We start from the raw sequence: 72,089 nt of genomic DNA on the forward strand, positions 1-72,089 counted from the left end.
AGCAAGGTTGACGATTTTGCTAACAATTAACTTGCTGAAACGCTGATCAAATTCAAAGCTCAGAAACTTCATCTTCATCAAAGCTCACTACATTGCTGTTGTAATATATTAGTGAGATTAAGCTTAAACGTTAAGAGAAATATCACTGTTGTGATTATAGCTTTTCAGAAGCATTTGTAATACTCTTAGAATTGATTACATTAATTTGTAAGTAACTAGAGTGATCAAGTGTTGATCAGGATACTCTAGGAAGTCTTAGCTTGTGTCTAAGCAGTTGTAATTAGAGTGATCACGTGGTGTTCAGGATACTCTAAGTAAGTCTTAGCTTGTGTCTAAGCAATTGTTCCTAGAGTGATCAGGTTGTGATCAGGAGACTCTAGAAGACTTAGTTGTGGGCTAAGTGGAAAACCATTGTAATCTGTTGCGATTAGTGGATTGAATCCTCAGGTGAGGTAAATCACTCCGTGGGGGTGGACTGGAGTAGTTTAGTTAACAACGAACCAGGATAAAAATAACTGTGCAATTTATTTTTATCGTCCAAGTTTTTAAACTACACTTATTCAAACCCCCCCTTTCTAAGTGTTTTTCTATCCTTCATAAACTACTCCAGTCCACTCCTGACAAGGTGATTTACCTCAACCGAGGATTTAATCCACTAATCGCAACAGATTACAATGGTTATCCACTTAGCCCACGACTAAGTCTTCTAGAGTCTCCTGATCACAACCTGATCACTCTAGGAACAATTGCTTAGACACAAGCTAAGCCTTTCTAGAGTATCCTGACCACCACGTGATCACTCTAGTTACAACTGCTTAGACACAAGCTAAGACTTCCTAGAGTTTCCTGATCAAACCTGATCACTCTAGTTCCTTACAAATTAATGTAATCAATTAAGAGTATTACAAGTGCTTCTGAAAAGCTATAATCACAACAGTGATATTTCTCTTAAAGTTTAAGCTTAATCTCACTAATATATTACAACAGCAATGTAGTGAGCTTTGATGAAGATGAAGTTTGTGAGCTTTGATTTGAACAGCGTTTCAGCAAGTTTGTATAGAGTTCCTCGGAATTCGTAACCTTGCTTCTCATCAGAACTTCATATTTATAGGCACTTGAGAAGATGACCGTTGGGAGCATTTAATGCTTTGCGTAATCCGTACAGCATTGCATTTAATGTTTCACTCTTTTGTCAATTACCTCGAGCCTTGTTTATGCTGTGTCTACTGACGTTGCCTTTAATAGCTTCTAACGTTCCTTTTGTCAGTCAGCCTAGCCTGCCATCTTGTACTTGCTTCTGTTCTGATGTTTGTGTATACAACGTTTAAATATCATCAGAGTCAAACAGCTTGGTGCAGAGCATCTTCTTGTCTTCTGACCTTGAAGAGCTTCTGAGCGTGATACCATGAGAACTTCAGTGTTTCTGCTTCTGATCTCTAGTTCTTCTGATGCTTCCATAGACCCATGTTCTGATTCTGCTTGACCATCTTCTGATGTCTTGCCAGACCATGTTTTGATGTTGCATGCTGAACCTTCTGAGTCAAAGCTTCTGAGCGCTGATTTGTGCGTACTCTTTATATATTTCCTGAAAGGGAAATTGCAATGTATTAGAGTACCACATTATCTTATACAAAATTCATATCCTTGTTATCATCAAAACTAAGAATATTGATCAGAACAAATCCTGTTCTAACAATTGCTCCAAGTATACAGTGTGGCATTTCCAGTGGTAGTGTAGGAGGATTACTGGCCTGAGTATGCTGGGGAGGTAGTTTGGCATAATGACATGATGCGACGAAAGAAAAAGGGTAGCCCCAACAATACTTGTATTCGAACCGAAATGGACGTGCATGACCAAATGGAAAGAAAATGTAGCATTTGTCGTAAACTAGGGCACAATAAAAAGAAATGTCCTAGTCGTGGAACAACCTCATCGTATGTTTAATCAACTTTGTAACATATTTTTACGATAATGTATCGACTTTGTAACATATTTTTAATCATTGAATTCTCATATATTAAGCGACAGAATCGACAACACAAATATTAAATATCACAATTAGGGTTAATGACAATTTTACAAAATCGGGATATCGGACAATTTTATGAAAATTGAAGACCGAAATCGAAAAATTTACACGAAATGGGGTATAGTTTTTTAAAAAACTAACACATATGAGCCATTTGAAATGGCTCATATGTGTAAGCAACAACACTTTTGCACCATTTGGAATGGCTTACCTAGTCTTCATGAACATTTGCACCAAATGGTATGGCGCATACACCTCATATTTATACCAATACGCCATCTGGTTTGACGCATACTGTCTGTCATACCCCAAAATTTTCCCATTATATTTCAACACTTCTTCAACTGCTCAAAACTACACAAGAATTGGGCACACTTATCTATCTCCTAAGCAACAAGCCTCCAACTAGTGTTTTGACTTCTCTCAAGGAAAAATCAAGTTATAATGCCTTAAGTGGACTTCAGGGCATCTCTTATGATTCAATGTATCCTCATACCAAATTTCAAGCCTCACAGTAAAAGTTTGCTCAGTCAAAAGCTCAAATGACCAATAGTAGACTAGTTTGATCTAAAAGTCAACTATGGTCAACTTACCGTCAAAACTCGTGATTTTTTGGTCAAAATCCTTCATTTGAAGTAGTATTAATCATTTTATCAAGGGTTGATCATGATTCATCAAGGAAAGTTCAGAAATCAATAAAACTCAAAGTTTCTAAATTAAGGTATTTTAACTAAAAGTCAACATAAGGGATTTCCAAAAAGTCCTAGAATAACTTCATGTGATAAATATTGAAGGAGTAATACATTGATGAAGTTGGCCAATTTTTGAAGGAGTGCATGAAGCAAATAAGGGACAAAATTGATATTCTTGCAAATGGGCCTAATCTTTTTTTATCCAAACTTGTTTCTAAGGTTACTAAGAACCTCCAAGTCAATTCCCATTTCCATATGATTTTTATTTTATTTTTGTTGTATTTTTATTCATTAAAATGAAATTTAAATCAAATAATTGAAGAAAGTATGAAAGATTTAATTTGGTTTTAGTTTCTAATCAATTTTAATCATCCACATACTACATATTTGATTCAATTTTATGGAGTACAATATTGGTGAGAGAAAGGAACAATTTTGGCCAAATTTGGAAAAATTGAAAATCAAATTTCAATCAAATGTTAATATTGAATTTTATGAGATTCAACTCAAGTTTCCCTAACCTAATTGTTCCAATATATATACACAATGATTTCAGGTGCCAAGGACACGAAGTTTTGCAGCCAAAAGTGATAGTGAAGTTCTTGAAATTTCAAGAAAAGTGAAAGATGGAATCCAAGGTTGGAGGACAATTCAAGAAGTTTTGTTGATTCTAACACGTTCCAGGAGTCTTCTTGGAGCTATCCCAATCATTACCAACGTTCAAAGCGTCCAAATTCGTTAACCATACTCTACGGTTTACACTTCCTAACTTGAATTCAAATCCTTCAATTTATGCATCATAGACATGTTGTGATTGCATATATGTGTTTGTTATGATGTTATGAATGATTCTGGATAGTTTAATTTGTGTTTAATCGCTGGTATGAATAGTTGCCATTGCTAGGGTTTTAAGCGTCCAAAATCGTTAACCACGCTCTACGGATTTCTCCATCGGAGTGCATTCTACACAAGCAAGTTGGTTACTCCCCATTAGAGTTGTCTCCATGGCTTGCACTTATCTCTGTATCCCTAGTGGGTCGAGAGTTTGCTTCTCCAGTGAAGTTTCCAGGATATTCCCCAAGCAGTCAGTCAGGATTTCATGATCCCCAAGCAAGTTCTATTCCCCAATCAGAGCTCGCATCCTGATTTGATCGTCTCCAGCAGATTTCTGGTCCATCTTTGCCAGCTTGCAATTGTGACCCTTAGTCACTCATCTTGTCCTCCCTGCAGAGTTACATACTCTCTCCAGGACTTCTTCAGCTATTCAATGCTCATCCGTTGTTTCCCCAAGCAGCATCTGAATCATGCATCATTCGCATCACATTCTCTAAGCGTGTAGCGTTTCCATTCTCAAAAACATTACTCCATAAAACAACATTCATACATGCATTGCATAAATCATATCATATATGTTTCTTTCTACAAGAAAGTTATCAAGATCTCCAAATGCTTCCCAGAAAGCAATTCGCCTAATCATCACAAGCGATTATCCTGATGTTCAAATCAGAACAAGTTTGTCCTATCCTGACACCATCAGATCAGATGAAGGGTTACTTATTGCGGATACCCTCAGATTGGTTGAAGATATTTGTTCCTATCTTGATTCCACTTCGGTTGAAGGAACCGCCTTCGGATCTCGTCGATCTTTCGAAGGAGCAAGCCTGCTGATGCTTTAGATCAATTGGAAATATCTATGTCCTGACGATTTATTTTTGTTCAGAAGAAGAACTCGTCTGTCCAGCCCTGATGCCTACTATCAATTGAAGATGTTTTCTTTTCCCGACGCACACAGTTTTGAAGAGATATATGTTCGTATTCCTGATAAATCAGACTTTCAGTTAAGGGAACCGCCTCCAGATCACGTCGATCTTACGAAGGAGCAAGCCACTGATGCCCAAATGAGATGGAGATGTCTGCCCGATTGACTTTGTCATTCAGAAGAGGATTGTTCTATTTATTTTCTGGCATCACGCCTAAATCAGTTTAAAGATTTCCTTTCCCGGCGTACACAGTTCGAAAGAGATATTGTTCCTGTCCTGATAAACCAGACTTTCAGTTGAGGGAACCGCCTCCGGATCTCGTCGATATTATGAAGCAGCAAGCCGCTGATACCCAGGTCAGTTGGAATATCTGCCTGATGATTTAATTGCATCAGATGGAGATGTCGCCTTGATGCCTAGATCAGAGATACTTACTACCTGTTGATGTTCAGATCAACTGAAATATCTCCTTTTGATTCCTAGATCGACTAAGACATTTATCCCTGATTCCAGTTCGGGAGACATTTACTATGTCCGATACCCTGATCATTCGAAGACATTCCTTCTTTTGATGCCCAGATCAATTGAAGTTTTTTTCGCCTGCCTGTGGGGTTGTCGGTTCCTTCTTATCGTAAGTTGGAGCTATTTAATTATCCAGGTCAATTGAAGTTTTTTCTCCCTGCCTGCGGGGTGGTACATGCCTTCTCATTGCAAGATGGAATCTTCTATTGATCAAGATCGCAAATTTTTGAGTTCATTATGGTATTCAATCTCCTCCCACCTCGACGGTTCGAAACTTTCGTTTCTCGCACGTCAAGTTCAAGAAGTTTGAATAGGGGAAACTGTTGCACCCCAAAATTTGCCCTCTTCATCTTTGCTATAAGTTATGGATGGCATTTATTTCCTCAGTCGAAAATCGAAGAAAAATAATAAAGAGTTTCTTATACATGGTGTCTGCCATCGTTAATTCAAATGAAATTCGTTGGACTTCATGTCAAGATGTTCTTATGTGCTTAAATTCTTATCTTCTTCAAGAATTCCTTAAGGTGTCATTGTTAGGTCGGATTGGAGTTCGAATGCAGATCATGGCATAAAGAAGTGAAGTTGCGATCAAGGTTTTTGTTTGTCGCTTTTGATGCAAGTAATTCGGTTCATTGACGGAGTTAGGATTTCCTTGAAGTGAAGTTCATTCAAGTGATATTTTAAGTCCATTATAATTCAAAGATTGGATCGAGATTTTTTAAAGTATGCCGAGAGGGAAGATTAATTCATTTTAGTTTGTTTGGAATGCAATCTACAAGATCAAAATTCATCATTTATCATTCAAAATTTAAAGTTCATTTACAAAACTATACACAAAGCCCATATTCAAGCCCATTCAAGTTCTATTAAAATCCATCCATAATTCATTCAACAATTATACAAGACTTGTTCAAAATCATATTCATTACAAAATTTCAAATTCCATCCATTAAAAAAATTTGAGTTGTAAAGAGCCATACAAGAAAAAGATTTTTAAAAAAAAAACTGAATCCATAACAAAAATGTTCTCTCTTAATTCCCTCAATCTCTTGAATCCTCTTTGCAACAAAAAAAGAAGAAACTCGAAACGTAACAAAAAAACTTCAATCTCCACGTTGAATCTTCAATAATAGAAATCCAAGAAAAAAAGGAGAGTAAGAGAACTCACCTTGAACCGAAATGTAACAAACTTTCTCTCTCTAATTCTTCTTCTTGATTCATCGCCATTCTCATCCAGTCTCAGCATTCACCATCTTCTTCAATAAAAAAACCAGAAAAAATATACAAAGAAAAACCACCATAACCGATTCTCACCTTCATCACTCTTCACAAATCCTCTCCAATTTTCATCATCTTCAACCTTCATCCTTCAATCATCAAAGATTTACAAAACAGAATCAATGTAACCGAATAATCAGAAAAAACTCCATCTCGAATTCGATCCACTCTTTAATCTTCATCAGCGCACGAATCTCCAACCTCCTTCATCAAAGAAAATATTCATCTTGATATTCAACCAAAACTCAGAACAGAAAAAAATAAGAAGAGAAAATCATTCATATGAAAATAACAAAAGAGAACCGTAATAAACTCATAACAGAAAACTTCAACAAAAAAATCTCTTGAACCTTCAATCTTCAAAACTGAACTCTCTTCATCTTCATTGATCATCCTCAAGAAAATTCTACAATCTCAAAAACCTTCATCGCTCTTCAATTCTTCACACTCATACGAGAAATCTTCGTCTGTTTCTTCATCTTGATTCTGAAAGAGAACTCAGAACGCTCTTCAAAATTCATCACCAACATCAACACGAAGTAGCATCATTATCTTCGCAACACCACGGCGGTCCTTTTCTGCAACATCCAACAAAAATCGTGAAGGCGAAGAAATCAAATCGAAGCGTGTGAGCAGAAGGAGAAGAAGGTTCAACACACGTGCCTGATATTTTCCTCTGGATTTCTCGTCGTTCTTCTTCGAAGCGTCGATGGTGGTAGTGAATCGAAAAGACTTGGAAATAAATCGTGTTTACCGATTGGAGAGAGCTTGAGAGCGAGAGTTAAGCAACATTGATTGAAACTGAGATGTTCATGATGTGGCTAAGATAGAGAGATTAAGAGAAGGCTGAGAGTGATTATCGTGCCTTCTAATTCACGGCGGAAAGGAAGAGATGAGTCGATCGGAGAAGGATCTCCGTCACCGCGCCGCCGTTCACCATTCTAAAAATAAAAGAAAGGAGAAGCCTGCCGGAGGAGAGCTTAAGACGGCACCGTTTGCATTTCGCGATAGAGGGAGATGAGAGGCTTTTATTTCATTTCAATAGTTATAGGTTAACAATAACCTTAATCCCTCTTTTGTTAATGTCTTCAATTAGTCTTAATTAGTGATTGAACGATGATTTTTATTCAATTAGCTTTTGATATTATTTGAGAGTAATGGAATCATGGACCATAATCTGAAATTTGATTAACAAAATTATGAAAAAAAAATGGATCAAACATTCTCTTGGGCCTTCACTTGCTGTAATTTCTTTGGTATACCACATACAGAGCCCGACGCACCTCCCCTTGTTCTTGTGTGATAAAAAAAGACTTTGTTGGGCTTAGCCTCATGGGCCATGCGCCTGTTACTGTCTGCACCACTATTTTCAGCATCATACCCTTGACTCATGTTTCTTTTCACCATTAGAATTAGTTTTGTTTTCTTACTTTGTTAGGTGATAAAATGACATATAAAATCAATTGTTTTTGTTAGATTATTTACATGATAAAAAGATAATACAAAAACATGTAATATTTCCTTGTTAGAATTTAAATATTTTATTACATAGTTTAGTTCTAATTCTTTGATAAAATGTTATAAAAAACAATTTAATCTTGTTAGATTTTGTTTTAGAACTTAATTGCTATTATTTTCTATGTCGTGTGCACGTTTGCCTTGTTATGACTAACTCGGTTGTTGAGATGTGCGAGGTACTTCGAGAGAGCCTTCGATTGCGATTTGATTGCTTCGTGTTCCGCTTTATTTGTGCGACACGAATTCGCCTCCGGTGCAATTGATTTGCATCGTGTTTTACTTTAGTTATGGGACACAAACTTATTCCCGATGCGATTCATCTGATCACTCATTCATTGAGATGTATATTCTTGCGATGTATGTATCGTGTTTCTCTTGCAGGTTATTGGTGTGGTTATGCACGATGCGTACCATATGTCGTGCGTGATTTATTTTTACAATGATGCTTTCTGGCTGTGCTTGATGATGGCTTTCGCGAAGTATTTCGGACTTCTTTGCTTTCTCTTGCTAGATCATTGCGGATTTGCTATCTGTTCGGTATTGTATCCTGGTATCTTTTACTCTTTCGCGCACCATATGATGCCATGAAAAGCAGGGTAGGAATGCCGCATAATTCATAACATGAGAACTAGGGTAGACATTCATCTGGCCAAGCCCTCGAAAGAGGTTCTATTTTTGTTTGTTTATTATTCCTTGCTTATTTCTTTTTTACTTTCAACCTGTTTCAGGTGGCTTTCCCCGTTTACAATAGCTTCGGGTGGCTTTCTCCGTTAGCTATCAGTCTGTGTCATGCCTGTCTCGGGTGGCTTTCTACGTTGATAGTAGTTTTGGCTGGCTTTCCCCGTTAGCTAACAGTCTGCGGCATGTCTGTCTAGGGTGGCTTTCTCTGTTGATAGTAGCTTCAGGTGGCTTTCCCCGTTAGCTAAGAGTCGGTTGTGCGTCTGTCTCGGGTGGATTTCCCTCTTGACGATAGCTTTGGGCGACTTTCCCCGTTAGCTAAAGCATTTCCCTTGTCCCCAGGTCACTACTTCGATAGTTTGTTTGCTTTACGAGTCGAGCTCGTTTGTGTGCCATTATTATGCATTTTCTTTGATTACTACTTCGGTAGTTTGTTTGTTTCTCGAGCGGAGCTCGATTGTATGCCATATGGATGTGATGCTTGTTCACTATCTTAGTATCTACTATGCCTGTTAGTAGGATATCTTTGTGATTCTTGTTCACTATCTTCTTATCTATGATGCATGTTAGTATGATATCTTTGTGATGCTTGTTCATACACTTGGACATGTATGCATGTTACATGTTGTTTGCGATACCTATTCACATTTTTATTCGTGATACTTATTCACATTTGACGTGTATGCTTGTTACGTGTTGTTTGTGATGCATGTTTGCGTTATCACTTGTGATGCCTGTTCACACACTCACATTCATGTATGCTTCTTACATGTCTGTTTTTTGTTTGCGATGCCTGTTTGCATGTTCTTATCTATGATGCATGTTCACATGCCATGTTTGCTAGGATCTTTGTGATGCTCCTTGTTTGCATGCTCCCCTTAGGGTGCTCGGTTCCGTTTCTCTAGGAGACGCGAATCGAGATAGAAATAGAAACTTTTGATCCGAACTACGGCGCTCTGATTTCTCCATTGCATATTGGAGGTACGTAGGCACTGGGTACGAACACCCTAGCGAGCAGACTTTTCTCTTTTTTATTTATTTTGTTCGGACTTTTTCTCTTCTTATTTTGTTCGACTTTTATTTCTAGTTGCTTATCCTTCCATTGCATGTTTCCCTTAGCACATTGCATGATACACACACACACACACACACACCCTTAGATTAGAAACTAGCAAGAATGGATCCTGTGGAGTACCACAGTCGTGAGGGGTACCCTCACGTAATAGACACCCTTACCCGTTCTCTGAGACCTGTGCTTATTTTGGTTTTCTTCGATATTTTTCATTCCTGTGCGTAGGATAAATATATGTTCAATGGAAACTTCATTGTATTTGTTTCGATGAGTTTTCCAGTTACTTCACTATGCTTGAACTAGAATAGATGGATGTGAAGACTGCGTTCTTGTATAGTGATCTAGATGAAACGATCTTGATGAGGCAACTTAAATGGTATGTCGAAAAGGGGAAGGAAGATTATGTGTGCAAGATAAATAGATTCTTATATAGACTGAAACAATCTCCTCGACAGTGGACTAGGAGATTTGACAAGTTCATGACACGCATAAGTTTCATTAGAAGCTAGTTCGACCACTGTGTTTACTTTCGATTTCGACCTGGTAATTCATTTGTTATTCTGTTGATTTATATGGATGATCTCATAGCAATCAACACTGTCGAAGATGTAATTAGGGTGAAGGATGAACTCAACAAGGAGTTCGATATGAAGGATCAGGGAGAAACTTCTAGGATTCTTGGGATTGACATTCAAAGATATAAAAAGCAGTCGAAATTATGCTTATCTAAATAGGCATACCTACGGAAGATTCTCGAAAATTTTGGTATGTCGAATTCAAACCTATTGTTACTCCAACAAACCCTCAATTCAAGCTGAGTATTGATCAGTGTCCCAATACTGATGTCGAAAGAGGCTATATGAATAGCATTCCATATGCTAATATAGTTGGTTCTTTGATGTACACTATGGTCAGTACTAGACCCGATATAGCATATGCAGTAAGTCTTGTAAGCAAGTAAATGGCGAATCTTGGAAAGGCTCACGAGCAAGCGTTGAATTGGATTTTAAGGTACATAAATGGGTTTTTGAATAGGGTCCTAATTTATGGTGGAGCCTTGGGTGAAGATAGTAAATTAGTAATCAAAGGATATGTCGACTCTAACTATGCAGGCTGTATGGATTCCAGGAAATCTATTTATGGATATATTTTCACTATGTTTGTCACTGCAATTAGTTGGAAAGAAACACTTCATAAGGTTTTTGCTTTATCAACCACTGAGGCGGAGTATATTGCTCTCACTGAAGGTATGAAAGAAGCATTGTGGCTTGATGGTTTTGCTAAGGAGTTGAAACTTTAAGGTCGATGTATCATTGTTAAATGTGATAGTCCAAGTGCTATACACCTGCCGAAGAACTCAGCATATCATGAGCGAACTAAACACATCAATGTTAGATTGCATTTTTCAGAGGAGTAATCGAGCGGGGAGAAATCCAAGTGTTGAAGGTTTCTGCAAAGGTGCAAGTTACAGATTCAGTTTTGGTGTTTGGAGGAAGATACTTGGAATTTTTGAGAAGATTTTCCTTATGATTTTATTCCTCTTTTTTCTTGCACAGAGCTTTCTGTTATATAGTGTGAGAATGAGTGAGGGTTGAGGGCATAATTGGTAGGAAATTGATAAGATAGAATCAAGGTTGTTAGAGGTGGAATGGAATTATGCTGATTTTGTGGAGTGGAGTGGAAGGATCCGTGTGAAAGTGAGGAATTTGTGAGTGAAATTTTGTCTGTAGAGAAATGCCCATGAAACTTGTGTCATTTTGTAATGAATTTGAATGGAAAAAGTTGGTGAAATATTTGCTCAAACCGTGTGATACAAATGAATTGTCCCACTCAATTTTCCTTCATGGCTTAAAAATGGCTTAATGATTTGAATTATCTTTAAATGACTTGGACAAACTAATTGGTAATGGGCCTGAAATAAATGAACTTTGACTTGGGCCTTGGATTGAATTTAAAATGGACTTCATTTTCTTTGATTTTCACTTATTAAAAGAGAAAAGAAAATCAAAAACAAAATATAATGATAAAAGAAAATGTTTTTAGTAATTCTAATTTAAAATTTAATATGGTGGTGAATTAAGTGATGAACAACTCTTAGAGGAATATGTGGGTGAAGCTTATAGGTAATTGTATGTCAAACGAAAGGAAGAAAGCGTGACAGGAGAGAAATAAAAGTTTCAAATAAATATATTACATCAAGAGAAATCTAACCTAACAAAAATCTACGTTGACCTTTGGGAGGAAGTGATTCTTCTGTCGTGCGCGAAAAATATTCGAGCGCCATGAACGCTTCGAAATACAATAGAGTAATTGTCAAAGTTTATTTATTTCAAAAAGATATGAAAAATATCGATAGAACCCGAAAAATAAAAAGAAAATGGTCATCAACATCACAATTAATTTTATGTTCGGAATTCGGTTAAGCAAAGAAAAAATATTAGTATAATACCCTAAACCCAACTCTTAATAGAAAAGAGAAATTCAAATTTTAAGATGTTACTCAAATAAAACAAAAAACCAACATCAACTCAACAATTAACATCTCATTCACTGATGTTACAGAATCAGAGCAATGTCCATCTAATAGTGAAAAATAAAAAATAAATAAACGAGAAAGAGGGATGCAAAACCATCTTCCAATTCACAATAGAAATTACTTCTCCTGAATATATGTACAATAATGCACAAGTCACACAAATAAACAAGAAAGGAGTAAGAATAAACCTTACAAATATTAGCAGTGAAAATAGACCGCATATAATAATTAATTACACAGATCATTCTAACACAACAACAACCAATGCAAATATGGATGCAACAACTACTCCTCAAAGTATGTATGTGGTACCGGGTTTTTGAGATACGAGGAATATTACTGATTGTCCCTATCTTTGGTTCCTTTCAAACCGTGTCTCTCCTTGGACATCAGACCGTCATGGTTCCTCTCTGAACATGAACTCACTAGACTGAAGTCCTACCTTTTTTTTTTTGGAAAAACATTTACTTTCATTAACCAAAAAACCGTTAATTACAAGGCGATCAAAATGGATCCCGCCAACCCAACAACACTAAAAAACCAAACCCTCTATCAAGGCATCATGAAAGCACTAGCATGATGTCTTAGCTTAGGATTTAACCACGGTCGGTATATAACCGTATCTATAATTCTATCCACTATACCTCTATTACTATCAATATTCTCAAAACATCTATCATTCCGGTATAACCAACAATTATAGATTGTTTCCGTATAAGCTATTTTCAGAACTTTCGCTTTCCACCCCTTTCCTTTAGCATTCAATCTGAGCCCGTTAATTTCTTCATCCCAAATACCAGGTGAATGTTGCACCTTGATCCAAGACAAAACCTGTTTCAACATACTCTTCATTTCATCACATTCAAAAAACAAGTGATTTTGAGTCTCTTGTGCACTGCATAGGCTGCATGTATCATCATCCATAATGTCAAAACGCTTTAACCTTTCTTTAGTTGCCAGCTTCCCATGACAAGCTAACCATAAGATAAACTTTGCTCGAGGCCGGGCTCCGTTGTCATACAAAATCCTCCTCCACGGTCTGGGAGTTTGATCTTGGATAAGTTTCACGTAAATATCTGTGATTTTTACCTTCTCTGCATTCAGAATCGTGCTCCACATGTTATGTTTCTCAATAACATCTCTCTACTTCACAATTTCTAGAAGTCATGGTCTTTACACCATCGTTTTTCAGATAATACGCATTGATCCACCTAATCCATAAGCTATCCTCCTTACCACTTAAATTCCAAACCAGCTTGATCAGATTAGCTCTATTCCACTCCCTCAAATTTAATCAGGTTTAGGCCCCCATGATTCTTGGGTGAGCAAACAGTTTCCCACACAACCGGGGCTTTATTAGAATTGCAATCCTTTCCAGTCCATAAGAAAACTCTGCAAATGCAATCCACTTTCTTCAAGATCTGCTCGGGCAGTGGGAGGCACTTCAACCAGTAGTTTGTTATGGCAAATAGGACACTTTTAATCAGCAAAAATCTACCAGCAAAGCTCAGATATCTAGAAGTCCAGTGTCGCATCCTTGCAACTATCTTGTCAATCAGTGGCATACACTGCTGCACACTGAGCTTTTTGCTAGCCAACGGAATCCCCAAGTAACGAAACCACATGGACCCTTCAAGGAAGCCTGTGATTCTGTTAATTTCTAGTCTGGTGTCCTCATCAATCCCTCCATAATATGCTTTGCATTTGTTAAAACTGTTGAATTTGAGAATTGATTAAATATATTCATAAGCACCTTGACAGAGGTAGCATCCCCACGAGAAAACAGTAACAAATCATCCGCAAAACTAAGGTTCACCCGCTTAATCCTTTCACACTTGGAATGATACTTATAGTTGGGGATGGAATTCAGCTTCGCCATAAGTCTCTGGAGATACTCCATCACAAGCACAAAAAGAAGAGGTGACAAGGGGCCGCCTTGTCTAAGCCCTCTCTTTGCAATTAGCTTCTTGAAGTAGCTCCAAAAAGCTGATTTATTATATATGTCATAATTAACTAGATAAATAATTTAAGTCAAAATATAATATATCATAATTAAATATTATTATATACAATAAAACATTTAATAAATACAAATGTTAACAATCACTTAATTGAGTACATAAATAGTAAATATATTTTTATGAAAAATTGTTTTTAAGTATTTTTCTTCTTCCTACATTTTTCCATATATTTTAAAATAAATCTTTCATTCATTTAGAATGGATGCTATGCATTTTCTCATCCAATTTTTTTTATTCATTTGATTTTTATTAAGCCGTGTCAAAAAAAAATTAGTTGTTTTCAGCGACAATTTTTTTTATTCATTTGATTTTTTATATTCATTTGTTTTAATAATAAAAATATAATAATGACAATGATAGTGTATGCTTTCACTAATTGAACGTGTCATAATTAACTATCATATACACAATTTAACTCCTAATTCAATATATCATAATTAAATAGTATACTATAAAACTAATATATAATCTATTAAATTCCAAAGTTAACTAAACCAACAAAAAAATTCAAACGTTAAGTACATGTTTAAATGATCTACTTTACATAATAACAAATAAACAACAAAATACTATTGTAAAAATTGCATTACAAACGAAAGTAAATACCAAGAAAAATGCTATTTTGAAACGTTAAGTATATGTTAAGTATATGTTGAAACGAAAGTAAATAACAAATAAATATAGCTGCAGAGGGAAAACAACAAATGCTATTTGGAAAATTGCATTAGAAACTTAAATAAAAGCCAAGAAATACTATTTTGAAGCATGCATGCAAAACTAATGAAATTGTCTCGTGGCTATATTTGATCTCTTAACTTCTCTTCAATTCAAATAACCATCTTTCTCCATCTTTCATTCTCCTTCAAATGACCATACTTTGCCATATCTTTTTTCTTCACCCCTCCTCCGGCCAATACACCATGGTTCTCTTTTCTCTCTTCCTTCTCACTCAAGTCAGTTCCTTAACATTATCAGACAACAACTTTACTATTGCGGAAGATCACTTGCATCATTTCAACCGCTTCCAATTAAAGTTTGTCAAAAACTACTCATCCGAAGAAGAACACCGCTTTCGATTCAGTGTCTTTAAGTCAAACCTCATGATAGCCAAGCTGAAGCAAGAGCTTGATCCTTATGCTGTTCACGGAGTAACAAAGTACTCCGATCTAACGGAAGACGAGTTTCACGGGCAGCTTCTCGGGTCTAAAGTAAGTTTCAGCTTTCCACCTCACGCTCGAAACGCTACCATCCTTCCTACCAACTATCTTCCAGAGAATTTCGATTGGCGTGACAAGGGAGCTGTCACTCCCGTTAAAGATCAGGTATCTGATATAATTAAAACATTAATTTATCATAATTATTAAAATTTTATATTGTTAATTTAATTTATTTTTTTATTAGGGTTACCATTGTGGCTCTTGTTGGGCTTTTGGTGCGACGGGAGTTTTAGAAGGAGCTCATTATCGAACAAATAAAAAGCTTCTGACACTTAGCGAGCAGCAGCTTCTGGATTGTGATCATCTGGTTTGTATAAACATATACATTTTCTTCATCGCATAACTTATATCTGTTTCCCTTTTATTGTGTTGTAACATATACACGACCATTTTAATATTTTCTAACTTTTATATATAAAGCTCTTATTTTTAACTTTAGGTTAAAAGCAACTTTTACAACTGAAAAAAGCTCGGTCAAACGAATATAGTACTAGCAACCATGATTTTGAAAATGGTCTCGAATGTATAAAGGTTTTTATGCCTTTAATCGGTACATCTCTTGTAATATTAATTGCAATTGTCGATGTGTGAATTAATTATAATTTATTTTAATATAAAAATTGTGATAATAGTATCGATATCAAGACATGTCAAAATGTCACGTCCGTTTTCTTCCGTAAAACTCAACTTGTTTTAGATTTATACTTTTATCTACAAAATAATCTTTAGTAAATTCTTCTATAAAATAGGAATTATTATTTAATTTATATTTTCAATTGTTTATATTATTATTCTTCTTTTGAATATCATTTAAAAAAACTTTTAATTATTAATTATTTTTTAAAAATTGTATCTTTTTATAAAAGAGTTGAATGTATTGTTAAATATAAGAATAGAGTCTCCAATTTCTTATTAATATTATTTATACTAATTGATTTTTGATAATTTTATAGATAATTGTAATGTTACTTTATTTTCAATTTTATTTGGGTGTCCTTGTATTTTCATGTGTTGTTGATATATACATTTAAGAATTAAAAGTTAAAAAATTTGCAGTGTGATCAGGACAAAGTATGTGACTCCGGGTGCTTTGGTGGGTTGGCCACCAATGCAATTGAATATTTATTACATTCTGGAGGAGCAATGCGAGAAAAAGATTATCCATACATGAAAAAAAATGCCTCGTGTAAATTTGACAAAACCAAAATTGCAGCTTCTATTTCTAACTTTAGTATGATTTCCACCGATGAAGGCCAAATAACTGCAAATCTAGTTAAAAATGGCCCTCTCTCAGGTAGTTAATTGTTTTTGACAAAAATGATTTTACTATGCCGTATATATTTGTCCGATCATCATTCATTACTTTTTATTTAGATTGAATGAAAATTTTCTAATTTATGTTTTGTTTCGTAAAGTTTCTATCAATGCAGGAATGTTGCAGACATATACTAGCGGTATCTCTTGCCCAAACATATGCGATAAAGACAGTTTAAATCATAACGTTCTCCTAATTGGATTTGAGAAAGATGCATGGATTCTTAAGAACTCATGGGGAACGGATTGGGGTGAGGAAGGATTCTTTCGGCTTTGTCGTGGTAAAAATATATGTGGCATGAATTTTAGGGTAATGTCAGTAGATGCTGCCATTAAGGATACGGGTGATTACAACTCTAATGGCAAAGTAGTTTATTGTCATTCCATCTATTTATTGATAATTTCTATTATATATATTATAACTCTTTAAATTTATGTTGGTATATTGTAAGTGGATAAACTTTATTGTGTGATCATGAATTATTAATGTTGCATTTTGTTTGGAACTTATGATTGTTTATATACTCTATTGTTACATATTGATATTTGTGCATTTTAAATCCATTTCTTCTATATTATGTGTTTTTATCCATTAATTCCTATATCTCTAATTCGGGTTCCTAACAATTTAGATCGTTTAAATAAAATTATTATGGTTCTCCAATTAGTAATTATAATAATGAACCAACACACAACACACAAAGCAACACAGGGTCATATCAAATATATGCAACTGTAATTAGATTTACAGTAATTCCAAAAGTCAACCATAAGAAGATTCAAATCCTTTCTTGTTGAATTTTTTATAAATGTACAATATGTTGTAAGCAAAACTACTCAAAGATTTTTTTATGGAAAGACATAGATATATTAAAAGATATTAAAAGAAGGTCAAATTAGTTAAAACTACAGGAAACTCCTCGTTGCGAGGGATAACACCTAACCAAGTACGAGAGTCAACCAACTTCCCAATGCCCACCAAACTAAGAGCATCAGTATCGGCATCCCTTCCTATAAACATAACAGTAGATGAAAAAAGAGAACTACGAAAAGAACGACAATCCATAACGATAGGATCCAGGTCCAGCACTAAAGAGACGCCATTAATACAGTCGACCACGGCTAGCGCATCCGACTGGAGCACCACTTTATCGAGCTCGGGTTCCTTAGCTAGTTGTAGATCCCACCGAATTCCAAGAGCTTCCGCCGTGCCCGGTGCGACAAAACTTGTGATCCTCTGAGTGGCAGCCAGCAGAACTTCTGAATTTGCTGCCCTTATAACACAACCAAGAGAGACAATGCCTCCATCAAAACACCCCGCGTCAGTTTGGATAATCCAGGAATTCCCACACGTCGCTTCCACCTTCGAGGGCATCACTCGATCCGTAGAAACCAACAAGTTGCTGTCTAATTCAATGGAGGAAAGCCACACATCTTTAGCAACCAACATAGGGCAGGGAGCACCCTTATCAAACACCACTGAGTTCCTAGCTTTCCACACCTTCCATAGCCCCATACAAACCACTTGGCATAATTTTACCTCCTTACTGCGAAAAATAGGCAACAGCCAGTCCATGACCTCTTCAACATCCGATATTCTCACACCCAGAGGAGGCGAAAAAAACATTCTTTTGATAAAATCACAGTGAAGAAAAAGGTGGGAAGAAGATTCAGCATCACAATAACACAGAGGGCACGAGGGATTGAGGATGATACCTTTCTTACACACATTACTCCTTAGAGGCATGATGTCTTTCACTAACCTCCACAAAAATTCTTTGACTTTATTGGCAACAGGCGCCTTCCATAACAGCTTCCAAAAACCGTCGTCTGTGCAAGAAGAAGGCCCAACAAATTGAATCTCCTAGCAACCCCCAACAGATGATACGAGGTCTTAACCGAAAACTCCCCATTTTTCTCCGTATCCCATATCAGTTTATCATCCTGCAGCTCTATAGAAAGGGGAATATAAGTAATATGAGAGACGTCACCATCCCCAAATAACTCTTTAAGTGTATGCAACTTCCAGCAGCCCAAGTCACTATCAATAAGGGAACTGACCAAAGCCTCCCGATCAATCGGGACAATAGGATTCAGAGGTTTAAAACCCGGGAGAGAAGGGATCCAATTATCAGACCAGATTTTTACCTGTTCACCGTTTCTGATATGCCACCTAGAACCCTTGAGCACAGCCTCCTTAGTGCTAAGGATACTCCTCAAAGCATAGCTTGGCTTGAAGCCCAACCCCACCTCAGCAATAGAACTTCTAAGATAATACCTGCCTTTGAAAAATCTCACCATAAGAGACCCATCTCCATTCAAGAGTCTCCAAAACTGCTTGCTAAGAAGGTTGGTATTTAAATCCATGAATCCACGAAATCCCATCCCTCCTTCACTCTTAGACCGCACCATTCTATTCCAGCTCATCCAGTGAATTTTCCGCTCCCCGTCTTTTGATCCCCACCAAAATCTAGCTAACATTGCTTCTATCTCATCACAACAACTATCCGGCAGTTTATAACAACTCATGATGTATGTCGGAATCGCTTGCGCCACAGCCTTTATAAGAACCTCCTTCCATCCCTTGACTTTTTTCCACACTCTCTCAACCACCAAGGAGAAAACCTCTTTTTTCGATCTACCAAACACAATCGGCAGGCCCAAATCCCTAGTATGACTCCCCACAGCTTTGAAACCCAGTTTCCGTCGAATAAGCTCCCTAGAAACCTCATTCACATTACTACTGAAGGAAACTTCAGACTTCTCAATATTGACCACCTGCCCAGAGGCTTGCTGATACTTCTATAGCAGCCTGAGAATCTTATCTGCTTCCTCTTCATTAGCCCTAGAAGAGAGAAGGCTATCATCCGCAAAAAACAGGTAAGAAATTGTCGGCGCTTTCCTCGCAACCTTAATCCCATGAAGATCCTTAGAGACAGTAGTGTTGTGAATCATCCCTGAAAGAATATCAACACACAAAATAAACAAATAAGGTGACAAAGGGTCTCCCTGACGGAGCCCCCTCGTCGGGGTGAATTTTCTGCTCGTGTGCCCATTAATAAGGATTTGATAGAAGACTGTGGAGATACACCGCTTGATCAGATGAATCAGCCCATGAGGAAAATTGAAAGCTTCGAGAGCCCCCTCCACGAAATCCCACTCTATCCGGTCATACGCCTTTGACATGTCCAACTTAAACGCCATAACACCTTTCTTCCCAATCTTTTTGTTCTTCATCCAATGGAAACAATCCATCGCAATTAGGGCGTTATCCGTGATTAAGCGACCTTTGACGAAAGCACTTTGTTCTTCACTAACGATATCAGGCAGCAACTCCTTCACTCTATTAGCAATGACCTTGGTTACTACTTTCATAATCACATTGCAGAGGCTAATGGGGAGAAAATCATGGGGACATCGAGGATTTTTGATCTTCGGAATAAGGACTATGAATGTCAAATTTATCCCAGTTGGATCCTGGCCAGAGTTAAGAATACACAAAGAAGAATTGATGACCTCACCTCCAACAATATCTCAAAACTTTTGGAAGAAACTAGTCGGTAAACCGTAAGGCCCAGGAGCTTTATTAGGGTGCATCTGAAACACCGCCGCCTTCACTTCTTCATCCGTGAAAATCTCAGCACACCAATTTTTCTGCTCTTCGGACAGTCTACTTTGACCACCCCTACACACTTCATGAATATCTGAAGGGTTAGAGGAAGAAAAGATCCCTTCAAAATAATCCAGCAAAATTTGTTCGCACTGCACCAGACAATTCCTCCATCTGCCACAAGGATCCATGAGTCTTTTAATCGTGTTTGTTTTCCTCCTTAGGCCAGCCTTGCAGTGAAAAAACTTCGTGTTTCGATCTCCCGCTTTGAGCCACACATCTCTACTTCTTTGTCTCCCAATGGTTTCCTCCAAACTAAGAAGGTTGTTCCTCTGAGACTCAAGGGCTTTATATTGTTCCATTTCTCTAGCATCTTCAGACCACCTATTTTCTCCTTAGAGCAACAGTTCAACACGTTTCAGCTCTTTTGCAATATTCCCTGTTCTTAAACCTTTGAAGACATCTTGAAGAGCTTGGATAGCTTTAGTCCTGTGTGAAATAAAACCAGTAGCCTCAGACCAAAGTTGGCGTACCAATCTCTCACAACTTGGCTCTCTAAGCCACACATCCTCAAACCTGAATAAGTGCCTCTTTTTCTCCACAAAAGTCTCTTTCTCGACCACAATCCTCAAGACAACATGGTCTGAACCGAATCGGGGATGATGAACCACCTTTGAGAGTAGTAAATAATCCATGAAAGAGTTGTTAGCAATAATCCGATCCAGCCTACACTGAATATTGTCACTCCCCTGTCTCCCATTCGTCCAAGTAAACGAATAACCCCAGAATCCCACATCAATTAAATTGCAATTCGCTAGAGATTGTCTTCCCCACGCCATTTGAGAAGAGGATCTACAATTTCCTCCCCGTTTTTCACTTTCTTGAACTGTGTCGTTAAAGTCTCCAAAAGCCAAAAATTTACCTTCAAGCTCCCTAAAAACCCCTTCCAACAAAAGCCACGAATCTCTTTTGCGAAGCTCATCTGGAAAACCATAAAATCCCAAGAAAGACCAAGGACCTTCTTCATCCTCCAACTGACAGTAGCCTCCCACATGATTTTGGGAGAAAGTCTGAATCTAAATCATCTCTGGTTCCTTCCACATAAGGCAAAGCCCCCCGGCTCTATCTCTACCGCTTCCTCTACACTCCACTGTCTGCGAGAATTTGTAGCCCAACTTTGATGATACCTTCTGCATCTCATCCAACTTCAATTTGGTTTCCATCAAGAAAACCAAAGAGGGGTTTTCTAATTTGATGAGCCTTGACAAGGCTCGAACTGCCCGAGGATTCCCCAAACCTCTGCAGTTCCAGCTGAGGATTTTCATTGGGGTAGGCGGTGTTGCACATCCAACACCACCTCTGGTAAAAGATTTTGCAAAGATTCGCCTCCACTGTTAGCCCTCCTCTTCTTCTCCCCACTGCCACAATCTTCAAGAGCACCTTCAGTAATCATAACATTTGTCTTTTTGAATTATCCCCTCCTTTCCCTCTTCTTTGAGACAAACCACTCTTCCTTTCTCCTTTCTTCCTCACTCATTTCTTTTGTTGATTCGATACCTGTTTATTCTTGCCAATCTCTGGATCCGCAACTGAGAGATCCACAGCCCCCAGTGACTCCGCTATTGTCTCAACATCTAACCCACCTTGATTAGTCTTTGAGATTTCTAGAATATTTTCATTTAGAGCTCCACCAACTTTGGGTTGCTGAACTTCATTATCCTCCAACAGGCCTTCTCCTTTGGTTCACATCTGCTTTGGCTAGAAGGGGCGTTGAAGAGGTTCTTACTACACGTTCCAGAACTAGACTCCTTTTTCTTCACATCATCTACCATCTTGGATAACGGAGAAGCTCGCAGCCATTGCCCATATGATAGGTCTTGTTCCTCCAGCTCCTCAAAACCCTCTTTAGTCAAATCTTCAAGGGCCTCACAATCCTTAAGTTGATGCCCAATGCTACCACATACAAAACAAAAGGTAGGTAACCTCTCGTATTTGAAAAGCACTCGCAGATTCTTGTCTTTAAATTTTACCATCGTTCCTCTTTTCAAGGGAGAATTTAGATCCACCAAAACCTTGATCCTCAGAAAGCCCATTCCTATATGCTTCCCTCAGGTCTATCTCTTCGAAAGTGCCCATAATAGTACCAATCTTCCTCGCCATAGCTTCTGATCTGAGCATCAGAGGGAGCTTATAGATTCTGACCCAAAATGGGCTAAAATGCATATTCAGATCTGACGGTTGTTCCTCACCAGAGACCCTATTTAGAACTAATAAGGCCCTATCAAAACTCCATGGTCCATTTTTCAGAACTGACTCCAAGTCCCTCTTTGTCGAAAACTTGAAGAGGAAAAGGTTCTTGCTCAAGTCTTGGATTTCTACATGGTTCTTCGGTCTCCAAGCATTTGTCATAGTGCTCTTAAAGGCTCTCACATTGAAACAGATTTCCATCCAGAGTTTCCCCGCTAAGGTTCTTTGAAAAGGTTCTTCTTTGCACACTTCTTCCTCCGCCACCACCACCACACCTTCCTCTCCCTCCTTGGAAAAAGCTATGTTTTTTCATTTATCCATTAGAGCTAGTTCAGGCTAAAAGAGGAAACACCCACACTTTGTTGCAAAAACTTTTAAAACCCCCAAGAATTGGGAAGAAAAACCAGAAGGACTGGGAAAAAAACCAGAGAAAAACCGGTGAAGATAAGGCCGCCACAAACCCTAAAGTTTGGATGGGAAAGTCATGATAAGTTTTAAAGAGAGAGAGACTGCCCTCTCTCTAGAAAACACATGGTATAACTACTCTAAGATTATAATACCTATTTGATAAGTAATAAAATATCTTATTACAAAAGGGAAATTTGTAACAACCTTCACTTTCTGTTGAGAGTCATTCCCAGAAAGAAGTAGCATGTATGCATCATCCACATTGCCTCTTATTTGATTTATTGTTTATGAGTCCATTGTGACTGATTCTGATACATCCCTTGTCTCTTTCAATGTGATCAACAGTTTCTTGTATCTATATAAAGGCAATACTGAAAGAATTATTATAAAGAAAATAGATACCGAAAGAGCCAAGCTACTGAGATCGTAAATTTTGGCCAACTTGTCTTGATTCCTCATACTCTAGAAACAGAATCTTCAAGAGCCTCGACGAAAAAAAATTAGTATTTTATTAATAAAAAAAAGTTTATGTTTGTTTAATAACAACTGCAAGAGTTGAAATATCTTTATCTATCACGAATTTCAATTGCCCAATCAAAAGCCACAACACTAACATTTTATCAAACAATGAGAATAATCACAATAAGTTAGAAGATGTGACACTGCTTTTAGATTGTGATGTTCTTTATCCAAAAGTGTCAATAGAATTCCTACATACCACTAGTTGCTTCTGTCCCACCATAGTTGCTCCTAACTTTTCCGGCATTCGTAGGGACTGATTCTGACCCAATCAGTATCTGCCACCCGAACCATAACATGATTAGGACCAATATGTGATGCAAGCCCACCCTTAACTACAATGGCAGGTTTAAATGTTGTCTTAAATTTTAAAGATCGATTATAAGTTTTAATTACTTTGAAGGTCTTTGAATAATTTGTAATTAAATCTATGGCTTAATATTTGCTAGTTTATCATCCAAAGAATCGTGTGATAAATTTTAAGTTCATTCAAAACAGAGAAAAACACATTATCCCCTTTTAATGGAGTAGGTGCGAATGAAAACAAAGATCTTCAAGTTGACAGTCTTTTTCATGTTTACTAATGGCGAAAATCACATGTCAAACGATCATCAACAGATGAAATGAACATGATTCAGAAGGAAATGGAAATTAATTAACTAACCTTGAGAAGATTGAAGAAATTAAAATGCAGAATTCCATGGATTAGAGTTGAAATCCATTGTGTACGATGCATTCTCGAGTGGGAAGGCTTCAACCTAGGCCTGTTTGAGATGTTGAAAAAAATTGTAAAACAACCATCGTGACGCGAACAATAAGGCCCCTAATGATAAAGATCCATCTAACAGAGTGACAGGTATAGGCATGCTAACACTTTAACATTTGCTTGTGCAGACTATTTTGAAGTTCATTAAGAAGTAAACCAACTTCTAAAGCAATTCATTCAAAAGCTAAAGCGAATATAAATGATTTTAAAGCTAAAAAAAAACTTGAGTAAAAATGTAAAATTTACTTTAAAGATAGTAGACCACTTACATTTCAAGTCTTGACAAGTTGATTAATTATGAATTTAAGCTCATTTCATAATTTTAAACTATCAAGTATCAACAATGAGCTTTCCTGCATTTTATTGCAGAGCAGCTACTGCTGCAGCTCATGATGAAATTTCCATCTACAAAGGAGATTCATATAATCAGCATGTGTGTGCGTTGATAATGCAAAATATTATTTAACAGTTAGAGGGTGGATAATAACAATTCAACTTGAACAAGTCCAGCATTAGCAAGCTATTTGCAAATTTTGAACTATGATTGATTTTGAACTATTGAGAGCCATGAACGGTGATCGAATTGCCACACAAGTTTGAAGAACGATTGTCGGCGAACGATCGAGGCTGAAACGGTTGATTGTAAAACGATATTTAATGGTCGAGACTGAAATGGTTGATTGTAAAACGAGATTGAACGATCGAGGCTGAAACAGTTGATTGTAAAACGAGATTAAACAATGGAGATTGAACGATCGAGGCTGAAACAGTTGATTGTAAAACGAGATTCAACGATGGAGAGTGAACGAACGTTAAAATTTAGGGTTTCAAACCTAAATTTGGGGATTCTAATTAGAATGGAATTTTGTTTGACTTTATTTTGTTTTATTTTGTGGGAGGAGAGAACCGCCTCACTTTTGTGTAATTTTGATGTGAATATTCATATAGTCATTTATTTAAAAATATGTGTTTGGTTATTTTTTATAAGAAAGGGGAGGGGAGGGGAGGAAAATCCATCCTAGACTCATTTTTTTTTTGACCAAAACAAAATTAACACATTTCATTAATCAGAATATGTTCGATACAAGGAGGAGGTACATTAAAATTGCTACGCCTAGACCAAGAATTGGCCGCCTTCGCTAACGAGTGGGCAACCATATTCGTTTGGCGTTTTATAAACTTAACCTCAAAGTTTGAATAACATTGTAACAATCTCTGAATAGATAAGATAATCACACTAAATTCAGAATTACCACTATGGTTGGAGTGAATCGCCTGAACCACCCTTAGGGAATCACTTTCAAATATGACTTTATCCAGCTGGTTTTCTATAGCACCATGGATTGCCTCCTGCAGGGCCACAGCCTCTGCCTCGACAACGGGGAGAAGATTAGAATCCCAAGCAGTACCTGCTAAGATAAATCGACCACGATTATTTCTTTACACACCATCCCCTATTAGTAGTACCACGGTTATGATTGAAATCCGCGTCAACATTACATTTTAACCAACCTGTATCTGGCGGAACCCAAATCAGTTGGGGTTGAGCGCTTTCCCCACTTTGTTCCCCATTTTGCGCTGAAAACCAATCTTGCCACCTGTAAAACGCTTGCTGACCCAGCTTAGAAGCCTCTTCACTTTCATTATTCCAAATAGCATTATTTCTATTATTCCAGATCACATCTAACATAACAGCAAAACGCCCTGCAGTTCGACTATCCTCATTGGTACAAATATCCAGAATAATAGATTTAACATCCTGGAAAGAGTGAAGACGGGATATAATGATATCGAACAAACCTGACAACCTCCAACAATTAGCGGTGGCTTCACACCCAAAGAAAATGTGCCAATCATCTTCCACCACATTCTCACACAACTGACAAACTAATGGGCATTGTACATGATGTTGGCTAAGCCGTAATCGTGTTGGTAAACAATCCCTACATATTCTCCACAGAAGATGTTTGACTCTAGGCTGTGCTTTAATACTCCACAGTCTCCCCCAATTCCCTTCCACCCTTCTAGTCACATCCTAGACTCACTTTTTGCTCCCCTCCAAATTTGAGGGATTTAGAGAGGAGGGAAGATTAAGTAATTATTATTTTCACTATTTTAACCTCAATTATTTTTTTAATTTCAAAATTGTTCTTATTAAATTATTTAAGATTAGATTTTTCCTCTATATTATTTCACGTTTATTTTGTTTCTATTGTGCAGTTATTTGTTGCTCTCATGTGAGTTTTTTTCCTTTTTATTTTGTTGAAGTATAAGTATGTTATTATATAATATATGATAGTAATAAGGTTTTTTATTATAAATGATGATGATAATAATAATAATAATAATAATAATAATAACAATATATAAAATATATGAAAATATAATATATTTATGTTATAAATAAATTTTTTAACTCTAATATTATTTGTTCAATTTTTTTTAAATATTTTAACATTATTTTATTTATTTTTAATTAAAGAAATTGTTTTATTGGGTTAGATGAATCATAAAATCAGATAATGATTTGATTTGCATTGAAGATATATACTTCAACTAATGTGTGCTGTTGTTTACAGTTATATTATAGTTTATGAATGAACAAATTTTTATTTGGTGAAATTTACTCAATACTATTGCTATTTAGAATTATTTTTACTAAGTACAAATAATAATATTTATAAGGATAAAAAGTAAATTGATTTTAAAATCCCTCCCCTCCCTTATGAACCAAACATACTTGTTGTTAAAAATATGTCCCCTCCCCTCCCCTGCCCTTCTTTGAACCAAACATATATTTAGTTAGACTCCTTTCCCCTCCATTCCCCTCTCCTCGATTAATTCCCTCCCCTCCCCTCCGTTGACCAAACAGACCCTAAGTGACTATGGATATCTATATAGATATATTTTATTAGATTTTCTCACTCATCAAATTAATTATCATAAATATTACTCAAAATTTTTAATTTGTATCTCTTAATATTTATTTATTTATTTAATGTTTTTAAAACTATATAAATATATTTAAGTAAGAGTCATAAATATTTATTTAATGATTTTTGAATATGTTTTTCATAATATAGTTTGTGATTTTGTTTTAGTTTATAGAAGACTATAATTTTGTTTAAATAAAAAAAAATATTATTCTATTTTCCAACTTTACGGTGTATAAAATTATAAAATTTCATGGTATATGTTATTCTTTTTCCAAGTTACGGTATATAAAGACATTTTAAAAATTATACCCACCTAAATTTAAATTGTGCAGAAATTTTTATACCAATTAAGTCTTTATTTTGCAATTTTTTGAGATTTAAAATACTTTTAAACTAATATATAAAAATTTAGCAAAAGTACACCAACATAAAAAATATTTTATTAAAAAAATAATTAAATCTTTTTAATAGAATCAAGTGGTTAGTACCTCATACTAACTTCACAATTCTATCCCAACAAAATAGATTTTTTTTTTAAACAAAAGGATAAATATAATAAAACAAAAGAGGATTACAAAAACACAAGAGGGGGACCACACCAAAACCTCTTAAGCACTAAGCCTTAGCCTAGGGGTATCATTCTTGTCGAGCAAGTAATCTTTTGTGATATCCTTATGCACATAATTAAACCAACTAATCCTTTTGCTATTAAAATCTATATTTGCCAAGAAATCCGCACAAAAATTGGCTTCGCGGTAAATGTGAGTGATTCTAAAATCAATACTAAGCGTGTAGGCCCAACACATAAGCCAACGAGATTTAACTTTCCACGACACTAAGTTACAATTAGTGAAAGCTAGAACAACCAATTTACAATCCGTTTCAATCCAAACTTTTTTTCAATTCATTTGCTTTGCTTTCTCAATAGCAATTACAGTAGCCAAAAATTCCGCCACCACCGGAGAACCTTCCCCAATATAAGCATTGAAGCTCAAAATGTGATTTGCTTGCCAGTCTCGAAAGATACCACCGCAAGCAGCCAAAGGACCTTTATCCATGCCGTCTGCGTTACACTTAATCCAATCGAAGTACGGATGACACCAAAGAACATCAATCATAGATAACGTCTCACGGGGGTTGATGTTAATGCCAAGACTCTTAAGAAAAGTGAAACTGAGCATAGAGTCATCTGCTTTCTTTCTTCTTGGTTAAGTTACCAACCAATTTTGCTCTTGCCATAATGCTGCTAACACATGATTTCCAATGAGTTTGCTTGTGCTCAAACCGAAGCAGGTTTCTGGCTTGCCAAATCAGGTACAAAGCATGTAACATAAGGGACTTAACCACTGCCCTAGCCTGAGGATGCCAGTGCTTCTCCATGATAAGGTAGCAATCCTTAATCGAATTAATGGGGGTCGGGCTAGAAATGAAAGCACTGAGCTAGCTCCATATGTTTCTGGAAAACTGGCACTCGAAAAACAAATGCAAGGAAGACTCAATTTTGACACAGCAAAGGGAACATTTAGAGGGAAAAGAAAAACCTCTATGCTTCAAGTTATCATCAGTTGGAATTTTGTTGTGAAGAAGTCTCCAGCATAACATAGAGTGGGCTGGAGCAGCATCCGAGTCCCAAGGGAAATTGAACACCTTATTAGTTGCTGAATGCATCAAAAGTCTGTAGGCATGCTTAATAGTTAAGGATCCATTCTCAATATCTTTCCAAGCCAACAAGTCTTCCTTATCCACATCAGAGATTGAGTAGTTAGAGATAGATGTCATAATGTTTGGCCTTGCCAGAAGCAAATTAGCAGGGAGGACCACTGATTATTCTTCCAATAATCAGAAACCTTAGAAACCAGGTTTACATGGAATTGTTCAGGAACCTTGAATTAAAAAGAAAGAGGTTCACCTGTCCAATCATCTAGCCAGAAATTCACTTTTTTTCCATTCCCTAAAATCCAAATAGTGTTGTCCCTAATCATGTTGTAGTGATCCTTGAAACCTTTCCACAAAGAAGGCTTTATGGAGTAATTTATCATCCTTCCCTGCCTTAACACTCTAGCAGCCAACACCTTATCTCAATCACTACTTTTGTTAAGGAACTGCCAGCAAGAGAACAGGTTTGTGGCATTGTTGTATTGTTTCAAAGATATGATCCCCAACCCACCTTCAGTAGTTTTTTTGCAACATTTCTTCCAAGCTACAGTTACCAATTTCCTTTTCTCCACATTTCCACTCCATATAAAATTCCTAATCCAAGATTTAATGCTTTTGATGATGCTCATTTGCCAATCATAAATTGTGATACTGTGAACCATCATACTCTGAATGACTGTCTTTACCAAAAGCACCCTGCCAGCCATAGATAACAGCTTAGCCTTCCAAGTTGCTAGCTTCATTTTAATTTTACATGCAATAGAGAGAAAGTGAATTGCTTTAGGTTTCCCTATGAAGATGGGCTCCCCAGATAAACAAAAGGATGGGATGCTTTCTTGAACCTAACAATATCAGCAAGAGTGGTATGTCTGTCATGAGTTAGGCCACCAGCATAAATGAGGGATTTGGACTTGTTACAAAATTGACCAGAAATATGAGCATACTCCTCAAGAAGATCAGAAATAGCCTTGAGGGATTTAACATCACCTCTGCAGAAGACCATAATGCCATCTGCAAACAAAGTATGAGAGGGAACTTGACAATGCCTATTAGCTTGAATAAGGTTCAATTGATTATTTTTCACAAGGTCTGATAGACCTCTGCTGAGTACATCTTCAGCAATGCAGAAAAGTAGGGGTGAGAGAGGATTTCCTTGTCTCATCCCATTAGTACAATTGAAGTAACCTACAGCCTTACCTTTAGCCCAATGAACAGAGAAGCAGAGGCAAGAATCACCTTAATCCAATGGCAAAACTTACTATTGAAACCAAAGCAAGATAAAGTTTCTATGAGAAAGTCCCAATTTAATGTGTCAAAAGATTTTGCTATGTCAATTTTAAGGGCTACATTACCACTGTAGCTCTTATTCCCTATGATGTTTATTACTTCAGAAGTGAGGCAAATGCCCTCTTTGATGTTTCTACCAGAAATAAAACCCTTCTGCTCAGGAGAAATAAGGGAAGGAAGGATGGATGCAAACCTGTCTGCCAGAATCTTAGATATGAGCTTGAATTTAAAGTTTGCCATAGTAATTGGTCTAAACTGATCAATGTTATTAGCCTCCTGACTTTTAGGAATCAAAATAACATTACTAGCATTAAAGTTAGACATTATTCAGCCCTGCAAAAAGAACTGAGAGATCGCATTTATAACATCAATTTTAATGACTTTCCAATAGTGAACAAAGAAAAAGGCTCCAAACCCATCAGGCCCAGGAGCAGAGTTAATGTTAAGGTTGGTAACTGCATTGTAGATCTCATCAGAGCTAGGAATTCTAGTTAGCATGTCATTGGTTTCCTCATTCACCAGGTTAGGAACAACTCTTTGAATAAGATTAGAGTCCTGCCACACCATTTTGGAATTGAAAAGCTTAAAGAAATGATTCTCAATATGATCTTCCAGCATCTTTTGGTCATATTCAAGCTTACCATTGATATTCAAGCAAGAGATAAGGTTGTTTTTTCTTTTGATTGTAGCATAGGTGTGATAAAACTTAGTGTTTCTATCACCATGAAGATGCCAATTAAGCTTGGATTTCTCCTTCCATAATTCCTCCTCAATGTTTAAAGCCAGATTAAGGTCATGTTGAGCCTTAATTTCTTTCTCAAGCAAAATGTCAGAATAACCATGATCCTCAATCTCTAATTGGATATTCTTGATGTTACTCTCAGCCTGTGTGGTTATAATATGCACATTACCAAAAGTATATTTGTTCCAAGACTTCAGTCTACTCTTAAGGAGCTTGAGATTCTGGTCAAGGATGTACATAGGGCAGCCATAGAACTTCTCATTCCAAGTTTCCCTAACTAACCTATCACAGTCAGAGTTCAAAGTCCACATTTTATGAAATTTGAATTGACTTTTGAAAATCAAATTATCTCTCTTAATAGTAATGAGAATCGGGTAGTGATCAGAATTGGCTTTAGTGAGAGTATTACTAACTATAGAGTAACAAGAGTCAATCAAAGCCATATTACATATGGCTCTATCTAACATTTTTTTAGTCCTATGTCTCCCTTTTCTGCCATTGCACCAAGTGAAGGCATTACCTAAGGTAGGGATATGAATAAGGTTATTGCTGTCAGTCCAGTTGTGAAAGTCTTGCATAGGGACTTTAGCAGAAACATGACTACCTCTATATTCAGAAGCATTAAGAATAGCATTAAAATCTCCCAAGTAAGTCCAGGGAATGTTAGGGGACCTATTACCTAAAGCCAGCCAAAGATTCCTCCTATGTCTATAGTTAGTAGAAGCATAAACAATAGAAAATCCAAAAACAGAATTAGTGTCATACATTTTCAAAGTGAAAGAAATGTGTTGATCATCAATTAATATAATATCAGGATTGTAATTAGATTTGCAAAAACACCAAAGATTCGGGAGAAGATTGTCCCTACTATTAACTGCAAACAATTTAAGGTCAAACCTGTCAAACCAGTGTTGAGGAAAATCCTCCCACTTCATCCAAGGTTCAGAGATAAACACTAACTCAGAAGAGTTGTTGAGAATCAGTTTTTTAAGTGCCAGTATTGAAGCCCTATTCGCCACCCCTCTAATATTCCAAAAGAGGCAGTTCATAAGGTCAAGTTAGTTTAACTAGACCTAGGTCTAGTTTTGATTGTGCTTGAAGAGGCAGACTTCTTATTCTTTCTTTTTTTGTTGAAAACTAGCTGAAAGTCTTTGTCAGGGAACATGTCCACCCCATCATCATCCTTTCTTTCATTTTCTACCATGTTGTCCCATGCTTCATTCAGAAAATTTGTGACTTGGGCCTTGAGGGATGGATCAATCTGAGTTTCTAGTACAAATTCAACAAGTTGTGTTGCATCTACATATTCACTATCTGATTTATATCCATCCTCAGAATTAACCTGAATGATGGCATTTTTATTCAGATCTCCTTCCTTAGAATTCTCCTCCCTTTGATCCTCAACTTGAGGAGGGGAAGATGACTCTCCAACCAAGTTAACATTCAGATCAGAGTTATTTTTCACAGCATTAGTGGCTTGGTTGTTGTCATTTTTCTCAGTCTTTGTCTCATTCAGAGTAGCTTTCAATCTGTCTTTCTGGATACAATTATCTGCTCCTTTTCTCATTTCTTTACCAGCCTCTTTTCTTTTGTAGTTCCCAATTGAGTGTCCAATGCAGGAGCAATGTGAGCAAAACTCTGGAAGCTTCTCGTACTCAATATCTACAAAGAAAGCGAAACCTATCCTTTCTACCAAGATCTTATAGCTTAGATCCCTGGTCATATCCAGATCCACCAACACACGCACGAAATGACCAAAAGGTCTTTCAAACGCCGATTTGTTTGTCACAGAGTCAATGCCTATCGGAGTGCCGATACTACTAGCAATAGCAAAAAGAATTTTTGGTCTCCAATATTCTTGGGAAAGACCATGAATCTTGATCCATACTTGTGTCGAGGTTTGCTTCAGGGTAGCTGGAGTGAAATTCTTAGTCCAGGGGAAGAGTTTGAGAACACCTTGAGGAAGAGTCCACGCACTCACCGATCGAACACACTGCACATCTTCAAGCGAAGAGAACGCAAACTCAAAAAAACCCTTTCCAAGTGAAGTGACACCCCACTTGCCAATAGAGGGCAAAAGTGTCAAGAGTTTCTCTTTCAGATTTACCACCGTAAGCAGCGAAGAGCCTTTGGACCAGACCACTCTGCCATGAATATGGTGTTTACAAGCTTCAACTCCTAACTTATATTCTTCTTCTAGAATTGTTATGGCAAGTCTATCTCCTTTAATGCAAACTGGAGGGAATTAACTCAGAGGAATGTCGCAAACATTGTTGGAAACAACACTAGCAAACGATTTTGGGGTTGTATTTTTTTCTCAAGAACTGGCTTTGGTTGATTGGAGATTGTCAGGTTGGCTTCAGGGAAAAGGAAAGAAGCATCCATTAGAGAGGAAGAGAGGAGAAGGAAGAAGGAAAGAGGTGACCGGAGATCGAAAATAGTCGTTATCGGTGAAGTTACATAGCCGTTATCAGTTTAGTTGTTAGCTTGAGAGTAGATAAGAAAACTAATAATCACTCCCAACAAAATAGATTAGGTTGGCCATAACTGATATTGTGACCAATTCCATACCCTTACCTTTTGACATGCACTCTTGTATTTGAAATACATAGAAAGTTGATCCAACCTTCCCAACTTACATAGAACTATATTACAAAAGTGTGTGACCAATTCCATACCCTTACCTTTTGACATGCACTCTTGTATTTGAAATACATAGAAAGTTGATCCAACCTTCCCAACTTACATAGGAAGAGAGGAGAAGGAAGAAATGAAAGAGGTGATCACATTTAGGCATTTCAATTTGTTTCATTTATTTATTATATAGTGTGTGATCTTATAATATGGTGTATTTAAAATTCAGTTATGATATATTGATATTTACATTGTCCCATACATTTAAACTATTTTGAAAAATAATAATAGTTTTTTAGTTTAAAAATTATAAATTATAAATTTAAATAAATTAAAAAATAACTTATCACTAATTTTATCTTATATAATTCTAAATATAGTCTTTATCAATTAATAATATTGTCATTAATGAATTCAAAATATTATTACTATATAAGTCTTTATTAAAATATTTTGTAATAATTAATATATGTAATAATTTCACAAATAATGTAAATAATATATAAAAATCTCTAAGAAGAAAAAACATGTAATATATATATATATATATATATATATATATATATATATATATATATATATATATATATATATATATATATATATATATATATATATATATATATATATATATATATATATATATATATATATATATATATATATATATATATATATATATATATATATATATATAGGGAGCGTATCCAGTGAGAACTAATATTTATGTGAGAAACGCGAACTATCAATACCCTTGATTTTTTTTCTAGAATGGTTAATATTTTAAAGAAAATCATTTAAAAATATTCTTACCAAAAATATTTTTATTTAATTAAATTGTTATAAAAATATTATGAAATATATTTATTATAATCAAAATGTATTTAGTATTTTTATTTTAAATTAAAATTCTCTAAGCTATATATATTTTTCAAGACTAAAAAATGTAAAATTTAAAATATTAAGAAGTATAAATTTTTTAATAATTTTATTTGTATTTAAATTATATTCAATTAAAATTATATCATCTAATGTTTTAAAAAAAATATTAGTTCTTACAAAATTAATATAATTTATAAAAAAAATTTAACATTTAATTCTTACATTTAACATTTTTAAAACAATATAACAAGTCTTTCTTTTTAAAACAAAACATGCTACCAAATATTTTAATCACAATTTAATTAAAGTATATGATTTAAAAGTGTAATTTTTTAAATTATATATAGCGATTGTAATTAAATTTAAACAAAACTTATCTAAAATTGTATCTCATAGTTTATAGAATTATATTTTTTATTTAGGTAAATAAATTGTTCTAAAGGGGTCAATTTAATTTCCATTGTTCTATATAATTATTGTTAAATTTTTACTTATTAATCTCCATTGCAATGATTAAATTTTTTTTAAAATATTTGGTAGCATGTTTTGTTTTAAAAAGAATGACTTGTTATATTGTTTTAAATATGTTAAATTTAAGAATTAAACGTTAATTTTTTTTATAAATTATATTAATTTTGTAAGAACTAATATTTTTTAAAAACATTAGATGATATAATTTTAATTGAATAAAATTTAAATACAAATAAAATTATTAAAAAAATGTATACTTCTTATTATTTTAAAGTTTACATTCTTTTTTAGTGTTTTTTTAGTCTTGAAAATGTATATATAGCTTAGAGAATTTAATTTAAAATAAAAATGCAAAATATATTTTGATTATAATAACTATATTTCACAATATTTTTATAACAATTTAATCAAATAAAAATATTTTTGGTAAGAATATCTTTAAATGATTTTCTTTAAAATATTAACCATTCTAAAAAAAAAATCAAGTAAAGTGTTCTTTATATGGAATTTTTAAATCATAGCCGTTAATTAAATCAAACAATCGTTATTAATAGTTCTCGTTTCTCATATAAATATAAGTTCTCACTAGATACGCTCCCTATATATATATATATATATATATATATATATATATATATATATATATATATATATATATATATATATATATATATATATATATATATATATATATATATATATATATATATATATATATATATATATATATATATTCCTCTTTGATCCGCAAATGGCGACTCTTTTTACAACGAAGTGAATCAATGTTTCTGTCCTAATTAGGGATGTCAATGAGCAGGGACGGGGATACATTCTCATCACAATCTCCACCCTCGAATCTATTCCCCATTTTCGCTTCGGATCTCCATTACTAGTGAATTTTATCGTCCATCCCCGTCCCCACAGATCCCCGCGGGTCCCGACAGATCCCCAAGATTTATAATTTATAATCATGATTTTTTAATTTTTATTTTAAACTAAAATAACAGGAAAAAACTTCAAAAACTAAACACAAGAAATTTTAAAATTATTCCTTTATGATAAATATATTATTTTAATAATATTAAGTCTATAATATTGAGTGTCATGACCACCAAAATTTCAAACTAAAAAAAATTGAAATAATCATTTAGATCTCACTCTTTTACTAACAATACATATATATTTTAAATTTGTGTATTAATTATATGAAATGACAAATAAACTTACATTTATATTTTAAAATTATATATTAATTAAGGACATTATGCTATTTTAGGTAGGGCGGAGACTCCACAGGGCAGACAATATTTACACTACCCTCGTCCCCAAAGTGTCTTAAGATTTTGTTCCCCATCTCTGCAGGGGAAATTTCCGCGTCTTTGGAGCCCCAAACGGGAAATCCCCAGATCCCCACTAACGGAGGCCAGAATCCCAATATCATTTATAACCATTACAATATCTTTTATATAACTAAATCTTTTTAATTTACACCAATTTCATTTCTATTTAGGTTTTACGTTTTAATTTTTTTTATTCATTTATTTGGTAACTTCATGTTCACCATTTATATGGTATTCAGAATTCAAATTATACTTTAAATCAAATTTCAATTTTTTTTCTTTTATATAATATTCTAAATTTATAAATTTTCTATATAAGAATACTTTTCGAATCATTTTTGGTTTAATTGGTTTTTTTAAATAAATTTGTGTAGATCTTAAAAAAAAAAGTTAATTAAAATTTATATACAAAAATAAATTTATAAAAATTTCAATTTTTTATTTTCCTTTTATATAATTTCCTTCAAATCTTTTTAATTTACACCAATTTTATTTCTATTTATGTTTTATGTTTTAATTTTTATATTAATTTATTTGGTAACTTCATGTTCACTATTTATATCTTATATGGTATTCAAAATTCAAATTATACTTTATCTCAAATTTCCTTTTATATAACATTTTCAATTTATAACTTTATATATATATATATATATATATATATATATATATATATATATATATATATATATATATATATATATATATATATATATATATATATATATATATATGAAGGCATATCACATGAGAATGCCATATTTTTATGAGAATGTGAGAATGAATCTGAACCATTGGATTTTAAAATAAATGGTGGAGATTATGGGTGAATCTTTTTTTTCTCTCTTACATCATTTATTTCAAAATGTAGGAGAGAGAAAAAAAATATTCACCCATAATCTCTATCATTTGTTTTAAAATCCAATGGTTCAGATTCATTCTCACATTCTCATATAAATATATTATACTTTTTGAATCGTTTTTGGCTTAATTGGTTTTCTTTAAAATAGATTTGAGTGGATGTCAAAAAAAAATTAGAATTTTAATACAGGAATAAATTTACTATTAATTCAATTATTTTATAAATAATGTCCAAATTGAACTATTTTTTATAAAAACGTATGAATCCAAACACGGTATTTTTTAATTATTTATATTATTAATATTTTTATTTTTAATTATTTTTAAATTAAGATACAATATTTTTTAAGAAAATATATAAAAAGATTAGCTATATATTATTGATGTAATAATTTCACTAATTAATATATATATATATATATATATATATATATATATATATATATATATATATATATATATATATATATATATATATATATATATATATATATATATATATATATATATATATATATATATATATATATATATATATATATATATATATATATAGATGACGTATCATATGAGAATGACATATTTATATGAGAATGTGACAATGAATCTGAACTATTGAATTTTAAAATAAATGGTGAAGATTATGGGTAAAATTTTTTTTCTCTCTCCTACATTTTGAAATAAATTTAATATGTAATATATAATTCTACTTTCTTATATCTTAACCTAAAAAAAAATTATTATAAAAAGACAAACTTATTCTCATTTAATAAATTTAATAGTAAAATATTTTTTCAATTCTAATGATATATTTAATGGGATCGTAAGAAATACATAACCCGTCGCTATAAATATCCACAAGCACAATTATTTTATACCTCACATCATAGAAACACACTTGTAGTTAAGAAGAAAAAAAATTGGTTAGAGATGAAATTTCACATCTTAATTATCTTTGTTTTTCTTTTTCTACCTATGATAGTATTTTCTCAAATTTCTGGTGGGTGGAACCCAATTAGAGATATCAAGAATCCACATTTGGTGGAGATAGCACAATTTGCAGTTAGAGAACAGAAAACATTTGGTCAAAAATTGACTCTGGTGGAAGTTATAAGTGGTGATGAACAAGTTGTTAAAGGAATAAACTATCGTCTTATATTGTCTGCAAATGATGGATCTATCACCAAAAAATATGAAGCTCAAGTTTTTGAATTTGCCCAAACAAGGATCCTCAATTCCTTTAAATCTCTTTGATCATTTATATTTATTATAATTTGTAATAGTGGATTATTTATAATAATAATAATAATAATAATAATAATAACAACAAAAAGAAACAACAGCAGGAAAGATTAAAAAAAGGTATGCTTAAGGTTATTACAAGTTTTATTTTTTTTCTATGTCTTTGAGTTTCTGTGAATAAATTTTAAAAAATAATTATTCATTCAAGTTGATAAAAATATAAAAATAATTGAAATATATATGTTTTTAATCTTATGATTAACAATGATGTAGTTAATTAAATGGGTAATGAATCAGAGTTTATTAATACGAAAGTATAAAAGACACGTGCTACGGATGCACGTGCACTGGTCAAACATTGTTTCTGCCAAAAATCAAATTCGATATTTTTCGAATATCGTTTTTTGCAGAGACTCGTTTGATACTCGAGCTCAAACGCTTGGTTAGAGTAAAGAATTTTAGTATGAGCCGTACTGGGTTCCACCATTATATGAATATTTAGGGTAGAGTTATTTATACTCGTCTCATTTTAGGAAACCTTAATGTGATGGAGTGTGTGAGTCTATGTTGTTATAGTTGTGTCTTGAAGTTTAAGATGACAGCTTAGCATAGTCATATTTAAAAGACCCTCAAATAACTTGGGTAGAATTATAATACCAAAATATGAGGTTATCTCCTTCCAAATAGTCATCGCAAACTAGAAAATAAAGAGAATGGTAACTTTGTGCGAATGAACCTCTACAATGTGAATGACACATAATGGATGGGGAATAAAATCTTGCCAATTACGATTTTCCTATTCTTTGGATTTTTGAAGATTCTCCAATGTATCTATGAGATGCAATTTAAGAGAAATTGAGGTGAATTACGATTACTCAATTTTCTCGTTTTTGTGCAACAATTCTAACTTGTTATTTTTTCGGAATTTATGAAAGTGATATGTTATTAAGATGACTTGAAAGTATAATTCATAAAAATTAAAGAATACAACACCTTTATACTAGTTCCCCTCATAATCAAAGGTGTATCTAGTCTTTCTATTCCTTAAAAGATTTTTCATTATTGGTTGAACATTTTACAAGTCCCATACGAAGACTTCCCTTGCAAATCAAAGGTGTATCTAGTCTTTCTATTCCTTAAAAGATTTTTCATTATTGGTTGAACATTTTACAAGTCCCATACGAAGACTTCCCTTGCAAACCTTCTGGCAAAAATAACACAAAGAAATAACCATACTTTTTTTTACAACTTGATGTCATAAAAATTTGATGACTAAGTTACAATACACTTTGAAATGATTTGAGTAAGCTTATTCTTGAAATGATTTCCATGATGATTAATTTGTTATTCTCTTTCTCTCGATCACAACTCAAGTTTATATACTTAAGTACTCATACGGGTTGAATAAAACTCTTTGAATGATATGAAAAGTTATACACAACTTTCCATATTAAATTTGTATGAACACTCGAAGAATTTATTTCAGTCGTATGAAATTTGATGTGTAAAAGAGTTTCAATTGTATTTAGGAAGTATAGAACCTTGTTAAGATACCTCTTAGTAATGATATATGAGTTTAAGATGGACTCGTAAAAACTTACAATATTTTACACATTTCTTAATCATACCTATACAACTGTATTTCTTAAATGTGATCCATTTATAGACCAATTGAGAGTAGTATTCCTCATACTTTACATGATTTTTTAATGATTAACGAAGATTAACAAAAATAAAATAAAAAGTTTTAGTTTTACCAATGAACGGTGAAAGGGCGCGTTTGATTAAGAACTTGTGGTTTTAATTTTTTTTTAAAGGTTTTATGAGATTATGAAATTTTGATAAGAAAACTAGTTTAAAAATGAATTAAAAAATTGAATTGACCAAGGGTTTCAGATTTTAGAGGTTTAAAAACATAAATGTTTAGTTAAACTGTTATTTTCATCCTTAAAATAATTAGTGGTGTTTTAATAATTCACCATTTAAATTTGAACAAATGAAAAGTCCCGGATTCAAATCAATTTTTATTCAATCATTTCCATTTGATACAATATATAACTTAATTTTTATTTATGAAAAAATTCAAATCCGATCTCAAATATCTAATAAATAGTGCAATGGTTTCATGAGATAAAAAATTGGAGATAAATGGCCTTTCAATGAAAAAAAGATAGTCAGTGTATAAGAAAAAAAAACATTAGTATTCAATTAATATTTTGTATATATTATTAATGCATATATATTTTAGGGTTTAATATTCTTCACCCGCTGCCAATATAGCGAGTTTTGGTTTACGCCCCCTGGAGTTTTTTTTATTTTATTAAATGCCCCTTATAAAACCCAAAACCTGGATTTACCAAACCCTTTTACCATATTTGCTGACTGGGCGATGATGTGGCAATAATATTAATCTAATATCACATTCAAAGTCTTTATTACATCTTTTAATGTTGTTTATTTATCTTATGCTCTTATGCTATTGCTTTTCTCTTTGCTCTTCTCCCTTTTTTCAGAATTTTGGTTCAACCATTCATGTTTTTAGAACTATACCTACCAGAGAGAACTGGCGGCGAAACAAGCAGCTATAGTGCATGTTTCGTTTTACCGGAATTATGGGAAAACCTTCAAGAAGCCGCGTCGTCCATACGAGAAGGAGCGTTTGGACGCTGAGCTGAAACTCGTCGGAGAGTACGGTCTTCGTTGCAAAAGGGAGCTCTGGAGGGTTCAGTACGCTCTGAGCCGCATCCGTAACAATACAAGGAATCTGTTGACACTGGACGAGAAGAATCCTCGTCGGATCTTTGAGGGTGAAGCACTTTTGAGGAGAATGTTTAGATACGATCTTCTTGATGAAACTCAGAACAAGCTCGATTATGTCTTGGCAGACACTTGTCTTCAAATCTGGCAGTGATGGAGATGAGGAGGATGGAGATTAAACTATTTGTGTCTGATGTTTTGATAATGGCACCTACCTTATGTGAAAAATAGTTTTCATTAATTTCTCAAGCTAAGGTAATAGAAATGTAAAGGAGAATCATAAAAATAATGATTTTAATATGGCATGTCCCTGTTTACATGCAGCTACTGGCTAGCTAATGTCTATGCCATTCCTCAATTCCTTCCATGACATTTGAAACTTCTTAATTTCTACAATACATTAGTTCCAAGATGTTTTACTTCTAAATAATCCAAAAGTTATCCATCATATGTATAGGATTTGTAACAGGTACGATAAATTTGAATAACACAACAAAAACTTAAATTACATAGCAGCATATTTTATTCAGGAACAAAAACCATATGACATAACATTTCTCCTTGTATTGGCTAGTGAAAAGTTAAAGGGTTTGATTCTCACCTCAAACAATATACTACCAATACTAAAATTTGATTGTTCAACACAAAAGGAATCAAATAACAAAAACTGTATACTCTACAATTGTTAATGTCATACCCCAAAATTTGCCCATTACATTTTCATACTCAAGCTCATTTTAATATCAAAGTCTCAATACTCGACTGAGTATACACTCTCCTAAGCAACAACCTTCCAACTAGGGTTTTTCTCTTTCTCAAAGAAAAGTCAGGTTGTGATGCCTCCAATGGACTGCATGGCCTCTCATATGATTCAAATAAACCTCATGCCAAGTTTCAAGCCCATGACCTAAATAGGACCTTTAAAACAACTCCAACATTTTAATTATTTTATTTGACATTTGTTTGAATTTTATTTCAAATAAAAAGAAAATAAATTAAATAAAATGCAAAATAATTGAATCAATTCATGTGGCTTTGGATTCAAGTATTGGAAGGCCCAAATAACATCTCATAAAAGTCCAAAACCTGACAAACTTGTTCTTGAAGAAAATCTCCCAAAAATATGAAGGTGTATATTATATTTTCTTCTAATCTTCAAGGGACAAAACAAGCAAATACCCAAGCCCAAATTTCGACCTACAACATCCCAATATATACCCTTATCACGTTCAGACCAGGGAATAAGGATTGCTGGCCTAAAAGTCACGTTCCAAAACTTCCAAAAAATTTCAAAGATTAGGGCAAACTCAAGAACAGATTTCCAGGCGTTTTCCATCGACCTCGTTGATCCAGTTGCCTTCCTGAGGTGTCAAAAAGTCGAGCCAAGTGATCACACAAGCCCGAAGCATCTCAGAACCACCACTTTTCGATTGCACCGGTTTGCCAAACTTTCCGAATTTACTTCTCTTGTTTCATGGCATATCAATTAATCCTACGCATATACATGTTTTAGTATTGATGTATGGTGTGGTTTAGAACTGTTTCTTTTGAAGTTTAACGCATGAATCCAGATTCACCATGAATAGGGCATTAAGGTCGTGAAGAGTCGAAGCCATGGATACGGGCCATATCGCGAGAAACTAATGCGTTCATTGAATTCGCAGCATGTGTTTTGGGTGATCTGGGCTGTTTTCCGGCTTGGTTACGTTTGTTTTGCAGGTTTCCGAGACCATCACTCGCCGGAGAAGACGAAGACACCACCGCCGGTGGTGGTTTGGAAGTTACAGGGACCGGTCAAAGCTGGTGTGACCTGCTCGCGTGTTCTGATTGGATGCTCAACATATTGGGTTTCTCTCTCTCGTTCCAATTGGGCAGTCAAACATACCTGGGCCCCACACGTTTAAAGTTTGAATTCCTCTATTGTTTTTTTGTTTTGTATTTTGATATTCTTTGATGATTCTATTATCAAAACTCACAAGTGGCACAGTTGGCTGAAACGTTTGTTTGTGAAGGAGAGAGGCTGGGTTCGATTCCCAGGTTCTACAATCATTGTTTTTTTTCAAAAGAATGGAATGCTGATCTGGTACATACCAAGCATCGTCACCCACCATGGATTCTCACGTATCAGCCATCAGATAGCCCAAGTGTGAGATCCAACGCCTGGAACCTGCAGCTCCACCACGCACCCTCAAAGTCTCACAACACCAGATCAGAGCTAAGTTACTATGCATCTGTTTATTTTTTTTTACTTATTTTATTTTATTTAAATTGTTTGTTTTTATTTTTTTTTCTATTCTCTTATTGTAAATTCTTTCTCTATTTATTTATTTTGACAAAATAGTTTTATGTATTAAATTTATTTTTTAATCGTAAACTCGTTTTTTTCACAATTTTACCAATAATCGTTTTTTAAACCATAAAGATTATTATTTTTGTATAAACTTTTAATCAATTATTTTATTTTGGTTTGTTAACTTCGATGCATTTATAAATCCTAATAGCGTTAGGTTTACTGGTAGGTTTGTCCATTAACCCTGGTTAACTTTTATCCTTTTGGGGTTTGCCTTGCCATTTGCTTGCCTCAACTATTAGTCTTTTAGTCTTAATCTGCCACGTTATAATTGTTGAACTTTAATACACTAACCTTTATTTTCTTTATTCTTAACTTTTTTTCCAGGTCAATCAAAGGTTCTTCAGCCATGCGTCATCAATAAAAAGCTAAGTTTCTAACTCTCTCTTTGTTTAATTATCGTTAATTTTTATTTTGCCTTTTACCCAAAATAGGGTTTATTCCAACCGCCAACGAATTTGTAATGCACTCACCTTTATTTATTTTCCTTTTAAATTTTCAGGATTCGAGGAAGATCAAAGCGTCCAAGGATGTTTAAAATTAATTATTGACCCTTCTTATTTTTCCGCCTTTTAATTTCCCCCATCCCCGCAGGTGTTTATTGTAATAGCGTAGGATTTTTATTTTCCTGCCTTTAATTTTCTGCAATTTTAAACTGCATGGTTAGTAATCTTAGGGAGTGCAAGCCTTTAACAGAAGTAGATAACTAACTATAAGATAAATATTATCTGAATACAACCACATGATTGTTGCACCCACACACCTTTAGGGTAATCCCTCTTGTTGCCTTATGGTTGCCTTATATTGTTGCCTTGTTGCCTCTAAGTGTACTAAATAGTCAAAGTCCCTCGATTCCGAGGATACCTAAAGCAAGGTTGCCTTAAAGAATAAAAATCATCTAGTCCCTCGATGTTGCCTCGGAAAAATAAAGATGATTGTCCTATTGCTAAGGTATCCTCGCATGATGCCTAAAAAGATTAATGACTATTCTATCCTTCCCTTAGACTACCTGCCCTCTTTATGGCAAGGGGCAGTCTTATGGAAAGCGATTTCTCGATGACCCTTCAGACATCCAATTGAAAGACTTCCTGCCTTCTTATGGTATGGATAGACCCTTTCGCCTGAAAAGCTAAAAGAACGAACTTTCAAACTTAGGGTAGTTGCTACTAATTGCTTGCTCTAAGAATCAAATTACACTCATTTTCAAATACATTTCAAAAGGACTACGCTTATTTACCAGCTAAAGTTCTTATCCGAATTTCTATTCATACACTACTTTTCAAACAGACAAAGTGAGCTAAGCAATTAAGAGCCCATGGAAAACCATGGATGCAAAGGGTGCTTTTTAAACCTTCCCTTTGCATAATTTACCCCCCGAACTCAAAATCTTTAAAAGGTCTTTTTTCTGTTATTTTAGCCTTTCCTAAAATTGGATAAAATAAAAGTCGGTGGCGACTCTGGCTATCCGCAACATTTCGATATAAAAGTCAGTTCACCGTATTACAGTTAAGAAGTGTGGTTAGGCCTAACTCAACCCTACAAAACCGGTTTGTAGGGTGAGGATTGCCCTCACTTATAAGGACATGTTCAGGCCATATATTGTCCGATGTGGGACTCTTAACACACCCCCTCACGCCCAGGACTAGACAACTGGAGCGTGGAAATAAATGGTGGGTGGCCCGATAGTGGAAACCATAGAAGGTGGCCCACCGGATCTTAAACGAGGCTCTTGATACCATGTTAAGAAGTGTGGTTAGGCCTAACTCAACCCTACAAAATCGGCTTGTAGGGTGAGGATTGCCCTCACTTATAAGGACATGTTCAGACCATATATTGTCCGATGTGGGACTCTTAACAACAATGATGCATGCATGCATTCAAATAATCACATATTTTGACAGCAAATCTGCATGGAGCTTACACTATAAAACCAATCTGAAACCAATCTTTTAAAGCAAACACTACCAGCCAGTTAAGTTATTTAGATTCTGGTTGTGTTTCATTTATGTCCATGTAGCTTGATAACTATAAATTGATATATCAATACTAGTATTGTGAACTAAAGATTATGGCATAATGCATGGAATTTTAATTTGTATTTATAAAACACACCATAACCATCTTCTCAGGTTCCAATTTCTGAATAAATTAAAGACAATTTATGTATATATCGTAAAAAGTGATTATATCTCCAAATATGATCCTTTAGTTTTGAATGGGCGGGGAATGCATGAAGTTCAAGGCATTCGTTCAATAGACGATGCACAATCTTTGGAAGCAAATGGAAGAAGCAGTGGTTATAGGAGAGCTGTTGCTAGTGATGTTTTCATCGTTTCTAAACAAGAAAGTCAGTCTGGTAATTACCAGCAGTGGACTTGGTTATTCAAACGATAATTTGCAAAGGAAGTTGTTTCACGATATGAATGATGATTCCTACATGAAAAGGATACTCGAAAGTCCCAAGAGGTAAAAGGCATGAAAAGGATTCATCTTGTTCCTTACTACAACTGATCCGCTGGTTTTTCACTTTGTCTCCTTTCGAGAAACAAACATAATGATTTCACATGGTTGATGAATTAGAGTTAAAGCTAAAGCATCCTTAAATTTTGTCAAATACCTGTTCTTTTTATTTGGATAATACTACTCAGATTGATAACACTTTCACTGGATTCATTTAAACTTATAACAACCGGCTTTGTGTTTGCTTTTGTGTTGTTTGAATGTTACAAACTAAATGGTTGTGTTACTAACACAGAGAGAAAGAAGAAAAAATGAAGAGTGTAAAGATGGCAATGTGATGTAATAGCATGCTAAAAGAAGAACTGATATTTTAATTAATATTTTAATTGAATATAAGGGATAAAAGGGTAAAAACCATGGTCATATACATTCATTAAGTCTTATTTTGCCACATCATCAAAGCCCAGTCAGCAAAGAGGGTAAAAGAGTGTGGTAAATCCAGGATTTATGTTTTATAAGAGGCTTTTAATAAATAAAAAAATTCAGAGGGCTCAAATCAAAACTCACTATATTGGCAGGGGGTGAAGTATATTAAACCCTATATTTTATTATCTGAAATTCTAGAAGATTCTATTTTATTGCCTATAAATAAGTAAAATTCAAATCCGATCCAAATATCTAATATAATACAATTGTTTCCGGTAGGGATGTCAATTGCATTTGTTAATGGGGATCCCTGTGGGGAATATCTGTGCGGAGATCCGAAGTTGGGGATTTTTTTCCCCGTGGGGATGGGGATGGAGGGAAAAGTTCCCCCGATAACACTTTGGGGCGGGGATTGGGAAAGTATCCTCCGTCCCCGTGGATTCCCCGACTCCGAAGATATATGTTAATTTATATATTTTATATGATATATAATTATATAATTTTACAATGTATTAGAAAATGAAGAGTCATTAGAAGTTATAGATTTGTCACACATAATCAACCACTTGCGCTGGACGACATCGGTATTGTGGTAGTAAATTAGTGGAAGCACGGTAGCAAGAAGTTATGTTACTATTTATTTATTTTTACATAAAAAATATTAGCAACATCAAGTTCTTTTGCTTTTTTTATTTATTATTGATGCAAGATGTATTTTGATTTTTTTTTATAAAATAAAGATGCAAATATATGCGTTTTAAAAAATACGGAAAAAAAAACAAAATACTAGTGTCATAGTTTTGATCAAAAAGTGTAGAAATTTTCTTAAAATTCGATCTCCGTGGATATCCGTGGGGATCTGTGGGGATGGGGATGGAGGGAAATATTCCCCCGTGGCGGGGATTGGGGATGGGGATGGGGACTAAATTTAGGGGCGGGGCGGGGAGTGGAGAAGCATCCTCCGAACAATATCTGCCCCGTTGACATCCCTAGTTTCCGGAGATAAAAAAATTTGGAGTTAAATGGCTTGTCAAGGAAAAAAAAAGGAAAGTCAATGGAAAAAAATAGCCAATGTATAAAAAAGGTATTAGTTTCCAATTAATATTTTGTATATTATACTTTATTATGTGAAATTCTAGACGATTCTATTTTATTGTCTATAAATAAGTAAAATTCAAATATGATTCCAAATGTCTAACAAATAGTGCAATTATTTTAATAGATAAAAAAATGGAGATAAATGGCCTGTCAAGAAAAAAAAAGTCATGGAAAAAAAGATAGTCAATGTAAAAGAAAATAAATATTATTAATGCATATATATATTTTATTATCTGAAATTCTAGAAATAAGTAAAATTTAAATCTGATTTCAAATATCTAACAAATAGTGCAATTGTTTAGCGAGATAAAAAAACTAGAGACAAATGGCTAGTCAAAGAAAAAAAAAAGGAAAGTCAATGAAAAAAAGATAGTCAATATATAAGAAAAAAAAAATTAGTATCCAATTAATATTATATATATATATATATATATATATATATATATATATATATATATATATATATATATATATATATATATATATATATATATATATATATATATGAGTTTTGCTACAATAGACCCACTTGTTTTTATGACGGTCTATTTTAGCAACATGCACCTTAGGTGCATTTAAGTATTTTTTTAGTTAAAATTTACTAAAACACACCTTCATAAAATTAAGCGGGTGTATTATAACAACACCAGTCATCATTTATATATATATATATATATATATATATATATATATATATATATATATATATATATATATATATATATTATAAAAAATTCTAGAAGATTCTATTTTATTGCCCTATAAATAAGTAAAATCTGCACATTGTTTTTACAAATAATACTCAATATCATATATTCAATTTATTTTTCTTTGCAAAGTCAAGCTTTGTTATAATGGAATCTTTTTTGAAAATGTTGATTAAGTATATTGTGCTAATTGTTGCTATTGTAGGTGTTCAAGTTGGTAATGGACAAGGTTTACCACCATGTTGTCCATATCCTAATGTTGAATGTCAACCAGTTTTTTGTGATAAGCCTCCATGTTGCCAGCCTCCTATCAGCAATACAAAACATTGAAATTTTGTATTTCCTCTTTCGTATTATGAAACGAATTAATTTGCATTTTAGAAAAGTTCGCATCATTTGTATTAATTATATAAGTAAGATTGGTTATTAATAAGTTATAATTTCTTATTCTCTATTAATTTATGTTTACCTATGAAATGAATGGAGTTTTTTATTGATTATAACCATATCTTCAATATATTGGATTCATATTGTCTTGAACTACTAATAAGGTGTCATAGGTTAATTATTATGAGTAAAAACAAAAACAATATTTTTAACGAATCTATTACGATAATAATAAGGTTTTTTCTTTGGCCACCTCCCTATGGGGTCACCCCCAGCGAAAATCCCAAAATACCCCTGCTTCGGAATTAAACTTCCGAAGCGCTTTTTTATTTAAAAAATTTCCTTAATTCGGAAGTGCATCTCCGAAAACACCCCATGGGGGGTGTTTTCGGAGATGAACTTCCGAAAACACCTCATGGGGGGTGTCTTCGGAAATGAACTTCCGAATTATGCAGAAACTGTGTTTTTTTTTATGTTTTTTCATAACAGTCTCGCATTTTAATTAAACGCAAACGCCAAATAAAATAAGCAATAGATAAACTGAAAATACTAATATGATAAATAAACAAAAAAAATACTAATCCGATGAAAATAATATATACAAACCGAAAAAAATAAAAATAGTGTGCTAAAGATACAATCCGATAACAAAAAATATATAAACCCGACCACTACTGGGTGTGCTTAAACCTCTCGCCCTGAGACCTCCTCTGCCGCGTGTATGTCGCCGCACGGTCCGCATCAAGGACGATCATCTCCATCACCGCGACTGCCTCTGGACCGCCCCGCTCCACGATACCTCGATCCAACGCGTCCCGCCTAATCATCGATATCGCTGGCAGATCGGCATGAGATCAATGGCGTGATCATCCTCGGCCTGCTGGTTCTCCAGGATCTCCTCGTGTGCTGGCCTAGGAGCGCCGGGAATGTCGGGTCTCAAAAGGGGATGTGACACCCGGTAGAACCATGTGACGTATCCCTCCTCACTGTGCCAGTCCTGGGTGACCCGAGTGAGACGGTACTCCAGCGGTACCACATGATCCTCCCAATGCTCCCATATGGCAGTGAGCTGCACTCGGGTCACAGTGTCGGGAGCAGCCTCAAAGGGTGACCTGGGTATCCGCTGCACGAATCCGAACTGACGCATGCACCGCTCAGGGAGATATCGAACCATGATGCCGGTCCCGCATGCCAACCAGCCTGAATATAGAGCAATGCCGTCAAAGGGGACAATCTGAGCGTAGTCGACGAACGGCCTCCAGGTGACGTCGTCGTGCATCGTGCGGTCCAAGTACAGACGGTATGGTCCCACCGCATCGTTCCCCCTCTGGAGAGCGTATCTGGCGGCCCTGGGCATGGCGTCCACGTACGCAGGATCGATGTGAAAGCCGTGGATGCGGGAGAAGTAGGAGATGATCCAGCTCTGAAACAGAAACAAGATAATGTATTAAAATTAAATACGAAACATATATAAATAAATAAATACGATAATGTATTAAAATAAAACGTACCGTAAGCAGTGTGCAAGATCCGACCAACTGCCTCGTCCTCCAGTTGGAGGCCTCATTCAGCTTCTGGTAGAGATATGCCAGAGTAGCTGACCCCCAGTTCCACTGGTGAACGGTATCCAGGTCCATGAAATAGCGGAGGTAGGCCATGTCGACGTACCTGGCACTCTTGTCCACAAAGCATGCAGCGCCTACCACATGCATGTACCAGCACCGGAGAGCGCAGCCGCGGTGGTACTCCCTGAATAGGTCGTTATCCTCCTGCTCGGCCTCGGCCGCCGCGTCCAGGTGGAACTCAAAATAGATGCTCAGTGTAGTGAACCGGACATGAGGCCCACAAGTCGTGACGCACTCAAAGTGAGCAACCTCGTGCGGCAGGCCCAAATAGTGCATCATCCACTCAATGGCCTCGACCCTCTGGATCCTGGAGTGGTGCAACAGCGGCCCCCTAATAGGCAGGTGGAGAAGACACTGGACGTCATGCAAGATGATCGTCAACTCCCCCACCGGCAAGTGGAAAGAAGACGTCTCCTTGTGCCAGCGCTCCACAAATGCCCCCTGCATGCCGGTGCTGATGGTGGTGTACCCGGTCATGCAGAGCCCGCTAAGCCCTGAACCTCGCACATGGTCGTTAAACCACTGAGCTGCTGGTTTAAACAGACCGAAAATCTTCCTGGAGTGGTTCACCATTTTCAATGGCTCTCTCTCCTGTTACAAAAAAAAACAAATAAGCGAGAAATAAACGGTAAAATTATAAAAAATGGTGACAAATAAACGGCTAAGTTAAAAAAATACCTCTCCCTCCCAGATTCGCCGAGCGACGTGATCCTGGTAGTGAATCAGCAGGGAAGTGTCAAAAGGCCCTCCCGGATAGCTATCCACCTCCTGCTCCTCCTGCTCCTCCTCCTCCCCGACTGGAGGGTCAACATCCGGTATGACCTCCTCCTCCTCCTCATCCTCATCCTCCTCCTCTCGCTGGCGGGAAGAAGATACCCGAGCCAGCCTACTCCTAGAGCCTGAAGCAGATGAACTCTCCACCAAGTCCTGTGGAACGTGCACACGGCGTCCCCGGCCCCGCCCGCGTGTCGACGCCAGCTGCGCCGCTGCCCGCTCGCGTCTAGCTGACGCAGTCTGGGACTCCCTGCCCTGTCTGATGCGTGCTGGCTGGTTGCCTGACATGTTCCTGTAAACAATCGAAATCGATTAATATGCGAGACAAATGAAAAAACAAAAAAAATGCACTTCTGATACAGTTCGGAAGTTCATTTCCGAAACTGGAATGGAGGTGTTTTCGGAAATGAACTTCCGAAACACCCCTGCGCAGAGCTTTTCTGCAACCTACAATGGCAGACCCCAAAATCAAACTTTAAACTTATGTCTACACATTCTAAACATCCTAAATACCAGTACCAACCTAACCTAATACATATTTTCCTATTTGTAAACACCCTAATATCAATTTTAAGCATAGATCTAAAACTCAAAATGCTTACCGATTGAAGAGGTTGGAGTGCTTTTTAATGTAGTATAGGAAGCTTGTTGGAGCCTTTGATGTTGCCTTGGAAGTCTTTTAACAAAATTTCGCCTTTGGTGTTGTTTGATGTTGGATTAGGGTAAATGAATGGGGGAGGGGGAGTGTTCTGCTTAATCTGCAGAACGTGTCTTATTTCGGATGTTCATTTTCGAAATTGTGGTTTCGGAAATGAACTTCCGAAATAAGACAATTTTTTTTAAAAAAAGGCGCTTTCGGAGATGAACTTCCGAAAACACCTTTTTCATGCAATTCGGAAGTTCATTTCCGAAGTCAGGGGTAGTTTGGGTTTTTCACCAGAGGTGAACTAGAAGGTTGGGAGGTTGGCAAAGAAATTTTCTAATAATAAAGATTATTTAATAATTTAAATAAAAATAATTGTGTAAAATAATTTAAGAAGGAGACAACTTCTCTATCCATCACAAAAAGATGGGTAGTCTACCTTCCACCGATCAGATGACACCATTTAATTTTTATGCATTTAATTATTTATTATATAGAATAATTGTTTAATATTTTCAATGCATTTTACACTAAAGATAATCTTACACACCTTTTTAAGTTGGGTAAATAGGAATTCACCATTTAAGAATGGAAAAATTGTATTTCGTTAAACTTAAGTTAAGGGAAAACTAATAATGACTTATAAAATGATTTGAACTTTATTAAGTCAGAAAACAAAAAGAAATATTTATCGTTGAACAGAATACAATTCTCATTTTCAATCAATAATAATCTTTAAATCATAAAAAAATGTTTTGTATAAAATAATCGAATAAATTAAATATACGATTTATTGTGATTTCTTAGTTTATATATATCAGCCAGTTGTTTCTTAGTGGATATATGCTCTAGAGTGATCACCTTATCTTCAACAAGATCTCTGATAAAATGGTGACGAATTGAATGTCAATGTGTTTGATCCTGCTATGTTGAATAGGATTTTTTGAAATATTGGTAACACTTAGATTGTCATAATATAATGTCATGACATCCCGTTTGACATTGTATTCCTTCAACATTTGTTTCATCCACATTAATTGTGAATAGCTACTTCCAACTGCAATATACTCAGCTTCAGTAGTAGACATAGAAACACAGTTATGTTTCTTAATAAACTACGAAATCAGATTGCTTCCCAAGAAGAAACATCTACCATAAGTTCTTTTTTTATCATCAGCACTACCAGTCCAATCAGCATCACAATACCCTACCAGCATGGAACTTGAACCATGAGAGTATAACGTACCGTAGCCACTAGTACCATTAATGTACTTAAAAATTCTTTTCACTTGATTGTTGTGACTAGTTTTTGGCTCAGCTTGATATCTTACACACACACCCACAACAAATATGATGTCAGGTCTGTTAGCTGTAAGATATAGCAAACTCCTGGTCATACTTCTGTATAAACTTTGATCTACAACAACACCTTCTTCATCCTTTGATAATTTCAAATGAGTAGGAGCAAGTATCCTCTTGTGACTTGCATTTTTTATACCGAAATTATTCACTATGTTCTTGGCATACTTACTTTTAGAGATGAAGATGGAGTCATCCAACTGTTTCACTTGAAGTCCAAGAAAATATATCAATAATTCACCAACAATATCATCAATTTTTTAGTGCATTTGTTTGTTAAAGTGTTCCACCATTTGGTCTAACATCCCTTCAAACACAATATCATCAATATAAATTTGAAAATTTAAGCAATAATAAGTTTTTCATCCTTCTTCTTGACAAACAAGGTCTTGTCTATTCCTCCTTTCATGTAGCCATTGTTAACAAAAAATTCTGTCAACCTCTCATACCAAGCTCTAGGAGCTTACTCAAACCATATAGAACTTTCTTTAACTTAAACACATTGTCTAAATAAGTAGGATCCATAAATCCCTTTAGTTGTTCTACATAAACTTCTTCATGTAAGTACCCATCTAGGCATAATTTTCTTCATACACTATATACATAAACACGCACCAATGCATGATCAGTGACAATCGACTTTTTCAATTTCAACATTGAAGATGAAGTTTTTAAGAGAATTTTAAACTCCTTAATCCACATATGGAATAACACATAGAACAATACATTGATAATAATAATAAAATTACAAATATAAATGATTATAAAAACATATGACAGCACAATGGATATGCATGTTCTATTATCAGGGGTATAGTTTCCACCGCAATGCTAAGTATTTATTTTTAATGTTCACCTTTCGCTATTAAAAAATGGTCATTTGACATTTGATAGGTTATTTTTGCAATTGCAGTCTATGATTACATTGGTGGTACAGTAAAATAATTAAGAAGAATTAATATATAAAAAGAAGAGAATATAGCATGCTTATATGTAACATAGCCACTATTAAGAATGAATATATGAAAATAAGAGAAGATATCATATCTTTGATTTTGAATATTTTCCTTCAATGGTATTAATGAAAGAATTAAGAGTATTAAATGAAAATGAAGAGGCAGTTTTAACATCAAATGAAAATGAACGTGTAAAGATAGCAGTTACATGTGAATAATTTTCGAATTAAATGAATTACATAAGGGTAAGTTTGGAAAAGAAATAGGTTAGTGCAAAATATCTTCTTTATATATAGGGATATAGAAAAACATCTCAATATCAAATTATTTTTCTTTGGAAGCTAAGTTTTGTTATAATGGGATCATTTTTAAAAATGTTGTTTAAGTTTATTGTGTTAATTGTTGCTATTGTAGGTGTTCAAGTTGGTAATGGAAAAGGTTTACCACCATGTTGTCCATATCCTAATGTTGAATGTCAACCAGTTTTTTGTGATAAGCCTCCATGTTGCCATCCTCCTATCAGCCATACAAAACCTTGAAATTTTGTATTTCTTCTTTAATACTATGAAACGAATTAGAGAAAGTTCGAATCATTTGTATTAATTATATGAATAAGACTGGTTAATAAGTTATAAATTTTTATTCTCTATTAATTTATGTTTGCATATGAAATGAATGGAGTTTTTTTTTTGATTATAACCATATCTTCAATATATTGGATTCATTGATTCATATTGTCTTGAATTACTAGTCAATTAGGTGTTATATTTTAACTAGTAAAAAACCGTGCGTCATACATCAACTTTTAAGAATTGATTTGTACTTATAATAAATAAGAAATATTTAAAAGATGAACATTAAAATGAAAATTTTAAAAGATGAACATTACAATGAAAATTTTAAAAGATGAACATTAAAATGAACAGTGAGACTGAAATTTAATACGCGTGAATTGAGTTAATTTTAAAACTATATATTTGAATAAATCAATTTTCCAATTCAAATAACATTCCTTTTAGATATTAGTTCATTTTCTAAAATCTAAATTTTATAACAGTTTCCATCAAATATCAGTTTTAAACCATTTTTATATGTCAATGAATATATCTTTACAACTCCCCGTTTAAATTTACAACTCCCCTTTAAATTATAAATGAATAATATTTTTTTTTTTGTGTAAGAGAATTTCATAATACAATGCATCAACATTCATTCCAATTTAGTGGTATTGTTTTAGTTTCACATAGATAATAAAGAATATAAACCAAATTTAATATTTAAATAAATTTGAAATTTTAGTTATCATATTCTAATTAATTAATAAATAAAGTAAATCTTTGAATTCATTGGAGTAATGTTTTTTTAATATACTATACTAAAATTTTTGTTTGGGACATATTAAATTAGGATTATATTCTTTAGTAACAGATATGTTATATTCAATTGAATTGAATTAACATTAAATAGTATAATTAATATATTAGATATTATTTTAATAATTCAAAATAGTTATAAAGTAATGTTGATTTTTGGTTATGTAAAAATTAATAGTTGTAAATGATTAAGGAAATAATATATTTTTACAATTAATAAGTTTTTTTATTATAAAATAAAATACATGTATACAAAAAATTTATGGTCAATAAACTTATTTAAATTGATGGGTTTTTCTAACCTATGCAACCTTGCATAGAATAAGAGACAATTAATACACCACTTTTTTAAAAATAAATTACCATTTTTATATTTATTTATGTTCAATCCATTAATTAGGTAGGAGAGAGAAAATATAAAAGATTATTTTTCAACATAAAAATAATTAATATGATAATTTATATGGAAAGAAATAGTTTATTAATTGCCCTTATTCTATGCAACATAGAAAAACCCTAATTTGATTTATTATTGCTATGAAAAATTAATATATTCATAATGTCATTCAATTGTTTCAATTAAACTCACACTTCTATATAAGTTAAACTTAGCAATATAATTAAATATAGTACTTATAAATAAAGTTTTAATAAACTACCTAAAAATAATTTAATTATTCTAAATATTATTATCTTCAATCTACTTCAAATGATTTTTAAGTACCAACTCCATTTTAAGAAAAACCTCTATTATATTTCAAATACAACTAATTAACATCATAAAGAAGTATATGTTAAAAAAACGCATTTAAATATCTAAATTATTTGATATAATTTTATAAAATTTAAATAAAAAATATATTGGAATTAATGCTAAGTTACAATAAAAAAAAAGAAGCAAAAACATCCATTCCAATTATGTGTTAGGTTTTTAGTTCGATAAAGTGTATGATTATGAAAATTATTATTTTTATTTTATACTAAAATATTTGATTATGACATTAAATTAAGAGTTATATTGATTTAATTTTATTGAATAGAACAACATTACTTTATATAAAAAGTTATGTAATCAATTCCTTCTTTAAAAATAGTTTTTGTATTTAATAAAATTAATATTATTAAATTTCATTAATTTTGATTTACGATTAATCACATTAATTCTTATTTATCATTATTCTCATTAATCTCATTCATTGGTACTTAGCATTTACATAGGCTATATGGCTTGTGATGGCTTGTGTCTAAACTAAATAGATAAATATATCTATCTACTATGTGAAGTGTAGGTTGTAACAATAGTAAGAGAAGTCTAAACTAAATAGATAAATATATCTATCTACTTGTGAAGAGTAGGTTGTGAAAATAGTAAGAGAAGTGGAAACAATAATTCCTTAAAATAAAACAAAAAATTGTAAACTTTATTTCCTGCAAAATAAAATAAAATAAAATAGGAAGAAGATGAAATTTTGCTTATTTTATATGCAATAAAAAATTATCAATTCAACTAAACAACATTCAATGTCTCAATAAAATCAAATATCACATAATTTTCAATGCATTGAATAAATACCCTTTGTGTGTGATTGTGTCGGGTATTGACTTAATTAATTTTTTGAAAATATTCTCTCGACATAAGTTGTGGAATCAACAAGCATTTCAATATAGAACAAAAAATTAGATATGACTGCAATCTTTTAATTTCTTTTATACAGAACTCAAGCAACTTGACTGCAATCTTCTAACCTATACACAATACCCATCTATATAAATGAAATTTTGTATTGAAAAAAAATCTAAAATTTGCCCCTGCTTGTTGAATAACACCCAGGTGCTTATTCTTCATATAAAAAACTAACTTAAAACTAATATTATATGCTATGAACTTTGCTGCAAAGACACCAAATGAGTAACTACCAAATGAGTAACTCTTGAAAGTTCCTGTCTTGACAAAGCAAGGTAGCTGATGGGTGCATATTAGTTCTCATACCAAGTCTCTTCCCAGTCTTCTTTTCTATGGCAAGTTGATCACCTTAAAAACAGAACAAAAGAACAAATATTAATTTGCCGATGATTGATAACAAATTCTTTTTTCGGCCTGCATAAGTCCAAAATAATTTATGATGGTAAAATGCTACTCTTCATAAAAGTTGACAGAAAAGATGTTAGTCATCACTCTAATTGTAAGAAAGTGCAGCTTACTAACCTTATGTTTGCAGATGATGTGTTGCTTTTGTCCAGAGGTGATACTGAGTCAGTGGAGCTGCTGCTAATAGCCTTTACCAAGTTTTTGAATTCCACATGTATGCAAATTAACAAGACTAAAAGTAATCTTTACTTTGGAGTTGTTCCTAATGATGTGAAAAATAATATCCTTAATCTGACTGGATTCTTGGAGGGTTGCCTCCCTTTTAAATACCTTGGTGTGCCCATATCTTGCAAAAAGCTAGCTTCACAACATTACATGGCCCTCATTGAGAAGATTTTGCTTAGAATTAGGCACTGGACTGCAAAATTATTATCATACGCTGGCAGATTGCAGTTAATCAAAAGTGTTTCTTTTGTTACTGCGAATTACGGGCTGCTTTGTTTCCTTGTCCCAAAAAATGTTATCAGCAAGATTGATGCTATGTGTAGGTCTTATCTCTGGACTGGCAAGGATAGTATAAGCCGTAAAAGCCTTTGTGGCTTGGTCCTTAGTTTGCAAGCCTTTGAAGCAAGGGGGTCTGGGAGTCATTGACTTAAACTTATGGAACAAATGTACCATGCTTAAGCTCCCATGGAATATTTGTAACAAGCTTGAGAGTTTATGGGTGAAGTGGGTACACTCATACTACTTAAAGAATCAGAACATTTTTTATATGCAGCCCAAGACTAACAGCTCATGGATCCTGCGTGCTATCTTGAGTGTGAGAGATTGTGTACAAAAACATCAAAGCTTATGGAATGATATGGAATTGAAAGGTAAGTTTAAATGTGGAGCTTTCTACCAAATTCTTACTACTGGCCCGGTAGTGTCTTGGAGCAGAATCTATTATCACAATCCAGCAAGGCCTTGTGCAGTGGTGATTCTTTGGTTTCTCTGCCATAAAAGATTAGCCATTAAAATTAGGTTACTCAGGTTTGGTTTTGTAAAGGATAACAATTGCAATTTTTGTGACCAAGAGGAGTCTTGCAGCCACTTATTCTTTGAATATGTGGAGATGAAGAAAATCTAGAATGTTGTCCTTGATTGGATTCAGTTTAAGCATACGCCTAGCAATTAGGAAGAGGAACTCCCTTGGGCCCTTGGTATATGCAAGGGTAAAGGTTGGAGGGCAAAACTATTCAGATTGGTCTTTACTGAGACTGTTTATGGAGCTTGGTACTATAGAAACAAAATTGCTTATGGAAACATTAGTGATCACACTCACATTATTGATGAGATTATTGAGAAAATCACGTATAAAGGTTGGTTTTGTAAGGTTTTAAAACCTCACATTGCTTCCCTTATGGTATCTTAGGCTTGGTGGGCCTGTGTAGCTTTTGTATCTTTGCTTGTCGGATCTTATGATCGCATTTGTACTTCATTGTTTTTGGATCAATAAAAGTTGTAGATGTTTTGATTGGCTGCATTTTGTGGTAAAACATTCATGTGTATTCTGTTGTCTTGACTAAGGTCCTGACATGTGGTGTGTAGTGTTAAAGGTTATGCAGGTTCTGGTTGTGTAAGCTAATACATGCTGTGAGTTGGATGTCATGCTCGACGTCATGACATCAGTGTTTGACAGCAGTAGCTGCTACATTTTCTATTCTATTTCTATTATGTTTCCTTATTTATCTCAGTCTTTATTTTGGGAAACTAAAGATTGTGCTGATTGTACATCAGTAATAGAACAAATCATGGGCTGTCTTTTTGGCACCCTGATATGTGAGAAGCAGAGAATTGAAGTGAAGAATACTGTTTGCTGTGATTTATGCATAACAGGTACAACATCAAGATGTTCTATGGAATGTCACGACATGCTCTGTGACATCAGTATTTGACAGCAGTTACTGTTATATTTAGCTGTCACGCGCCTGCTGAGCTGGAATATAAAGATTCAGTAAGTACTCAAAAGATGCAGAATATTCTATGGAATATTATGCAATCCTATGTGGCGCAGGTTTAAAGGTCAAGAGAATCAAGATTAGAATATTCGAGAATTATGCAGTTTCTAATTATGAAGATAAATTAGGAAACTTATGATTGAAGACCTTGTTTTTAGCAGAAAGTTTTCTGTGATTTGTAACAGCAAATAATGTTGTGATTGTAAGCCCAAGTCCAGTTGGGAATAGGTTATAAATAGGAAACTTTGTAACCTAGTTTAAAGAGCTAGCCGAGTATTGACAAGATGTAGTTTTTAGGGTTAGCCGTGTAAGTGAACCACCCAGGTTGTGGGATGGTCACTGATTTGTGCCTCGAAGCCTGTAGGTAAGAGGTTTATTATATTCACTCAGAAGCTGTGAAGCAATGAGTGAAGATTGTGTTCTTGGAACTACTCCATTATGTATATTTAAATTGTTGGTGATTAAGCCGTCGATGCAGTAGCTGAGTTGTTGACTGCTAGACATCATTGCTATGATTGGGAGTGGAATGGAGATATTCCATATCTAGGGAGAACCTAGGTAGAGGGTTCATTGGGTAGTGATTAAGTGAAGAGTTGTAAACTGGGAGTTTAACTCTGAATTGATACTCCTAATAGTGGACTTCATCCCTGGCTTGGTATGCCCCCAGAGTAGGTTAGTTAGAACCGAACTGGGTAAACAATTCTCTGTGTTATTTATGTTTCTGCATTGTTTATTTGTAAGTTCAGTTTGGATGTCATAACATCGTGCATGACATCAGTGTGTGATTTAATGACTGTGCTAACATAGAATCTCTGCAAAGCAGATTTGTTTATGTTAACTGAACTGATATGTGATCCCAACACTTCCAGACTTCTGGATGTTAGAAGTAATAAGAAATTGGGGGATCTGTAGGTACTGCCTCAGCTAAGCTGATGACAGAAAAGATGTCGTGACACTGTGTATGACATTCTGAGTTTGTCTTACCAGAATTTCAATTGGTATCAGAGCAGGCATCCTGTCTATTTCTGGATGAGATCCATGGGAGATACTTTCTGGTTGTTGGAGGTAGATGTTTTTTTGAACATTCATGTTCATATTGTATGGTCCCTAGAAGTGGAGGATGGACCTATGTGTGGAAGACTGGACCAAACTGACCAAAACAGGTGTATTCTCTTGGCAAGGGAAGATGGTGTTACTGGTTTCAAGGATATCCAAATGATTCATGCGGGAGTGAAGAATTTGGGGTGTTTTATTCAGCATATAGCAAGGTACAGAGAAGAAGATTGTCAAAACCTTCATGCGGGAGTGAAGTTAATGATAAGAGCATCTGATGCATAATCCTATCTTTGAAAGAAGATCTCTAGGGTTATATGGTTTTCAACAGAATTTGTAGCAGATTGTTTTCAACTTTAGTACAAGTGTTAAAGATACTTGAGATCTTTTCTCAAGTCTACTCATAAAGGCATGGTTATTGAGGTTGAAGAGGTTCAAATGATCAGTGTTCCTCATATTCATCTGCAAAGTTGTTTCATGATCTTCAAGATTGTCAAGAATTGTGTGTTCGTTACTGTTAGTATGTTGTTCTTTATTTTCTGCACTGGTTTATTAATCTGGTATACGATGTCGTAACATCCAATATGACATCAGGGAATACTTCCAAAGCTTGTTCTTTTACAGAACCACCTCAGATCAAAATCTGGTTGTGATAACTGAGTTATCATTATGCATAAATGGTTCCAGTATTATTATGATAGTTTAGTATACAGGTGTTGAACCAAAATTAAAGATCATCCTATCCTACCATTGCTGCGTTTATAACAGACCAGATGTCAAGACATCGTATATGACATCTGGGTTCTGTCATACCAGAATTTAAAAGGAGATCCGTGTGTAATGAAAGAAGCCGACGTAGCTGAAAAATCTGCTGAACAAGGAGGGCTCATATGATTGGTTAAACGGTCCCTTGAAGTTGGAGGATGGACCATTCATGACAGGGTAAAAATGAAACCTACATGTTGTTGTATGCCAAGGGAGCAACTATGTTAGTAGGTTATTGTTGTTTGGATATTGATTTACTTTCAAACCCAACCTAGTGCACCTGGATTGATATGTTTGTGCAAAGGTTATTGTGTTAGGCCTGAGGTTTGTTGAGGTTAAATTTTAGTTGTTTTCCGCTGCACGGTATTTTTGTTAACCATGGTTTATATAAGTATAGTCCCCTCAACTGGTGTATGAAGTATGTATAGGTATAACTCATGGATTTAATTGCCTCTGGTAGGGATGTTGTATGATGAGACTTTTTATGTACAATGCATGGATAAGCGGTGTGGAATTTCCATGATTGTTAGTTTGAGGGGGAGATTTGGTTAACCTCCCCACGTCTGGTTCAACCTTGTGTTTAGTTGGCTGTTGAACGGTGTCACATGGATCTGGCTGTTGCGTGACACATTTGTAAGAAAAGATTCATCTATCTCTTTCCTAAGGGTGAATCTAATTGGGAAAGGATTTAAGATCAATTGCTATTTGTGCCAAGTACAAGTATTGATTATCCTTGGAGTTCAAGATAACTGATGTTCTTAAAGATGTTGGAACATCTCTTCTTCAAGACCCTGTACAGGAAGGATAGTGCATTTGTTTTAAGATCTATCTCTTTGGTGGCAACATAAACATATGATCTCTGAAAAACATTTCCTGGCAAGAAACATGTTCAGCTTTGGAGTTCACAAGAAGAAGAAGACATCATCATCTTGATGGTGGTTACTTGGATCAGTTTATTTCTGATCTATGTAAGGAAGTGCATTGGCTAATGTACACTGTGAAGCCAAGAACAAGTGGCAGTATTCTTGACATCATGGAAACAACTTTGCTCAAGGAAGCGGCATCCTTGGTACAGCTAGAGGATTAGTCTCTAACTAGTCCTTCTGATGACTCATGCATCAGAGTGTCTGATGTCGTTGGAAAAGAAGCAGGGATTCATCAAAATGTGGGCTTGGATGACTTAATTGCATAACTGCGGGATGGAGGTTGCTTACTCAAACTTGGTTTCACAACCAGGTCTATGAGAGCATTGAACTCTGGTTCTGTAAAGGGAGGAAGTTCTTTCAAGTGGCAGAAGAAGGAACTGATGGCATACTGGTATGCAGCTATCAGTTGAAGAACAGATGTTCTGGTGCTAAACTTATGTAGTGTGAGTACATTTGTTTGGAACCTACTCCTGATCTGGAAGAGGAGACATCTGCTTTTTGTGTTGATTGGTCAGAATACAATCAACTGAATCTTCCATCCCAAATGTCAGTTTATTTCAGGCATAAGCTTATGGGAGTTGGAAGTAGAGCTCAGTGAAAGTAAAAGGGATTCATTCAGGTTTTCTTTTCAAGACCTCTATGAAAATTCAAGATGAGCTGATATCTGGTATGTTCTTTTGATCAAAGGAACCAGATGTGTGAATTGTTTTCTTAACCATAGAACAGTTAGTGGTGAAAACTGAATACTGTGTATCGTGCATAGTGAAATATGGTTTTGAATATTGTGTGATGATTCAAGGGAGTCAGGCTACTGTGTGGAATCTGAGGTATTTTCAGGAGTTATGTCATAAGTGAATCTGTTCCAGAAACCTTGTTGAGGGAATCTCCTCATGGGGTACAGATTGTGGCATCCATTATCTCAAGAGAAGTCTGAAGAAACTTTATTGAGATATGGCATATATTATCCCTTAATCATGACTGATGTGTAGCTGAGTTGATGGTGTTGGTCGTGCTTTCTTTGCCTTTCCCCAAGTGTCATACAGGAGATGTTGAATGAGAAATCCAAAGAGTCTAAATGAATGATGTCATAACAGATGTTGTAACATCATTGTCAAGAAGAATGCTTTCATGTATGAAGAAGAGATCATTTAGAAGGACCTGGTGTGAGCAGCAAATTCTATCTGAGTGACTAATAGGTGCTTTGACGGGAGACTTAGTACTTATTGGATGTACAGCCTGAATACAGATTCATATACTCTGTCGGGAGCTAAGTATGTGTATGAAATGTCCATGGTCTGATTTGAACTATGCATCAATTATAGTTATGTGTTATCTTCAATTAAGCATTAAGAAAGGCAATGGTTGGCTGGTGAGTTGATTCAAGAAGAAGAAACATATAGGAGATGGTGAGTATCTTGATGGGAGCTGGATATTTACATCAACTATGTGGAAGAAGAAGAAGATGTATGTGATGCTTTGTTTTGTATGTTACATCACAACACTTAAAGACACCAATAAAGATTAGGTTCAGACCTATCTGTTGAAGACATGTTCAAGAGCTATTTAGAAGTTTCTTCTATTTCAAGGTACATGAAGTGGCACTCTGGATCTTGTGTAGCAAGCAAACTAAGGATTCCAAATTTGGAAAGTGTGGTAGTTCCAAATGAAGAATGCTTCAGGTTAAGGACAATTATTCAAAACATCCTTATGTTGTAATTCTTAGGGGGAGTATGAAGTATGACAAGACATCAATCAGTGTAAGTGGTGGAACACTCAGAGATATTGATGAGATTTCAAGTCTGATAAACTAATGTCTTGCGTGATGACATCACTATATCTTGTTGGTTTGGAAAATTATCTAGAATCTAGCATGTGAAGGATGAAGAAGCAACATTTAGTCTGAAGTGATAGTTCTAACTTAATGTGGATTAGAATGAGCAGATTCTGATCTTGGTGATGGTAACATGTTCTGGCAATTCGTGTTTACTTTCATGATGAAGACTTCAGTAGTGAGTATGACTATGAAGACAGAAGTTTGGTGAGATGATCAACATAGTTGTGGATAAAAAGGATTCTTCTAATTCTAATTGGAGAGTATGTTAATCATTATGAGAAACATCATATCAAGGAGGATTTCAAATTATCTTGGCAGACCATGATCAGAGTGCAACTTGGTAGGGTTATGTTTAACAAGTGGAAGAAGTGGCAGTTCTTTATGTTGAGTCTGTGGCAACCTTTCTATGGAAGCATCAAGTGTCAAAAGGTTTATTTAACAAGATGTATCATTACAGTCAGCTTTTCTGGGAATGGTTGAATCTAATCATATGCGTCTGGTATCCACCAATCTTGAACTCGTCTAGTGGCTGCATGTCAACAAGTGTTGGAAGGCTCTTCACAGTTGCAATATACAGTCTCAAGGTGGTCATGTCATGAAGAGTAACTTTTAAGGGGGAGATGTCCGTTGCTTTGGCAACATTTATGGCCAAACAGGGGGAGAAGAGAGTGTCACCCCAGATCATATTGAACAAGTTGGTTCTGTTCATGTTATGTGATAGTGTAGCTTGTGGAACTTGTTCAGCACGACTGATGTTTTGATGTGCTTTAGCAATTTTGCATAACTGGTAGTTTGCTAGTTGTTTTTCTACTATGTTTCTCTAATGTGGTGACAGAATGTTTTAGCCAAAAATTTGCCAAAGGGGGAGATTGTAGATGTTTTGATTGGCTGCATTTTGTGGTAAAACATTCATGTGTATTCTGTTGCCTTGACTAAGGTCCTGACATGTGGTGTGTAGTGTTAAAGGTTATGCAGGTTCTAGTTGTGTAAGCTAATACATGCTGTGAGTTGGATGTCATGCTCGACGTCATGACATCAGTGTTTGACAGCAGTAGCTGCTACATTTTCTATTCTATTTCTATTATGTTTCCTTATTTATCTCAGTCTTTATTTTGGGAAACTAAAGATTGTGCTGATTGTACATCAGTAATAGAACAAATCATGGGCTGTCTTTTTGGCACCCTGATATGTGAGAAGCAGAGAATTGAAGTGAAGAATACTGTTTGCTGTGATTTATGCATAACAGGTACAACATCAAGATGTTCTATGGAATGTCACGACATGCTCTGTGACATCAGTATTTGACAGCAGTTACTGTTATATTTAGCTGTCACGCGCCTGCTGAGCTGGAATATAAAGATTCAGTAAGTACTCAAAAGATGCAGAATATTCTATGGAATATTATGCAATCCTATGTGGCGCAGGTTTAAAGGTCAAGAGAATCAAGATTAGAATATTCGAGAATTATGCAGTTTCTAATTATGAAGATAAATTAGGAAACTTATGATTGAAGACCTTGTTTTTAGCAGAAAGTTTTCTGTGATTTGTAACAGCAAATAATGTTGTGATTGTAAGCCCAAGTCCAGTTGGGAATAGGTTATAAATAGAAAACTTTGTAACCTAGTTTAAAGAGCTAGCCGAGTATTGACAAGATGTAGTTTTTAGGGTTAGCCGTGTAAGTGAACCACCCAGGTTGTGGGATGGTCACTGATTTGTGCCTCGAAGCCTGTAGGTAAGAGGTTTATTATATCCACTCAGAAGCTGTGAAGCAATGAGTGAAGATTGTGTTCTTGGAACTACTCCATTATGTATATTTAAATTGTTGGTGATTAAGCCGTCGATGCAGTAGCTGAGTTGTTGACTGCTAGACATCATTGCTATGATTGGGAGTGGAATGGAGATATTCCATATCTAGGGAGAACCTAGGTAGAGGGTTCATTGGGTAGTGATTAAGTGAAGAGTTGTAAACTGGGAGTTTAACTCTGAATTGATACTCCTAATAGTGGACTTCATCCCTGGCTTGGTATGCCCCCAGAGTAGGTTAGTTAGAACCGAACTGGGTAAACAATTCTCTGTGTTATTTATGTTTCTGCATTGTTTATTTGTAAGTTCAGTTTGGATGTCATAACATCGTGCATGACATCAGTGTGTGATTTAATGACTGTGCTAACATAGAATCTCTGCAAAGCAGATTTGTTTATGTTAACTGAACTGATATGTGATCCCAACACTTCCAGACTTCTGGATGTTAGAAGTAATAAGAAATTGGGGGATCTGTAGGTAGGGGTGGCAAAGCGGGCGTCCCGCCCCGTTTAGGCCCGCCCCATTTAAGCCCGTCCAAAAGCGGGGTGGGGCGGGGCGGGCCTACTTAGGTGTCCGAGCTCAAAAGTCATGCCCGCCCCGTTTACTAACGAGTTGGCGGGTTGACGGGCCGGCCCGCCAATTTTTATTTAATTTTTTATTTTACAATTTGATTTACCACATAATTTACAAAAAAAATAATTATAACCAAAAAGGTCGATAAAATATATTTTAAAAAAACGCATAATAGAACTTCAACATATCTTAAGTCCTAACAGTTCAAAAAATAAAACAAATAAAGATCAATTATAACAAAAAAAAATAATGAAATAAACTCAACCACAGTAAAAAAGTGTATCAAAATAAATAAATAATACATATCACTTTAATCCTATTTAAAAACTAACTACTAAAAAACTCAATTAAGAATTTACATAAAATAGACCGTGATAACAACTACACCGCATAATACATCACGGTGCATAAAATAGTACTACATAAAATATCAACACCTAACTTTCTGACTAATTATTTCATATAATCTAGTATATTAACCGATTCCTTAATAGTTAAATCCAAAATTTGTCACACTTATAAACTCATCAAATCCATCCTTTTCTTAAAATCAACATCTATTTATAAAGAAAACATGTGAACTAATATATTAACAACTTAATAATTATGCATGTTATACAACTGTTCTTTTATTTCAAGCTTTTCCAATCAACACATGTATTAGAAAGTTATAGAAAGAACGTTACAATTATAATTCATTTATATGTATAATAATTTAGAATATAATTCAATCAATATAATTCTAAGAGAAGAGTGTTATTTTTATAGTTAAAGTTGTTTTAATTCTAAATAAATAAAAAATTTAACAAAAAGCCTGCGGGCAAAACCCGCCCCGCCCCGCCTCAGCCCGGTTTTTTAAGCGGGTTAGGCGGGGCGGGCCAACTTAAGGTACCGAGCCAAAAACCTCAGCCCAGCCTGCCCAAAATGGCGGGTCAAACGGGCCGCCCCGGCGGGCCTGACCCGTTTTGCCACCCCTATCTGTAGGTACTGCCTCAGCTAAGCTGATGACAGAAAAGATGTCGTGACACTGTGTATGACATTCTGAGTCTGTCTTACCAGAATTTCAAAAGTTATTTCTTCCAAAAAAAAAGATGTTAGTGAAAAGTAGCCCATTCTCAGAATATTGCTATGGCAGTTTTCTGAAAAAGTGTAAAATAATTGACTTTCAGATCCCATGAAAAAAGTCCATTCTTTATCGAGATGGCTGCAAGTCTTGGAACAATTGGTGGTTTTTGTTGTAAATCTCGTTCCTTCGGCCAAAAATAGTTACTCCAAACATTGCAATGAGACATTTGCATTTGCTACCTGTCAGAAAATACAATCAGTACCTGCCAATGAAATTCGTTGATAGTCCTTGTGGAAGGATATATTTCAATGGTTTCAACTTCCTAACCTTCGATTACTTATGTAGATGGAAATCAACTGTTCAGGAAATCAAATAAACCTAAGCACGTTGACGACATGATCATTAAAATCACACCTAAAAACTCTAACTTCACATATGGTCACACACATGATATTAAATATACTAGCAACTCCTATCTTACAAATTCCAGTGAGAAATCAAAACTCAACCGGAATTTAGTAAAGTCTTATAAAAAAGGACCGATAAAGATATGGGTACCTAAGGATAAAATAATCTATGTTGCATATGTCCTTAACAGCAAGATTGAAATACCAACCATGGTATCTGGTGTCATACCCCAAAATTTGTCCACCATATTTTAAAACAAATTGGCTCAGGCACTGAGGTCTCCAATTGTTCAAAGTGGTACAGGAAGCAACACATCTATTCTTCTCCTAAACCAAGGTCTCCAGAATTAGGTTTTTGGTTTTCTCAAAGGAAATGGATGTATCAAGGTCTCAATTGGATTTCATATGGTCTCTTATACTTCAAAGAATCCTCATACCAAGTTTCAAGCTTTAGTCCACAAGTTTTCTCAGTCAAATGCTAAAATGGTCAACAGTCGACTGATTTGAACTTTGGTCAAAATACAGTCAGAAGTCAAGATTTTTACTCAACATCAAGAATATGAAGTCACATTTATCATTTGATCAATGGTTGATCATGATTCATCAAGGGATGTTCAGAAATTGACAAAACTCAAAGTTTCTAAATTAGGATTTTTAGGAGAAAGTCAACTAAATTTTGACCAGACATAACTTCCACATGCTTTATCAAAAATTGTCCAACTAAAGCTCACTTTGAATGAAGTTCAGTTCTCTACATCTTTGTCTCATTAATGACTTGGCCAAAAATGCTTCATTTGAAAGATATGAGCCAAAACATTACAGGTCCTTTTGAAAGTCAACAAAAAAACACTTTTTCTCAAAGAGTGGTACATAAACATGGAAGAGACTCAATTGAGATGAAACTAAAAGGAGCCTTTAGAGGACATCTTAAGCTTCTTAAAAAGTTAAAGAACACCTTCATATGACAAAAATTGAAGAAGTTATGGATTGCACAAGTTTGTCAAAATTCAAGAGAAGCATGCAAGTCACTTTGGCCAATTTTAGATTTTTAAGCTAATGGTCCTAAGTTTTGGATTTTAAATATGATTGCGACCTAAACAAGAGCCCATATAATTATTCTCATATTTTTGTGCCATATATTTGGTTTATTTGAATTTTTATTCATTTAAATGCAAAATAAATTAAATAAAACCACAAAATAATGAAGTAAATTATAAGGCTTTTATTTTAATCACATAGAGGCCCAAATAATGTCCAAAAACGTGACAAATGAGATTGGAAAGAGAATTGAGAAAAAATAGAAAGATTTGAATAAAAATTCAATCAATCTTTTTCAATTTCCAAGTCATCAAATAACTTGAAGTCCAAGACAAATATTTGACCTAATGCACTCATTATGAGTACAAGATGAAGGCCAGATGGGGAAGACACGAATGGTGCCTCTCAAAGCCCTAGAAAAACTCTTCAAAAAATCAAAGCTTTAGGGCAACTTGCAAAAGAAATTTACAGTGGTTCTCAAGCCAAAACAGCCATTCATTCATCCTCTTGAGCCTTCCAAGAATCATTCCAAGTCCTTAAGCAAGCAAGATCGTGCCTAGAACTGTTCATTTGAGGTTACACCAGTTTGGTAAAGTCTGGGGTTTCTAACCTCTTATTCACGAAATATAAACTGATTTTATGCATCCATACATGTTCATGCTATTGTTTAGGGTCCATTTGATGCTTTGTTTGTGAGGTTTGATGCAGGAATCGATCAATGCCATTGTTGGGCATCATGAACGGGAAGCTTCATATCTCATTGTACAGGTCATTTCAATGAAAACTAACACCACCACCAGCTTTGCAAGGGTCAATTTAGGGAATCTGGGTGCTTTTTAATTTTGTTTGAGTCGTATTTTCGTGTGTTCCATGATTGCAGGATTAGCTACGAAATGTTCATGGCGAAGTCGTAGCAAAACTGAAGCAAAATCGTAACAAAAATCTGGAAAAATAAGATGAAGATGATGAACAGGATGTTGGACTTTTTGACTACGCGTGGGACGTTGTGATTGGCCAGTCAACCAAATTCGCCTCTCTCCGGTTTTGATTGGCCACACATGACTTATAGGGACCCACTTTGACCATTTCTTTTGAATTTAATATTTTATGCATTGTTTCACATTTATGAATTGACATTGGTTTTATTTGCAACACACAAAGGTAGCTGAAGTGGTAACGCATGTAGATCTTCAAATCCTATGATCTGGGTTAAATCCGAAAATTATACCCTGTACCCCTACGTTTATCCCAATACCCCGACAATTTTTTAAAAATTCCAATTTTATCCTTTTTTACTTTTAATTTTTTTTTTTTCATTGTTACTGTTTGTACGGACGGTAAAGAGAGAAAGGAAGAGTGTTACGTCGTCTGAACCGGATAACCAGACATGCAGTTTTCCGGTTTGTTTTTTTAAAACTTTCATCAACCGGATATCCCAGGGATGGGTATTCCGGTTTGTTTTATTTCAACTTTTACCAACCGGATATCTGTTCGGTGCCAAATATTGTTAATATTTAGTTTAATTAGTGGCACCTTTTAACCGATTTTATCGAATATGCTTTTAATTCTCTGAAGTTTTAGATAATTATTTATAGTTTATAATTTTTAGCTTTCATTTTATGTTAATTTGTGTTTTTAGTTATGATTGTGTAGGTTTTGGCTAATTTTGGGATGTTTGGAGCTTACTTTGAGCTTGACAAGAGAGTGCCTGGCAGAAGTATGCGCGCGTCGCGCGGGCATGTGGGCGCGTCGCGCCCTGGGCAAGATATTTTGGAGCTTCAAACCAGAGATCTGCGCGCGTCGCGCGCATGGGCGGTTTATATTTTATAAGTGTAATGGCGCGTAGCGCGCTGGAGGGCGCGACGCGCCCTGGACAGATTTCAGAAAAACTATATAAAGAGATTTTCAGATATTTTGGTGTGTGTGGTTGATTTTGAGAGCTTAAGAACACTTTTCTACTGTAGCAAACATAGAGTTGAAGATTGGAAGCCTTGATCGTCGATTAATCGCCTTTGATGCTTGTTGATCTTCATCCTTTCCTTCTTGTGCAAGCTACCATTCTCATGGATAGCTAAATCCCTTTTGTATCAAGATAAGATGTAATCTTCCTAGCCTTTTGCATGTTTTTCTTGTGAATATATGTGTATGAACAAGTGATGATCAATATAGATGGTTTAGTTTGTTTATTAAAGCTTTTCTTTGGTATAAATGTTTGAGACATCAATGTTTGTATCTAGACCTAACTCATCATCTTTCAAACTATAAGTTGCAGACATGGATTTAGAGTTTGATGTTTACTAAGTATCGGTTTTAAAACGTTATTTGTATTGTTTAAACGGTGGAGAAATCGTCGGTTAAACAATACGGTAAATCTAGCTATATCGTTGCGGACACGGACGATATAGGTGTCGATACGTAATTATATTGATCGTTAGCAAGTTCATAAGCATATATTTATAAGGAAACATACAAACTTAGGTCGATGAAATCGAATCTTGATACATTTTCTTTAACTTAGAATTTTCATTAATTTACTCTTTGCTACTAAAGTGATTGAATGACCTTTTGCAAACCTAAAACTAAAGTAACATTAACTCAAGACAAAATAGGCTATAGAACGGCGGTGATATCGCAATAATCCCTGTGGATACGATATAAAACGAAAAGTACACCACAATACTCTTTCAACAATATCCCATGTATGGGTATTCCGGTTTGTTAAATTTCAAGTTTTCCCAACCGGATATCCCCTTTGTGGGTATTCCGGTTCTTGTTTTTTTTAATTTTTTCCTTTTTTTTTTAAATTACTTTAATTTTAACTTTTTATTTTTTTTAATTATATATGAAACTAAATTAATTATATATATATATATTTAGGTGTGGATCCTCCTTTGAAGAAATGCGATGTAACTCAAACATGTGTGGATACAACTGATGTTTTTGTAACTGGTCAAAAATTTGCTACAAGAGAAGAGGCGATAAGTTGGATTAAGGACGTTGGAATCAGGAATAAAGTAACAGTTATAATAGCTCGTTCAGATATCAAAACAGGCAAGCGAGGAAGAAGTGATAAATTTGGGCAACACAACAACAAATAGGTATGTTTATGTGATTTTATCGACATTGTTTCTTTATATTAATATTACAGATAATTAGTTGTTTTTTTTAATTTAAAGGGTGGAGTCTGCACATTGGAAACTTAAGCAAATATTAGAGAATAGCTTAGGTGATTTATGCAAATGTTGGGAGGCTATGAATGACAACATCAAGATACAAGTGGGCAACATTAGAGCTTCATTTCAGAAGAGTTTTTATGAAGTTGAGCATGCACATACTAGTCCTTTTTATTCAAATTTGCGTGGTTCAGTATCAATAGCTGCA

General features: G+C 34.6%; 7 protein-coding genes across 7 annotated transcripts; 1 reads left to right on the forward strand and 6 right to left on the reverse strand.

The window, feature by feature from the left end:
- Window positions 1–12,638: 12,638 nt before the first annotated feature.
- Window positions 12,639–13,205, reverse strand: LOC131619534 (uncharacterized). Its single transcript, XM_058890622.1, has one exon. The coding sequence runs from the start codon at window positions 13,203–13,205 to the stop codon at window positions 12,639–12,641; it is 567 nt and encodes a 188-aa protein (XP_058746605.1).
- A 740-nt stretch (window positions 13,206–13,945) lies between these two features.
- LOC131619535 (cysteine proteinase 15A-like) lies at window positions 13,946–17,111 on the forward strand. The gene is made up of 6 exons (XM_058890623.1): window positions 13,946–14,006; window positions 15,083–15,429; window positions 15,509–15,631; window positions 16,381–16,618; window positions 16,740–17,005; window positions 17,091–17,111. The coding sequence occupies exons 1-6, from the start codon at window positions 13,946–13,948 to the stop codon at window positions 17,109–17,111; spliced, it is 1,056 nt and encodes a 351-aa protein (XP_058746606.1).
- Window positions 17,112–17,518: 407 nt separating this feature from the next.
- On the reverse strand, window positions 17,519–18,385 carry LOC131619536 (uncharacterized). The gene has a single exon (XM_058890625.1). It carries the CDS (start codon window positions 18,383–18,385, stop codon window positions 17,519–17,521), a length of 867 nt encoding a protein of 288 aa, XP_058746608.1.
- Window positions 18,386–20,643: 2,258 nt separating this feature from the next.
- LOC131619537 (uncharacterized) lies at window positions 20,644–21,573 on the reverse strand. Its single transcript, XM_058890626.1, has 2 exons — window positions 21,381–21,573; window positions 20,644–21,293 (listed from the first exon to the last, which is right to left on the reverse strand). Exons 1-2 carry the CDS (start codon window positions 21,571–21,573, stop codon window positions 20,644–20,646), a joined length of 843 nt encoding a protein of 280 aa, XP_058746609.1.
- A 3,665-nt stretch (window positions 21,574–25,238) lies between these two features.
- LOC131619538 (uncharacterized) lies at window positions 25,239–28,182 on the reverse strand. Its single transcript, XM_058890627.1, has 3 exons — window positions 28,060–28,182; window positions 25,701–25,947; window positions 25,239–25,597 (listed from the first exon to the last, which is right to left on the reverse strand). Exons 1-3 carry the CDS (start codon window positions 28,180–28,182, stop codon window positions 25,239–25,241), a joined length of 729 nt encoding a protein of 242 aa, XP_058746610.1.
- A 2,212-nt stretch (window positions 28,183–30,394) lies between these two features.
- Window positions 30,395–31,858, reverse strand: LOC131619539 (uncharacterized). Its single transcript, XM_058890628.1, has one exon. The coding sequence runs from the start codon at window positions 31,856–31,858 to the stop codon at window positions 30,395–30,397; it is 1,464 nt and encodes a 487-aa protein (XP_058746611.1).
- A 20,723-nt stretch (window positions 31,859–52,581) lies between these two features.
- LOC131619540 (uncharacterized mitochondrial protein AtMg00810-like) lies at window positions 52,582–53,350 on the reverse strand. Its single transcript, XM_058890629.1, has 2 exons — window positions 53,275–53,350; window positions 52,582–53,033 (listed from the first exon to the last, which is right to left on the reverse strand). The coding sequence occupies exons 1-2, from the start codon at window positions 53,348–53,350 to the stop codon at window positions 52,582–52,584; spliced, it is 528 nt and encodes a 175-aa protein (XP_058746612.1).
- Window positions 53,351–72,089: the final 18,739 nt, after the last annotated feature.

This window comes from Vicia villosa, linkage group LG7 (assembly GCF_029867415.1).
Source record: "Vicia villosa cultivar HV-30 ecotype Madison, WI linkage group LG7, Vvil1.0, whole genome shotgun sequence".
Lineage (NCBI taxonomy): Eukaryota > Viridiplantae > Streptophyta > Magnoliopsida > Fabales > Fabaceae > Vicia > Vicia villosa.

What these genes read in the sequence shown, in the direction of transcription:
- LOC131619534 (XM_058890622.1), bottom strand. Translation starts at nt 13,205, where the DNA reads ATGTGGAGCACGATTCTGAATGCAGAGAAGGTAAAAATCACAGATATT.
- LOC131619535 (XM_058890623.1), top strand. Translation starts at nt 13,946, where the DNA reads ATGGAATTCAGCTTCGCCATAAGTCTCTGGAGATACTCCATCACAAGC. An exon ending in TCACTCCCGTTAAAGATCAG is followed by an intron (nt 15,430 to 15,508) that starts GTATCTGATATA and finishes TTTTTTTATTAG; the next exon opens with GGTTACCATTGTGGCTCTTG. An exon ending in TAAAAATGGCCCTCTCTCAG is followed by an intron (nt 16,619 to 16,739) that starts GTAGTTAATTGT and finishes TGTTTCGTAAAG; the next exon opens with TTTCTATCAATGCAGGAATG.
- LOC131619536 (XM_058890625.1), bottom strand. Translation starts at nt 18,385, where the DNA reads ATGCCTCTAAGGAGTAATGTGTGTAAGAAAGGTATCATCCTCAATCCC.
- LOC131619537 (XM_058890626.1), bottom strand. Translation starts at nt 21,573, where the DNA reads ATGAAAATCCTCAGCTGGAACTGCAGAGGTTTGGGGAATCCTCGGGCA. An exon ending in AGTGGAGTGTAGAGGAAGCG is followed by an intron (nt 21,294 to 21,380) that starts GTAGAGATAGAG and finishes ATCATGTGGGAG; the next exon opens with GCTACTGTCAGTTGGAGGAT.
- LOC131619538 (XM_058890627.1), bottom strand. Translation starts at nt 28,182, where the DNA reads ATGGATAAAGGTCCTTTGGCTGCTTGCGGTGGTATCTTTCGAGACTGG. An exon ending in TGGCGGAATTTTTGGCTACT is followed by an intron (nt 25,948 to 28,059) that starts GTAATTGCTATT and finishes CACTCTTTCCAG; the next exon opens with GATGTTAAATCTATTATTCT. An exon ending in TTGGGTTCCGCCAGATACAG is followed by an intron (nt 25,598 to 25,700) that starts GTTGGTTAAAAT and finishes TTATCTTAGCAG; the next exon opens with GTACTGCTTGGGATTCTAAT.
- LOC131619539 (XM_058890628.1), bottom strand. Translation starts at nt 31,858, where the DNA reads ATGAACTGCCTCTTTTGGAATATTAGAGGGGTGGCGAATAGGGCTTCA.
- LOC131619540 (XM_058890629.1), bottom strand. Translation starts at nt 53,350, where the DNA reads ATGGATCCTACTTATTTAGACAATGTGTTTAAGTTAAAGAAAGTTCTA. An exon ending in GAGTAAGCTCCTAGAGCTTG is followed by an intron (nt 53,034 to 53,274) that starts GTATGAGAGGTT and finishes TTGGACTTCAAG; the next exon opens with TGAAACAGTTGGATGACTCC.